The sequence below is a fragment of the Amaranthus tricolor genome, chromosome 17 (assembly GCF_026212465.1).
Source record: "Amaranthus tricolor cultivar Red isolate AtriRed21 chromosome 17, ASM2621246v1, whole genome shotgun sequence".
NCBI lineage: Eukaryota > Viridiplantae > Streptophyta > Magnoliopsida > Caryophyllales > Amaranthaceae > Amaranthus > Amaranthus tricolor.
The window spans coordinates 8,304,388-8,356,829 of NC_080063.1; the positions used below are offsets into that span (position 1 = coordinate 8,304,388).

Consider the following 52,442-nt stretch of genomic DNA (forward strand, 5'->3'; position numbering starts at 1 on the left):
AAAATTTTAAAATATTCTTAATTTATAACATAGTATCTTTTTTTATATATGGTAACCAAATAAAATCAAGCAAAAATCCTTTTTCACCCTTCTCATTTTAAAATCCTTCTTATTTAATCATATATATATATATATATATATATATATATATATATATATATATATATATATATATATATATATATATATATATATATATGTTCACATTTATTGTTGAAGTCGTGTTCAACTTTCTTCTCAATTCTCAATCTCATCATCCCAATTCTTATCATTCCAATTATCAAAAAATTAAATTAAATCTTGTTCATGGTCCTCCATTTTCGATTCTCGACCGTCTTTCATTAATTGCTCTTTAATTTTTCTAGGGTTTATCTCTTCCTGTTTCTCTTCTCTTCTCCTCTCCCTATGCTCTTTTTTATTTCAAATTTTCAAATTCCTTCCTCCCTGATTACGAGGTAATTCATCTTCTCATCTATTCTTTCCTTTTTTCTTTATTTCTGGGTTCATGATTTCAGTTCTTGACGATCAGATCATGGGTTTTTGTTTATCATCTGTTTACGTGTTTAAAACACCATCAATTTTCATTTTAATGCATTCTTTTTGACTTGTTATTGCGTAGTTTTGATTCTATTTGTGGTTCTAGCTTTTTTGTGGTCCGCCTAGTATTTTTGTACTACTTCCATTTAATATGGCGTGATTCTTCAAAAAGTTTCTGTCTTTTTCTTATGATTTATTGTTTGTCCATTATATGTGGCGTGATCGTTGTCATATCTATCGAAATTTTGATGTTTATCATAAGGAATTACTTGTTTTTTCTTTGATTTTGATACTCATTGTTGAACTTTTGCTCGTAATTATTTGCAGACAGTGAATCACTATTGATAAACACATTCTAATAAATCAAGGCGCAAAAGGGATTCCAACAGAAGTGAAATTTGCTAGTAGGATCATTCTCCTCTTCTACTTCTACTACTGCCATTTGGTTTTAATTGTGAACCTCTTGTCCTTTTTGTTTGGATTTATAACCCCATTTCTTAAATTCTTTTATACTCCATGCTTGGATGAACATGTTAGCCCATATTTACCACTATTTGAAGTAATTTTTAATTTTTTTTGATTTGGGGACTAGATTGTTCCTGGCCCCCAAGCTTTCTTGAAAGGAGTTTGAGATATTTGTGAATCCTTGAGCGGAGCTTATTTTGATTAGGAAAATTTATGAATATGGTTGGATATTTAGAGCTACAATTTTTGTGGCGTGTTTTAAAAAGTTATCTTGGAATCAGCTTGTAAAGATTTGAATTGTACGTAGGTCTTTGAGGATCTTTTCATATGATCAAAAGCTTGGCAATTGGAATAATATAAATTAATCGTAGTTATTTTTCGAACCCAAGTCAAGCTTTAAGGAATTGCACTGGCAAAATTTGAATTTTGAAAACTTGATCTTGGACACAATCATTTAACTAGTAACTAGTAACTAGTGTTATGTACTGAGGGGTGCAACCTCAAGCTCGAACTTAGCTCAACTCATCATCATTCCATGTATGTCTTTGTATAATTATACTTCATATTGGCAAATTGTCTTTAGTTATCGTTGTCGAGATTAAGAGTAAAATGATTTAGTATTCGAGATTTTTAGGATGTAAACAGCAGTATTGAATTGTTTTTCCCGTTGAAACTACTTGTATGTTTGATGATTATCCATTGAAACGAATTAGAAGACTTGACGGTAGATTTAATACTTGATCTTTTAGGTGGGTCTAGAACATCTTGAGTTTACTATAGGAACATTTTTAGCTATTTCTGTTTTTTCTTTACCTAGGAGTAGTCATTATTCATTAGTAAAACAACTAGAATCATTGCTATTGCTAAAATCTATGTTACTTGAACTCGGGTACTGATGTTGGATACCGGTACGTATCCAAGTGTCGGAGACGTCTAAATATTCAATTCTACGCCTAAAATGAAGTGTCTCAGTGCCAGAACACGGGTATGTGAAGCAAAAAGAAGAGTCCAAGTAACATAGGCTATATATTGTGACCTGTTTTGAGAACACTTTGCATTGTCTAATCTAGAAGGAACATGTGATCAAAATGTTTTTTGCATTCAGCTAAGCTATATGGCTAACAAGATGGCTACCGCAAGTCCATATTTTGATGACATGAGGGGGAAGCCTGAAGTTATTGACCCTCCTTCTAGTGATGATATGGTTGATGTCGTTGAACATGTAATGGATCCGTCACAAAGTGCTACCAAACCAAACCTGACTGTATCTAGCAGTGTTAATGAGCTCCTGGAGTGCCCAGTTTGCCTGACTGCTATGTACCCTCCTATCCACCAGGTGAGGCTATTTCTTATGCTTGCGTATCCGTTGCTGTACTGCTTTCTTGTTTTGGTTTGGACGTTATCAGTGTTTCGTAAATGTAGTTATCAAATTTTCTATATTGAGGGGTTGGGGGAGGGGGTAGGAAAGGGATTAAAACTTATTAGAGAACCAACTACTACTCATCAATCATTGACTTGATCACTTAAGGTATAAGCATTTTGTTCTCCCATTGAAGTGCAAAACAGAAAATTTGCCCTGTACCGCTTTTCGATCTGTTCATACTGAAACCGTGAAACGGTACGGAAATGCAATTCGAAACATTGCATTAATTTTTCTCGATGGCAAATCTTTTCTTTTCTTTTATTTTTCTTTTACTGTTATGGCTGTATCATGGTCTACTTTTTTGATATATGGCTTTTGATTTATAACTAGTGTTATGGTTATATTTTCTACTTATGATCAATGTATTTGGACAATGTCATGACCTATCTTAGTTTCTATTGATTAAATTTCGTTTCCTAAGTATTCGAAACACTAAATTAACGTTTCTCATTCATTTCTCACATTAAATCAAATTTCGTTCATCAAACATTAGTTTGTCATGTGTTATATTCACTTTTTACAAGAGCAATGAAGGTTTTTCCTCTACCTAATACCAATACTCCTTAGATCACTTGAACCATTATTCTAAGATTTTTTGTAACAATTCAAAGTAGGCATTTTTTTTGTGACAGATTGTTTTGCGATAACAATCAATAAAAGTCAAGTTCAATCTCTCATCCATGTTGCTCTTTTTCTACCTAGACCTCTACCTTTTTGTGGTCGTATGTTTAGGTTTTGATTGTTGTTGATTTTTCTTTTGGTGCAGTGTTCAAATGGCCACACAATATGCTCAAATTGCAAGCCCAGGGTGCACAACCGATGCCCAACTTGCCGGCATGAACTTGGTAATATTAGATGCCTTGCTTTGGAGAAGGTGGCTGCATCCCTTGAACTTCCCTGTAAATATCAGAGTTTTGGATGCATTGGCATTTATCCTTACTATAGCAAGCTAAAGCATGAATCACAATGTTCATTTAGACCCTATACATGCCCTTATGCTGGATCAGAGTGCACTGTCATTGGTGATATCCCATACCTGGTTGCCCATCTTAAGGATGATCATAAAGTCGACATGCACAACGGAAGTACATTTAACCATCGTTATGTGAAGTCAAATCCGCATGAGGTTGAAAATGCCACTTGGATGCTTACGGTAAGCTTCTTCTGAATCACGCGATGCAGCCATCAAAACTGATTCTACAATATTTGCATACACACAAAGCAAAACAATTTATGATTTTAAATTTCTGATTTCATCAAATGTGCCACTTGTAATTTGAATCATATTATTCTGGTCTGTCACATGATTCACTAATCTCCTTGTAAATCGCGAATAAAAAAACAAATTATGGTCCATTATGGGCTTTTTAGGTTCATTTTGAGCAAATCGCGAATTCAAAAGGCGAATTAACTGACGAATTATGTTGCACTGCTCCTGTCTATATAGCGTCCTTACGGTTCACAGTTGTAATTTCTTTTCTTTCGTTTGCACTTTAGGTCTTCAGTTGCTTTGGGCAATACTTCTGCCTTCATTTTGAAGCATTTCAGCTTGGTATGGCTCCTGTCTATATAGCGTTCTTACGATTCATGGGAGATGACAATGATGCAAAGAATTACACCTACAGCCTCGAGGTAGGAGGAAATGGAAGAAAGTTAAGCTGGCAAGGGGTGCCTAGGAGCATTAGGGATAGCCATCGCAAAGTCCGGGACAGCTTTGATGGACTCATCATCCAACGGAGTATGGCTCTTTTCTTTTCAGGGGGTGATCGGAAAGAGTTGAAGCTGAGGGTAACCGGAAGAATTTGGAAAGAACAGTAAGTGTAGTCTCCTAGGATGTCCTTTCCTTTGTGTCAACCAGTATCAGTTAGAATTAGATTATGTCCACATGTTGTAGACTTGTATCTGTAGAACTCTTCTCATCGTGTATTTTCGAGTATGTAAAGGGGCAAACACTCTTTGCTGATCTATGCATCACTATTATGATAACGTTAAAAATTGATAATTTTCGGCAAAAATGTTTAAAACACTTGATTATTAGGGGTGTACATTCGGATTTTCAGATAAGATCGAGTATGATATATCGGGTCGAGTTTATTTTGATTCTTATTTTTAAAATACCTTTAAGATTTAAGTTGATTTTATATGCGAGTTATTTGTTGAGTTATATTCAATTTGGGTTAATCGGGTCAATTTTAAACATCTCTATTGATTATCGTGTAGTAGCCATTTGCATGTGAAGCTCCTGTGGAGCAAGGGAAAAAGTGAATACATGCAGAAGAGATATGGCAGCCCACATTAAGGTTTCTGTTCAAGGAATGGCCTTAATGGCTAAGCTGGAAAACGATCTTCGCTTCTGACAATTTATAACGTTCTTGACTTTTCCTCAACAAAAACAATTGTTCATCCTTTTTTCTCCAACTTTCATAATCATCCACATCACCCTTCATAACAAAATTCATTTCTCTTTCTTAGCCATGAAAAAAAAAACTGTTCCGTCCCACTCATATAGCTGAAATTTGAAAAAAAATAAGATCATTTAACAACTTTATCCAAAAACAAGCTTCGTAAAAACTTAATTTTCAAAATAAGCGTCTGTACATCCATACCTAGGCTTGGTATAATCTCGCTCTTACTAACAGCGAATTAAAGCATATGGTCAAAAATTGAGTCAAGCCTTAAGTCGCTGTTAGTAACAGCGACATTAAGGTTGACTGGTCACACCTTAATGGCAAAAAGAGCTTTGTGACTTTTATTGACTTTTATTGAGGCTTGACTCAAACCTTAATGGCAAAATTGAGGCTTGACTCAATTTTTGACTTTTATTGACTTTCTTGTATGAATTAAACTAGCCGTTGTTAAATTGAAAAATAGCCGTTATGAAGTTGAAAATAACCGTTGTAATTATGTTCTACAAATAACTCAATCATTTCCCTACTTCACTGTTTCCAAACTCCATTATTTTTGTTCTAGTTAATCGATTTTGAAGGTAACATAAAGTATTATATTAGTATTATTCTCAATTTATAAATGTTAGTGTTATTCTTGAATGTTTACTTATGTTACTATATCATGTGTTCTGTAGATGTCACAGGAGCATTCTATTGAAGAGCTTTGTGATTGTGATTATAAAGTTGAGAATAATACAGATTGGAGCGACATCGATCCTGGCCATGATTTTGTTGCTTGTCCTTTCTACTTGGTTGAAGGATTAGGTTGCACATACTTTAGATGGATTGCTCCGGAGGGTACCAAATGGGAAAAAGACTTAATAATACGGCTTGAAAAAGAAAAATAAGAGCTTAAAGATGAGGTATTTAATCTCAAGAAACAAATAGATGATATGGCACATAGGAAAAAAGAGACTGAAAGGATTATGAGAAAGTTTAAGAAGCAATCTTAGTTAGCGACGGTGATTTAACTTAACGAATGAACTATGTAATTTGATGTGAATTCGTTGAACATATTTGAAATTGTGTTGAATTTTCGAGAACATTTTCCCTATTTAAACATGATTGTCTGTTTGATTTTGATTAAATTCATACTTAATTCTTGGCGGAATGATTCATCGCCGAAAACTCCGAGTAATTAACATCATTTCATTCATAATAAACATGTGATAATACGATAAACATGTACACATCTACATATATATTACAAAATATACACAACAGTCCACATGTTACAAATATTCAATTTATACAAATGTTCAATATATACTTAATGTCACCTAATGTTCAATATATACAAACAGTATTCTAATGCTAATTCTCCTCCTGTACCCTGTCTAGTTGTGACGGTTTACTACGCCTCCTACGATAGTAAGAGGCCGTCACATAACGCTCGGGTAGGGGAGGTGATTACTGTGATGATGTAGCACCCTGTGAGGACCCGACACCATAGTCGGGGCACGTTAAGTCTACCTCCTCAAGATGAATGTCGACATGATGAGGAGATGACCCGTACTCATCCATAGTGGTGTCGGGCACAGCGACTTCTGGAATGAAGTGCTGAAACTATGTCCCTAGGAGCATGCCTTGGGCAATCTCCCGTACAGGCTCCTCTTGGGTGGAGCTGATGACAGATGCAATGCCCTGTGCCTGCATTAAGACTTAAGTATTAATGAAATGTATAACATGTAAGTTTTATGGATAATAATCAACGTTGATGAATACTTACAAACTGTGTCATCGTCGGTGCTGCGGGAGTGTACTGGGCTGCCGCGATGATACCTCGTGGTTTCATCCATCGACGAGTGATGGAGAGGAACCACGACATGTAATCAGCCGAAGTAGGTGCGCCTACAGCCTCGATCGGCGCACCTTGGGCCAACAGCTCTAACCTGTTCTCCCAACGAGCGACATGGCGCATGTTGATCTCGAGCCAGTTCTTGGGCTCCCGACCCTTACGTTAGCTGTGATGGAGCTCCGCCTCTGTGTCACATGGCGGCGGGATGCCCTGTACCATTCCAAATGGGCGCAATACGCGCTCAGGGAGATGCACTTCGACTATGTCGAAGCAAATCAGAGGTACAGATGCTTTCCACGCCCCTGACAATATGCCTGAGTGCTGAGGCAATGCAGCGTATGCCTCAGCGGGGTAAGGGTCCCATCGAAACTACACGTGAAAATGCAATTAATAAATTATGCAATGTGATAGTTACAAGACAAGTTGTAGTGAAGTTTTTACCTAGTCAACTCGAAATAGATCGAGTTGATCGCGGTAGAACCCCACGCCCGATCCTATGTGGGTCCTTGTACGTCTTTCAAAGGACCACCGCAATCCGTACGGCACATGTGGGGGTGGAAGAATTGGCGGTGCAAATGCACCACGTCCCACACTCCTCATCGGTTGACTAATGAGAATGTGCTTCCACGCCCAAAGATATGAATTACAGATATAAGTAAGTAAACGAAACACAAAAACATTTAATACAAGACAACGTCAAGTACAATAATCAGGGGCCCAACGATCTCCTTCACGTTCTTTCGTGAAGCTTCACACAGTCTCCTGTACAGATAAGCTAGGGCTGCGGAACCCCAGCTGTACCCGAAGATGACCTCCCATGGCGCATCAAGCAACGTCAAGTACAAAAGTTGTACCTTGTTGCCAATCTTGTCGGAGAACAAGACAGCACCAATCAGATATAAGAGATACGCCCTAGCGTATCTCTGAACAGAAGCCTCATCAGCACCTTCAGGGAGGTGCGAGAAGTTCTACGCAAGCCATGTTACACGCAGGCTACTCCCTTTGGCTACCTCTGCGGGAGGTCGGACTTCTAATAATCTATGGACTTTGTCTTGCCTACTTTCAAGTTGGCGTCCAACGGTGCACACGGCAAGTCCCTCGATGGGAAGCTGTGTAAGCACAGCTACGTCAAGTAAAGTGACAGTAGCCTCACCTAGAGGTAGGTGGAAGGTATTGGTCTCCTGGCGCCACCGCTCGACTAAAGCCATGACTAACGCCCAATCAACTCTCCCATACGTGATCAGGTGGAAGTCATAAAACCTCGCTCGCTGAAGGTACGGGATGATCCGAGCGTCAATAGCCCACGGAGCAGAGTCGGGATGTCTGGTGTATATGGTCTCCGTGTCGGACACCTGAACCCAAAGATTGTATTAGCATAAAGTTAAAGTATTAAGGCATATACATTCAAAATACTAAGTTGACTAACCTGGACATCCCATAGTACATTGCTCCTGTGATCCGCCTACATCGTAAGCACACTAGGGTCGCGAGGGCCTGGAGCTGCTGAATCCATCTCTACTGCAATTCAACAATAACTAAGCTGTAGTTATGATTACATGTAAAAACACTTAAGAAATACTCAAATTATTTACTTATGTTATTTATTTGTTTCATAGTCTTTATATTTATATACTCAAATTCAGATACTGTTTACCTTGACGTGCAAGTTCTAGTGTTGTGACCGTCACTACCACACCGTCGACAAGCGTTGCGTCTCCGTGATCCTTCGTCCATCTCGTTGGTGATCCTCCTTGACTTAGGTCCTCCTTGACGTAGGTCTTCCTAGTCCACGAATGCGATCTGGATCGTGTATCACCTCAACACCGGTGTATTGAGGCCATGACCTCTTATCAATCAACGGCAAGAATATGGATTCATATGTATTCACATAGCTCTGGGTCGTGTAGCAGGAGTCACAAAACGCTCATACGATAAGTGTCATTTAATACAAACGGCAAGAACATGAGAACAAGGTAAGTGAATATGGAGGGTTTGTTACAAGAGCATTTCATTTCACTCATATCCACACTTTGTATTTTACCACCCTTGGCGAATCCTTTATTACCACGTCTAGTCTTAACTTGAAAAAGGCCTCGTCTGTAGTCAAATGCGACGATTTCATGGTAGTTTCCCTTCTTAGTGTTACGGGTGATAATTCTTGTGGCATGTGAAGTGTACTTATTTCCCCCAATTAGCCATGCATTTGCATTCTCGCGTCTTTTACACATATCACCAACTTTATCAATCCAAAAAAGAGCTTCTCGCTTAGCAACACCAATGGCCTTCAATCCCTCGATGACCTTATGTGGTTGTCTTTGCTCTACAGTCCTTCCATACATCTTCTTCAACTTCACATTACCCATTTGAGGGATGAAGTTACATAACAAATGCCGCAAGCAAAACCTATGTTGGGCATTTGGAGGTTGCCATTCCGGCTCCTCCATGGTTGCTAGAATGCCCGCATGTCTATCGGAAATAACACATAAACCTGGACTATGCATCACATGCTTACGAACACACGCCATAAACCAAGACCACGCGGCTATGCATTCTTTCTTGACCAAAGCAAAGGCAAGCGGGATGATTCCCTTGTTCCCATTTTGAGCAATCGCAGTTAACAATGTATGGCGATACTTACCATACAAATGTGTTCCGTCAATGGCAATAAGGGGTTTGCAATACTTGAACCCCTCAATACTAGGTTTAAAAGCCTAGAACACACGTTGGAAAGTTCTAATACTAGGACGGACGTACACACCGACATCATTATCTTCCTTAAAGAACCACTCAACTACAGTCCCGGGGTTAGAAACTTGCAATGCTTTCAAGAAGCATGGAAGAAGAGGATAAGAATCTTCCCATGTACCATAGATGAAGAGAAGGGCTTGCTATTTAGCACACCATGCTCGCTTATAGGTCACTTCGACACCAAATTAGTCTTTCACCTTTTGTCGCACGACAGATACCTTAATTGATGGGTCTTCAGCAACACAATTTCTAATAAGATTGTTAATCACGGAAGATGTCAAATGAATGTGTCCAGCTGACACATTTTCAGTACTTAATACACAACCCCCATGCTTCTCTTTATATGTAACAATCTCCCATGAAGGTGAATAGGAGCTCTTCCTAGCCCTAAGCCTCCAAGCACACCCTCTCTTACACTTCAAGGTGAGCACGGTTTTATTTGAAGTCTCAGTTCGGTACTCAACGTTCCTACGAATATGATACAATCTAACAGCATCCAACAACGCATCCTTTTTATCAAACATCATACCCTTTTGAAACTCTCCTTCATCAGTGTAGGTTGTATCAAAATCCCAAGACCTCCAAGAGTTGTCCTCAACGTGTTCATCTATAGGGGGAACTAGTACATAAGGTGTAGGAGCAATGATTGTTGGAATGTTGTCTAAGCTCATGTCATTAGCTAGAGCCACCTTGTCAACACCCACATCATCCTCAGAAGGAGCTTCTACGAATTCATTACTCTCACTATTAACATCACCCCAAGGCTCATTTGTATCTTCTAAGTTAAAAGTATCATCATTTTAGACTTGAATTTGAAGTTCATTGGGTTCATTAGAAGGATAAGAGGAAGATGTCATAAAGGGATTTTGGGTTTCTTGGGTAGGGAAGAGCGTATGAGAAGGAGCAGAAGAAGTTACATTCAGGAATGCATTTGTTTCCACAACATTGACATCTTGATTCCCTAGGGGTACCTCTTCTACATATAACTCTAAAGAAGGAATAAAGGTAGACTTTGAATACTCCCACATTGCATCTATAGCCTCCTCACCCTCAACCAGAAAAGCTAACAAATCTCCACTCATATTGTACTTAAAACGTACATTAACAGTACTTCTTGTAGTGTCAATGCCAATCTCAGAGCATATAAAATGTTTAAATTCATTCAAATCCACGTTTGAGTTGCATGCAAACAGTTTACGTCTTCCCCCAACATACTTAACATTGTTACTACTTGATCGAATTGAACCATTCCAAAAGCATACAACAGTCACACGAAATGAAGCCATTTCTAAAACAATACGTACAAAATCAACATCACCATCAAGTTCATAAATATATACTACATAACAACATTGATTAAATTTAGGTTTTGCATTCAAACATTCTCTACATTAAACTAAAACATTTTCTACATTAAATTCATGAACAAACAACCTCAATATGAAGATCATGGCAAATAACAAGTACATTTGACATATTCATAGAGTATAAGTTTAAATGACCACCATAAATGACATACATTTTAAAATCAACAAGAACTAAAAAATTTATAATAAAAACGTACCTTAATAGGCTGTAGATCAAGAAGAAGTACTAAATTGCAAGTTTAAGAACCTGCATTTATGTGAAAGTTCATGAACATTTTGTGAACCCTAATTTCGAAAATGGAAAAAAACACAAAAAAAAATAGTACCTTAAGTGAACATAGGAAGATGACAGAACTAATTAGGAGTACAAACTTGAAATTTGATGAGATTAATTGAAGGATTGAAGTTGATTTTAATGGTGGAAAGAAGAGGGAGATCTCGTAGGTTTCGAAAATGCAATGAAGAAGTAAACTGAAATGAGGAAGAAGGAAAGCTGGAAAATATAACTCGTATTAAGTCTCTGTTAGTAACAGCGACTTAAGGAGTTGACTGGTCAACTCTATAAGTCGCTGTTACTAACAGCAAATTTACCCTTTACTAAATTTTTGACCATTTACATAAATTCACTGTTAGTAAGAGCGATTTTACACCAAGCCTAGGTTTGGATGTACGGACATTTATTTTGGGAATAAAGTTTTTACGAAGCTTGTTTTTGAAATAAAGTTATTAAATGATCTTATTTTTTTCAAATTTTCTCATATAGCTTTATTGTTAAATGGCCAAGAAATTAGAAATTGGGCTAAATTAGTAAGATATTTAGAAATGGGAGATAATATGGTGAATACAAAAGGTGGGGTCAAATCAAAAAATAAAAAGGCAAATTTATTGGACGGATTAAAATAAAAAATTAAATAATTTTGAGTGCTCTTTATTCTCTCTTTCTAACTTTCTTACTCCCATCACATCACCACTCTCATATTCCCGTTTTGTTGATTATTTTTTTGGTATAATCATTGTTGGTAAAATTGGCACATCAATAATTCCTAAATCCTAAAATAAGAACAAATTCTTGTAAATACAAATGAGCAAAAGTCATTCAAAAGGACCTAAAATCAATTCCAAGTACATAAAATTTAGCGAGAAATTTGAAACAAAAATTCACAATTAGTTGTCTATCACTTATTAGCTATAATTTCATTTACAGTCGTATTTTGATCAAGATTTTGTAAATTTAAAATTATTCATATTTTCGTAGTAGCTTGATTTAATCAACTCAAACTCAGAACTAATCATACTCATTCATGACTTTTTTTTAAATCTCATTTGTCAAATTTAAAAAAAATTCAAACCACAGTTACTGATGCTAAGCAAAAACTGTAGCAAATTGAAGATTTTGACTCATATTAACAAAACTTTTGATTTAAATCATAGAAGTATGAGAATTCCTCATCAATGATTCAGCTCTATTTCCAGACCATTTGGGTCTATACTTCTACTGAGTACATATAATTCATAAACAATACTATATTTGAATCAAACCGATTTCAATAACCATTTGGTCTCGTTGTTGAATCTTTCGATCTTTCTCAAACGAAGTTACAGGTTTATGGATACGTCTGCCCACAAAAACGCAAAACCGAGTTAAACAGACATGTTAGTCTTATGAACACCTCGCCAAATATGCATTCCATCCTTGAAGTCGGTATTCACGAGCAGCCTCTGCAGGATTTGCTGCTTTAATGATTCCACGGCCAACAATGATTATATCACTGCCTCTATCACAGATGACCTGCGAATGCAACCAGTACAGTTTATACCACAGGTCTCACAGATTTATCGAAAAGATTATGATGTACCCCATCCATTCCCCTGAGTTTGCTCCATTGATCCATTTTTATCCGTCCCATTTGATTTGATACAACTTTTTTAATGAGAATGGACCCGAACACTTTTTTTAATTCACTCCCACACATTGCTTCTTTCTTTTAATAATTTCCAAACAATTCAAGTTTTGTTTTTGTGTCATTCACCCAACAATTAAGTTACTCCTTAATCTTTGTGTCAAAGTCTTATGTTACCTGGACTCGAGTACTGATGTTGGATACTGGTACAGTACGTGTCCAAGAGTCGATGCGTCTAAATATTCAATTTTAAACCTAAAATGAAGTGTCTAAGTGCAATACCAATGTCCCAGTATCAAGGATCAGACACAGGTATGCAAAGCAAAATAAAGAGTCTGAGTAACATAGTTGGTAGCAAACTCTTTGTAAGCTGCAATATAAAATCACTCTTAGCATTTCAATATTCAAGCCAGATGATAAAAGAAGAGAACATACTGAATATGGAGTATTGTACTGCTGACCAAGGGCATCACCACCAGTCACCATTTGGACACCAGGTGTAGCATGAATAAGAGCTGGATTGAGTGCGCCACATTTCCAAGATGCTGGATTCACTGAAATAAAACCTATGACAAAATCTGGGTGGTCCTCAGCTATCTTCACTGCTGCTTCTGTGTAACTTCCAGTTGCAAGGTTACCAGCAGAACTCATTTCAGCCAACAACAACAAACCCCTTCCCCGAGGCAAGCCCTGAAATATAAGACTATGTCTCGTCTAGCTTGCAACAATTCTCAAAACACACGTTTTTAATTGCTAATATCGTTGGTTATACATAAGTTGAAATCATGAAAAATTATTGAGAGGAATCTAACAAGATCCCAAATGCAATGTTTCTTTTACGGGGGTGTTTGGCAAAGTGGTTTATTGAGCACTTTTAGATTATTTACATACAAATAGAGGGTTGAGTGGTCAAACCAGCCAATGTTAATGTTAGGTAAAATATATTGATATGAATAAACTATTTTTGAACAAGCTACTCATAGCAGCGGATTCAAAATCAGTTGGTCAAACCTGTTAATAAGATAAGTCGACCAAATCAGCCACTTTAATCAGCTATCAGCTTTTTGCCAAACATCCTCGAAATAAATATTTCACTAATAAAAGGTCAAAGTAAAACTTGTAAATAAGGTAAAAGTTAAAGTGTTGCACGTAAAACGAAAACGTAGGTCTAGATTATGTATAAACATTATTCGTATTACCTAAAATGACATTGAATTGAGAGTTCATCCCCAACTCACGCAGCGGTTCATAAAGGCTATGCATATCATGTTCCAAGAAATAGATTCTATAGAGAATACCTTCAACTTTAGTCCATCAACAATTCTAGGGCCTGAGACAATGTGAGCATTGATTATGTCAGCCCAATCCAATATGTGATAGACACCTCTGAAACAGAGAAAGTGGTAAGTTCAGAAGATGCTTAGGACGGAAGAAGGCTATCTTTGTAACACAATAAAATAGATCTGATTCTTACCCTTCATACTGCATTGTTACTGTATTGCCAATGTCAGCGAATTTACGATCCTCAAAGATAAGGAAATTGTGCTTGTCTGCAATCTGTAAATTCCATCAACCAAAGAAAAAAACGGCTGCACAGGAAGTAAGAAGTGGCATATAAAAAAAAGAAAAGAGAAAACACTTCATATGTGGAATCAGAAATCAACGTTCGTGCATTCTACTTCAAAGGAGAATTGTAACAAAAAAGAAAGGTTGCTTTTTGTAAGGGAAATCTGCTCTATGCATAGGAAAAAGCATATATATCGTCGCGATTTCAAGTATGGGGCATGTCGCGGTGTTACTACTCGTTTGTAGATATCTTCAGTTCAGTGTTTCTCTATAGTGTTCGTTTGAGCAATCAGTGGTAGAGTTGAAGGTTTCTCTTGAAAAATATCACTAAAGCCAATAATTTTAGTTGACTGCTCCTAAAATTACAATGCACCAAGATATTGATCCAGTGCAGAGACACTGCCACATTAGTAGCTTGTTACGAAGTGTTCCAGGTGATGGTACATGGCATTAAAGGCAACAAATGTGGGGCAAATTGAATAAACAAGAATCCATTAAAAAAATCTATTTAGGATCATAACATACCGAGCGAAGTTTCAAACCAAAGTCTGGGGTGAAATCAGGCAATATATCAACATGAGTCTTTAGTAAACAGATTTCTGGTCCAACCTGCAACACAGTTCACAAAATAGTCAAGTCCAGTTAAATCCATTTGAAAACATTTAGGGGGTGTTAGGTATAAAAGTAGTAATGGTAATGGAAAGGTAACAAATGACAAGAGCTAAGGGTAATAGTAAATGTTACTGTTGTTAGTTGTTTGGTGTAAAAATGAAAAGGAAACACTTAACAATTTACTTCTTCTCTTGCTATAGTTGCACAACTCCATTAATCAAACCAACATCTATCCATACACTACCATCACCATCACCACCACCACAACAACCATGGTCCCGCCGCACAAACTGCCGCGTCAATCAATTTGCAAATTTCACACTGAAAATTTATAGTACTAAAAATGCCCTAAAAATCCATTAAAATTAATTTTTTGCTTCTTGCTTGTTCATGAAAATGCTCATATCTTAATCATCAATGGCGTCGTTGATAGTGGTGTCATAGACGCCTAATAATCTGAATTGTACTTTAGTATTCAGCCATTGAAGAGATTTAAGAAGAAAAGGAAGAAATTAGGATATATGTAAAAGGGATAGATCTGGAAGATCGGGTTCGGAAAATTAAGGGAGAGGAGAGAGAATGTATGACCATGAATTTCAGATCTAGCTTTGAGAAGAAGATGAAGAGATCAATTTTTAGTTTACACATCAAAACTGAGGGAAGAAATACAAAGAGTAGCATAGGGTATTTGTTACCAGTGATACATGAAGAGAAACAAAATAACGGGAACTATTTATGGTTGATAACGGAATCAATTGACAGATCTTTATAATAAACAGAGGGTAAGGTTAACGGATTATGAATCTGTTTCTGACCCTCCATATTTTGGTAACTAAACACCCCCTTAAGATGTATATGAACAACAGAGAAAGACCTTGCAATTTACTAATTATGAGAAATTCAGACAATATTAAGTTCGACTATACACGTGATGCACATCAACATCAAGAAAATCATTTAATGGAGAGTTACCTTGGCATTCAGTTACAAAGCATTGATTCAACTCGATCCATGAATAGGAATGGGAATGTGAACACGGATGCAACATGAAATCTACCAAGAAAATCATATTGTGAAGATTTACGAAGTTTTGATTCAACTTGATCTACAGATAGGAGCGAGAACGTGAATGCTATACACAGCATAGAGTCCTTCAGAAACAATTAGATATGGGACAAATCATGTATAGAAGTTAAATTTAAGTTCGGGCTCTTAGGGCCTAGGGGTGTGTTTTGAGGCTTCGGCCAACTTATCAATAAACTTTGGCTCCAAACTTTCTTATTTTCTTCTTTGTAAACAAGTATTCTCCTAACACTTTGAGGTAGAGAAAAATCCAGATAAAACTACTGAAGAATATGAAGTCAATTATGTGTATTCTCTTGAAAAATATGTTTCATGGCAAAATTCAAAACAAACTTTAGATTTCACACATTAAGCCCAGATATTCCACCAAATATATAATCTAAGATAGTCATCATATTTTTACAATAGATAGCAACAAACACAAGAATCTAAAGGCAAGAGATATTCACCTCATCAGCCAGGGCAAGTAACTCAGCAGCTGTACTCACATCAGCAGCCAAGCACAAATTGGTCTCTTTTTTCACCATTATCTCAAACAATCTTCTTCCAGTCTCATTCTTTGCTAATTTGGCTCTTTCTCCATAATCCAACTTTAATATTTCAAGCTTGCTATTCCCAATATTTTTGTTCTCTTCAAGGAACTTCAACACCATTTTTTCTGTTTCTTCTTCCACCTTACCCAATCGTCTTAAAACTCCAACCATCTCACTGAGCTTCAACAAAGAGTGCAATCTTATCCCGTTCTCCGCTAAATTTTCTCTTCCTCCCTGTTCCCTGTCACCATTTACATGCGCATCAGCTATCAACAAAAAATGTACACACCTCCTTTGAACCTGATACTTAACATAGCATCTGATAATGGACACTATGAAATTGATTCTTATTTACGATGAAATTTCATATGATCATGCGTCAATTGAAAACAAACGTCTTTGTTATAGGGTTAGGCTGTGTACATCCGACCCGGAAACCCCACTTATGTAGGAGCCATATTATGGTGTTGGGGCAATAAAATGTTCTCAAAAGAAAAATGAGCACAAAACCCAAGGAGATTCTAAGCATGTTCAACGCCTTTAATCATACAGGACCTCGAAAAATTGGAGGTTTCAATATAAAATTATGTACGTATATGTTAAGTGTTTAAAAATACAAAATTATTAGAAAAATATCATTAACTTTTGAAATCCCACAAGGCTTTGAATTTTTCCATTTTTGATCTGCCCCCTAACAGTTAATTTTTACATACAGCTAAACAGAAGAAAAACACTATTATTACTACATTAGAACGTTTCCGACTTTGAGGTAGTAAACCCAAATAAATTAAGTCAATTATCCATCTGTTTATTGAATCCACAACCGGAAAATGTAACAATATGACAAGTTTTTCCATCCAGAATAACATCTTATAGAAACTTTCATAAAATTTGCAAACATTTCAAATTCAAAAGAAAATTCAAAATGAATAAAACCAGGCAATCAAGTAAACAAAACACAAGAGCATAATTTATATAAAAAAGGAAAAGCAACCTATCAATCAAGACAACGGCATCAGTAACATTAAGACCAGAATGACGCAAAGGAGCGGCAGTTTCAAGAACAGAAGCACCACTAGTTACAAGGTCTTCAATAATTAGGCACGTTTGCGAAGGGCGAAAAACACCTTCAATGGCTTTTCCAGTTCCATAAGACTTAACCTCTTTGCGACGCATTAACATGGGAATGTTATTATAGACAGAAACTACAGTAGCAATTGGAAGAGCTGTGTATGGGACGCCACAAATGACGTCAAAATTGGCGGAAGGGGATGAAGATCGAACGGAAGATATTAGAGTTTGAGAGATTTGAGAGAGGATAGAAGGGTATGATACTATTAAACGGAGGTCTATGTATACAGGGGATGTTATACCGGATTTCAGCTCGAAATTGCCGAATTTAACGGCGGATATTTCATGGAGTTTGAGGATTAGGGACTTCATTGATGCCATTGTTGGAACTTGGATTGGAGAAAGAAAGTGAGTGAGAAGAGAAGATAGAGTTGGGAGGGGAATGTAATGGTGTTTTCCAAGTGCGAATCAGCGCAATTTCATAAATTCTATTTGGGAAAGAAAATTCTTCAACTTTTTTTTTTAATGTTTTAATGCAACAATTTAATCGTAAAAATTTAATAGACCTCTCTGATATTTTTTTATAAAACACTTTCAACTAAAATTCAACATCCAAATAATATTAAGTTGAATTTAATCTTCAAAATAAGTCGATAAATATCAATTTTAAACTCTTAGTTGAATTTTTGTTCGTAAATTTTCAAAGAGGAATAAAAATTTAGACATTCACACCCACAAAAACTAAAATTAAAAATAAATATTATTATTAAACTAAAATTAAATTATTAATCATTAAATTAAAAATTATTTAAAAAATCAGAAAATTGACCTAGTCGCACAAAATGTGCTATTGGACCTAGGCTAGTCCGATTGCACATTTTGTGTGACTGGGTCCATTATCCAATTTTTTTAAATTAGTATTTTTAGTTTAGTTATTATTAATAATTTGTAGTTTAATGATAATAATAATTTTTTATTTTATAAGGAAAATGAATTTAAGGGCATTTTTTATAATTTTATTTTAAAAAGGATAACGACATAATAAAAATAGTGGTGCCATTTAAGAAGTAGGATATTTTATTATTATTTACTCATTTACTACTCCATTCCTTTCTTAAAAATTGCTCTAAGAAAAATAAAATTTTTTAGATGATGAATGCATTATTTTATTGAATAATAAATTTTATAGAGAAAAAGTAGAGACCATAAAAATTAAAAAATATTAAAATAAATTTAATAGAAAAATATGAGACCATAAATATTAAAAAATGTTTAAAAAAATTTAGAGAGAACCATGCACGAGTATAAAAAAAATGAAGTTAGTGGAGTACTTTTTAAATTATATTTTAACAGGCGAAAATTTGAAAAAAAATAAGACTTTTTAATAACTTTATTCAAAAAACAAGTTTCGTTTAAACTTTTATCCCAAAATAAGCGTCCTTGGCTCCAAAGTTAAGCTTGGTGTATATTCGCTGTTACTAACAGCGAATTAAAAGAAATGGTCAAAAAATTAGTCAAGTTTAAAGTCGTTGTTACTAACAGCGAACAATAGCAAACCTGGTCAAACCAGGTCAAACATTTGTTCGTTGTTACACTGTTAATAACAGCGAACACAGGCTTGATCTGGTTTGACCTGCTGCTTTTAACAGCGAACAAATGTTTGACTTTTATTGACTTTTTTGTATGATTTAAACTAGCCGTTGTAAAATTAAAAAATAGCGCTTATGAAGTTGAAAATAGTCATTCTTATTATGTTCTATAAATAACTCCATCATTTCCCTACTTCATTGTATCCAAACTCCATTATTCTTGTTCTACTTAATCGATTTTGAAGGTAACATAAAGTATTATATTAGTATTATTCTCAATTTATAAATGTTAATATTATTTTTGAATGTTTACTTATGTTACTATATCATATGTGTTCTGTAGATGTCATAGGAGCATTCTATTGAAGAGTTTTGTGATTGTGATTATGAAGTTGAGATTAATAATTGGAGCGACATCGATCCTGGCCGTGATTTTGTTGCTTGTCCTTTCTACTTGGTTGAAGGATTAGGTTGCACATACTTTAGATGGATTGCTCCGGAGGGTACCAAATGGCAGAGAGACTTAATAATACGGCTTGAAAAAGAAAAACAAGAGCTTAAAGATGAGGTATTTAACCTCAAGAGACAAATAGATGATATGGCACATAGGAAAAAAAGAGACTGAAGGATTATGAGAAAGTTTAAGAAGCAATCTTAGTTAGCGACGGTGGTTTAACTTAACGAATGAACTATGTAATTTGATATGGATTCATTGAACATGAATGAAATTTTGTTGAATTTTCGAGAGTATTTTCCCTATTTGAATATGATTATCTGTTTGATTTTGATTAAATTCATACTTAATTCTTGGCAGAATGATTCATCGCTGAAAACTCCGAGTAATTAACATCATTTCATTCATAATAAACATGTGATAATACGATAAACATGTACACATCTACATATATATTGCAAAATATACACAACAGTCCACATGTTTCAAATATTCAATATATACAAAACGTTACTAATGTTTAATATATAAAAACAGTATATTAATGCTAATCCTCTTCCTGTACCCTCTCTAACTGTGACGATCTATGACGCCTCCTACGATAGTAAGAGGCGGCCGCATGACGCTTGGGTAGGGGAGGTGATTAATACTGGGATGATCCAGCATCCTGAGAGGACCCGACACCATAGTCGGGGCACGTTAAGTCTACCTCCTCAAGATGAATGTCGGCATGATGAGGAGATGACCCCTGAGCGTCCATAGTGGTGTCAGGCACAACGACTTATGGAATGAAGTGCTGAAACTGTGTCCCTAGAAGTATGCCTTGGGCAATCTTCCGTACAGGCTCCTCCTGGCTGGAGCTGATGACAGCTGCAATGCCCTGTGCCTGCATTCAATTTGGAGTTAATGAAATATAATATGTAAGTTCTATGGATAATAATCAACATGACAGAATACTTACAAACTGTGTCATCGTCGGTGCTGCGGGCGAGTACTGGGCGGCTGGGATGATATCTCGTGGTGTCATCCATCGAAGAGTGATGGAGAGGAACCACGGCATGTAATCCGCCAAAGTAGGTGCGCCTACACCATCAATCGGCGCATCTTGGGCCAACAACTCTAGCCTATGATCCCAATGAGCGATATGTCGCCAGTTGATCTCCAACCAGTTCTTGGGTTCCCGACCCTTGCGTGAGCTGTGATGGAGCTCCGATTCTGTGTCACAAGGCGGTGGGATGCCCTATACCATCCGAAATTGGCGCATTACGCACTCAGGGAGATGCACTTCGACTATGTCGAAGAATATCAAAGGTACAAATGATCTCCACGCTCTGAAAATATCCCTGAGTGCTGAGGCAATGCAGCGTATGCCTCAACGGGGTAAGGGTCCCATCGAAACTACATGTGAAAATGTAATTAATAAATTACGCAATATGATAGTTACAAGACTAGTAACTGAAGCCTTTACCTAGTCAGCTCGAAGTAGATCCAATTAATCGCGATAGAAGCCCACGCCAGATCCTGTGTGAGTCCTTGTACGTCTATCAAAAGACCACCGCGATCCATACGGCACATCTGGTGGTGGAAGAATTGGTGGCGCAATTCCACCACGTCCCACAGTCCTCATCAGTTGCCCAATGAGAATATGTTCCCACGCCCAAAGCTATTAATTACAGATATAAGTAAGTAGACGAAACATAAGAACAAATTAAGAAACAAATCAATAACATGTAAAGTTAGTATTACCTGGAGATTAATTAGGGGCCTAGCAATCTCCTTCACGTTCTTCCGTAAAGCGCCACATAGTCTCCTGTACAGATAACCTAGGGCTGCGGAACCCCAGCTGTAGCCGGAAATAACCTCCTATGGCGCATCAAACAACGTCAAGTACAAAAGTTGTACCCTGTTGCCAGTCTTGTCGGAGAACAAGATAGCACCAATTAGATATATTAGCGTATCTCTCAATGGTAACCTCATCAGCACCTTCAGGGAGGTGCGAGAAGTTCTGCGTAAGTCATGTTAAGCGCAACCCACTCCCTTTAGATACCTCTGGGGTAGGTCGGACTCCTAAGGCCCTATGAACTATAGGCAAGAAACGTACGCCCTTCATCACGTTATAGGCAAGAAACGTACACCCTTCATCACATTATTGAATACTTCAGCTAAGTTGGTATTAGTAACACCATACCTATAACCTCCATCATGACATATTGACCATTTACATATATCATCAACTTGATCAATCCAAAAAAGAGCTTCTCGTTTGGCAACACCAATAGCCTTCAATCCCTCGATGACCTTATTTGGTTGTCTTTGCTCTGCAGTCCTACCATACATCTTCTTCAGCTTCACATTACCCATTTGACGGTTGAAGTTACTTAAAAAATGCCGCAAGCAAAACCTATGATGGCCATTTGGAGGTTGCCATTTCGGCTCCTCCATGGTTGCTAGAATGTCCACATGTTTATCAGAAATAACATATAAACCTGGACTATGCATCATATGCTTACGAATACACGCCATAAACCAAGACCACACAGCTATGCATTGTTTCTCGACCAAAGCAAAGGCAAGCGACAAGATTCCCTTGTTCTCATCTTGAGCAATCGCAGTCAATAATGTATGGCGATACTTACCATACACGTGTGTTCCGTCAATGGCAATAAGGGGTTTGCAATACTTGAACCCCTCAATACTAGGTTTAAAATCCTAGAACACACGTTGGAAAGTTCTAATACTAGGACGGACGTACACTCCAACATCATTATCTTCCTTAAAGAACCACTCAACTACAGTCCCGGGGTTAGAAACTTGCATTGCTTTCAAGAAGCGTGGAACGAGAGGATAAGAGTCTTCCCATGTCCCATGGATGGAGAGAAGAGCTTGTTGTTTAGCACACCATGCCCGCTTATAGGTCACTTCGACACCAAATTGGTCTTTCACCATTTGTCGCACCACAGAGACATTAATTGATGGGTCTTCAGCAACACAGTTTCTAATAACATTGTTAATCACGGAAGATGTCCAATGAATATGTCCAGCTGGCACATTTTCAGTACTTAATACACAACCCCCATGCTTCCCTTTATATGTAACAAATTCCTATGTAGATAAATAGGAGCTCTTCCTAGCCCTTAGCCTCCAAGCACACTCCCTCTTACTCTTCAAGGTAAGCACAGTTTGATTTGAAGTCTCAGTTTGGTACTTAACGTTCCTACGAATATGATACAATCTAACAGCGTCCAACAAGGCATCCTTGTTATCAAACATCATACCTTTTCGAAAGTCTCCTTCATCGGTGTAGGTTGTATCACATGCCCAAGATCTCCAAGAGTTGTCCTCAATGTGTTCATCTAGAGGGGGAACTAGTGCATAAGGTATAGGAGCAACGATTGTTGGAATGTTGTCTAAGGTCGTGTCATTAGCTAGAGCCTCCTCATCAACACCTACATCGTCCTCAAAAAGAGCTTCTACGATTTCATTACTCTCACTATTAACATCATCCCAAGGCTCATTTGTATCTTCTAAGTTAATCATATCATGATTTGAAAGTTGAAGGTCAAGTTGATTGGGTTCATTTGTAGGAGAAGAAGACGATGGCAAAATGGGATTTTGGGTTTCATGGGTAGAGAAAGACGTAGGAGAAGGAGTAAAAGAAGTTACATTCAAGACTGCATTTGTTGCTACAACATTGACATTTTGATTCTCTAAGGGTACCTCTTCTACGTATAACTCTAACGATGGAATAGAGGAAGACCTTGAGTACTCCCACATTGCATTTATAGCCTCCTCATCCTCAACCGGAAGAGCTAATAATTCTCCACTCATATTGTATTTAAAACTTACATTAACAGTACTTCTTGTAGTGTCAATCCCAATCTTAGAGCATATAAGATGTTTAAATTCATTCAAATCCATATTTGAGTTGCATGCAAACAATTTACGTCTTCCCCCAACATACTTAATATTGCTACTACTTGATCGAATTGAACCATTCTAAAAACATACAATAGTCATACGAAATGAAGCCATTTCTACAACAATACGTACAAAATCAACATCACCATAAAGTTCATAAGAAAGCAAGTACATTGTTCAACAACCCTCACAACTAGAGTTCACAACATTTAAAAACAAGGAACATTGATTATTGACTGCATAAATATATATACATATATAATTTACAAAATTAGGGTTTGCATTCAAACATTCTCTACGTTAAATTCAAACATTTTCTACATTAAATTCATGAACAAACAACCTTATTATGAAAATCATGGCAAATAACAAGTACATTTGACATATTTATAGAGTTTAAGTATAAATGACCACTATAAATGACATACTTTTTAAAAACAAAAAGAACTAAAAAATTTATAATAAAAAGGTACCTTAATAAGCTGTAGATCACTAAGAAGTAGTAATTTGAAAGTTTATGAATCTGCATTTATGTGAAAGTTGATGAAGAAATATAAAACCTAAATTTTTGAAAAAATAAAAAAAATAAAAAAAATTATTACCTGAAGTGAATGTAGGAAGATGACAGAACTAATTAGTAGTAGGAACTTGAAATTTGATGAGATTAATTGAAGGATTAAAGTTGATTTCAATGGCGGACAGAAGAGGGAGATTTTCGTGGGTTAGGGCTCTGAAACGAAGTTGGGTGAAATGAGGAAGAAGGAGAACTGCTAATATCTAGGGACGCTTAATGTCACTGTTACTAACAGCGACTTTACCATTGACCAGTCAACACCATCTATCGTTGTTAGTAACAACGACTTTAAACTTGACTAAATTTTTTGACCATTTCTTTTAATTTGCTATTAGTAACAGCGAGTATACACCAAGCCTTGCTTTGGAGGCAAGGACGCTTATTTTGGGATAAAAGTTTGAACGAAGCTTGTTTTTTGAATAAAGTTATTAAAAAGTCTTATTTTTTTCAAAGGCCTTGCTTTGGAGGCAAGGACGCTTATTTTGGGATAAAAGTTTGAACGAAGTTTGTTTTTTTGAATAAAGTTATTAAAAAGTCTTATTTTTTTCAAAGGTCTTGTTTGGTATATGACTTTTGGGTTGACAATTTTTTAGTTGAATTTTAATTTTTTTTGGTAAAAAAAAATATTTTGTACAAGATCAAACTAGAGGCGGAATCAGCTTTACGTCAAAAAGCAAAGATGAAGTGGGTTCAATTTGGTGATGATAACTCACGTTTTTTTCACTAATCTCTTTTGTGCTGATTTTTCTAGAGCAAAGATTCATTTGGAAATTTATCGTAAGGGTCCCATTTTATTGGATTTCCAGCAAAGAGGTATGTGGAGTCTTTCATTTAGCAAAGAGGAAGTGAAAGCAACCATGTGGAGCATTCCGGAGTATAAAGCTTCGGGTTTGGATGGCTTGAACAACAAATTTTATAAAGCTTCTTGGGACATTGTAGGAGATGATATTGTGGAAGCTATTAATCAGTTCTTTATTAGTGGTATGATGCCTAAAAGTTGAAATATCACTACCATCACATTGATTCCAAAAGTCAACTGACCTTCTCATCCAGGTGACTTTCGCCCTATCTCATGTTGTCATGTTATCTACAAATGCATTTCTAAACTTATTTGCTCATGTTGAAATTGGTTCTTGGTAGTTTAATTGATCCAGCCCAAAGGACTTTTGAAGCTGGAAGGAGTATCATGCATAACATCCTTTTATGTCAGGATTTGGTCAAGCATTATTCTAGACATCATAGTCCTCCTAGTTGTCCGTTTAAGATTGACTTGTGCAAAGCCTACGATTCTATGGATTGGTTTTTTTCTTAAGGATGTGATGGTTGCTTTGAATTTCCCTACCTATTTCATTAACATAGTCATGGCTTGCATCTCTTCCACTAATTATACGCTCATGATTAATGGTAGTCCTACTCCTTCTTTCCAAACCAAGAGAGGTCTTCGCCAAGGGGATCCTTTATCCCCTCTACTTTTTGTGATAGGCATGGAATACCTTTCTAGATATCTGAAAAGTATAGAGCATATGTATGGTTTCCACCCTCGCTGCAGGCGAACCAAACTCTCCCACTTGTGCTTTGCAAATGATTTGATGCTATTTTGTAAGGGAGATCTCTACTCGGTGAAATTGCTTTATCAGCGTATTCAGGCTTTTTTTGCGGCTTCTAGCCTTCAAGCAAACACCTATAGATCAACCATTTATACATCCGGAGTGGACTCGGTTACTAAAGCAGCCATACAGGATCTCACACATTTTTCCTTTGGTACTTTTCCTTTCTGATACCTAGGTGTCCCTCTTTCATCTAAAAGGTTATCCATTGCTGAATGTAAATGCTTGGCTGATAAAATGACTAGTAAAATTAAGGGTTGGCAAGTAAAACATCTTTCTTATGCTGCTAGACTCCAGCTTATTAATTCAGTCGTCATGGGGATTTCTTCTTATTGGTGTCAGATCTTTATCATTCCTAAGAAGATTATCCGATGCATTAACGCTATTTGTCTGTCCTTCTTATGGTTTGGTATTGCAGGTTCTCCTAGATGGGGTTTGGTTAAATGGAAAAATGTGTGTAAGTCTAAGAAATTTGGTGGTTTGGGCATTAGGGACATCTATACTTGGAATCAAATAGCTGTGGGGAAAATAGCCTGGCATATTCATATGTTAAAGGATTCTTTATGGTATTTATACTAAGGGAGGTAAACAGGAATTGTTCAATGCTCAATCCTCAGCTAGTTGGGCAATGAAGAAACTTTGTGTTGTTAAAAATTCTTGGAAGCAATGGATCTTTTTTGATAGCTATTCCATCAATGAGATATATATTGAGATTTTCTCGATGCACCAGCGGGTCAAATGGCATTCTATAGTTTAGAATAGTATCTCTATTCCGAAAACAAGGTTTTGTTGTTGGCTCTTGGTGCTAGGTAAACTCAAAACAAAGGACCGTCTTCATTTGGTTGGTGCTTTGGATGATGATTTATGCCCGTTGTGTTCAGCTAGCAAGCAGACCATTCAACACTTGTTCTTCGACTGCCCGTTTAGCATTTGATGCCTCAAGGGTCTCACTGCTTGGACTGGGTTCAGATTTAAGGACCTTGGATTCATGGACTTTTGCAAGTTTAAACTTAGTAAATTTCAGCAAAGAGTGATATGTGCAGTTTATGCATTCACAGTTTATGCTTTATGGCAAGCTAGGAACGATGCGGTTTGGAATCATGTAGTGAGATTGCCGTCCTCCTTAGTTAGAAGTATCCAGCAAGTTATCAGACTCCGTCTTACAGTGCTTCATTTAGATAAGGTTCCTCAATGCAGCAGATTTTTTTAATGCCTTTTAGAACCTAGGTTTCTGTCAGCTCCTGGTTTTGAGCTTCCCTTTAGGTTCTTCTGGCTTTTTGTTTGCGTATATAGTGTTGGAGGCACTCAGGGCCTGCTGTCTCTTCTTGTTGCTATCTGTATCTGGTGCAGTTGCTGCACAATTCTGGTCTTGTGAATATTTTTTTCTAGTTTAATGCAACTGGTTTTGTAGCTGATTTTTTGGTTTGTTGATGGGCAATCTTGGCCTATTGCTGATCTACTTGCTGCTGTCTTCGTTGTCTCACGCTGCTGTCTGCCTGCTTGCTGCTGTAACTGGTAATTTGGTGCAGCTGATACTGGGAATGCTGATCTTTTGCTGTTGTCTGGCTACACTTTGATGTTTGGTGCCATGTCTGTTGAATTATGGTGCAGCTGGTGTTTTTGTTTTCTGTTTTTCTTTGGCTTTTTGTTCCTTATTTCAGCCGTGTTATTGCTGGTTTTTTGTAAGTAGCTCTTTTAGTTTCTCTGTATAGATGCTGGACTTTTAGTTGACTCTATTGTGTCGGCTGTTTTAGGCCTCTTCTTTCTCGTATGCACATGAAGAGTGGGATGAGGAAACCCTTCATAGAAGATGAGTCTTGTTTCTACACTAATGTAAATAAGAAAGGCTGAGTTACACTGATGTAAATAAAAAGGGCTGAGTTTTCCTTGCCTTGATGTTTTTTGATTTTTTATGGTGAAAGACAAAAAAAATTTATTTGCCAAAAAAAACATATATTTGTAAATGAATTTTTAGCCAAAATAAAATGCTAACTTTTGTGAGCTTTTTTTCGACTTTTGTTAGCTTAAGTTAAATTATCTATTGCAGCAAATTAAGAATTCGTTAGTGATGTTTAAGAGGATCATTTTTAGGATTGAAATTATTTAGGGTCAATTAAAAAGTGTGATTTTTTTTAAAAAATAATTGAAATATACGAATATTTTTGATAATTTTTGTTAAAGAAAAAAAGGAAAATTAAAATGAGGTATAGTGAAACTTAAGAGAAGAAAATGACTACACTTAGTTACGATTTTTTAACGGTTTGTCTGATCTATGTTACATGACATAAGATAAAGGACATTGATTACCTCATTTAACCAATTTAATTTAACATAATTCTCTCGATATTCTTTTAAAGTTAATGATTTCTTATCGATTCTAATTAATCTAGGTAAGAAAAAAATATTTAAATTTTTTCAAGGTTAGAGAATCCCTTTATTAATTAATTGAAATAGGGATTAAAAACTAGTAAAAAATTGTTTAATAACTTGGTTAGTTAATGAAATTAACTAGCAACAACCACTAGCAAACTCATGGAAATTGCCTCTTCAAATGAAGGATTGCGAAAGTCAACAATGGAGGCGTATAAATCTTCTCCCCAATCTTCCTTCACAATCTTTTGTGAGTGTAATTCTTCAACTGTTCCTCAATTATTGTGGCTTAATTTTATCGAAATTCAATAAAATGCCGATTGGAGAGATATTTCTAGCAGCATTTCTTCAAGTATTGTTTGACAAGTTATCAAAGAGTGGAATAAGCTTGTTCTTGAAGCGAAGAAAAGGAGTACGACCTCAAATTATCCAAGAGTGGCAGCAAAAGCTTAAACTGATTGGAGCTTATTTGAGTGATGCAGAACAGAAGCAATTTAATAGCGATGCTGTCAAATTGTGGCTTCAAGATCTTCAAGATTTTTCATATGATTTGGAGGATATTTTGGATGAATTTCTTACTGATGCTCGGCTTTATTATCAGTCGGTTCACGCCGATGATGATCGAAATTATGGCAAGGAACTTGATTCTGGTCCATATTGTTCTCCGCTTAAAAAGGTATATTATACATTCGAGTAGTTACATATTTTTGCAAAGAATTATCTCGACCAAAAGTTTAGTGGATGAGTGTAACTAAAGTAAATGCTATGTACAATATCATAACAAGTTTTTGTGCCTTGTATGCGTCTCAATATTCAGAGGACTTAGCTCCGTCAAATGTGACGGTAGAAAGAACAACTAGCAGTTTTTTTGTGTGGAAAAACCACCTTATAAGACATTATCATTGCAATTTGTAAGACACCATCTTCGAGATATTAAATAGTCCAACTTAACTCCCCCTTTTAGGTATTAATTTAGTGTTGGATGAATTGCAACAGTAGGTTTCTCATAAGATTTCCTTTGTCAGGTACCCAACATTTTTACACATGCTTCTAGAGCTTCAAAATGGAAGCGTGCAAACTATTCGGCTAGGATTAAACAGATTAGCAGACGCCTGCAAGATATTTTAACCCAGGCGGGGCCATTGTGTCTCTCACAGCAGACAAACGCAAGAAAAGATCGACCACAAGAGCGGATGGGAACATCATCTTTGGTGTGTGGATCAGTTGTTTATGGAAGAGATGATGATACAAAAGAGGTAATCCGAAGACTACTAAATGATGAGCAAAATTGTGAGAATTATATGGTGATTCCTCTTGTTGGACAGGGAGGCATTGGGAAGACGACCCTTGCTCAGTGTGTTTACAATGACGATCAGATAAAGTTTCATTTTAATATTAGAGCATGGGTGACTGTGTCAGATGTGTTTGATGTTAAACGGATTACGACAGCAATCATTAATTCTGTCACTCCTGATACACCAGTAAATTTTGATGACATAAACAAGGCACAGGAGGAATTGAAGAATCTGCTGGCAGATAAACGATTTTTAATCGTTCTTGATGATGTTTGGAGTGATGAATATGGCCCCTGGGACCAGCTTCAGATTCCTTTCTGGTCTGCTGCTAAAGGAAGCAGAATCCTAACAACAACAAGAATAGACAAGGTGGCAAAGAACATGATTAGAAGTTCTACTCAATGCCCAAGCTTCTATTTGAAGGGTTTATCAAACGATGATTGTTGGCTTCTATTTGAGCAGCATGCACCTGTAGACCCTGACGTTATCAGGATGCGGGAAGACATTGTGCCGTTATTCAAAGGATTGCCTTTGGCAGCCAAAGCTTTGGGTGGTCTTCTCAGGAAAGAAGATAAGAGCAAGTGGCCAAGGATATTGAAGAGCAATATGTGGAGCGAGGAAGGAGGTGTTCTGCCGGCATTAAGGTTGAGTTACCATCATCTCCCGCCACACCTAAAACGTATATTTTCCTATTGCTCCATATTTCCCAGAAGTTATGTTTTTCATGAGAAGGATGTTGTCTTAATGTGGATGGCTGAAGGATTTTTACAAGAAGGCAAGGAGGGAAGCATGGAAGACATAGGCCGTGACTATTTAGCGGACCTAGTATCAAGATCATTGTTTGAACCTGTCCCTTATAGGAGGAGAAGCTATATTATGCATGATCTCATCCATGAGTTGGCTCAATGGGCTGCTGGTGATATTTGTTGCACAATAGGTATGAGAAGAGATTCTTGCAGGACTCGTCATTTCTCATTCACATTTGATGTTGGAGATGATAGATCAGGTCTACTACAGCCCGTTGATCCCAACAACGTTGGTCAATTGCGAACTTTTGCTCTTTTTGCCAAGGCATATGGCTGTCCTCTAATAAAGTTGCCAGATTTCAGTACTCCACGATTCAAATACCTACGCTTGCTATCTTTAGCTCGCATGAAACTTACTCAGGTACCACGTGTTATTGGTAACCTCAGTCACTTACGGCTTCTGGACCTCTCATCGACACATGTAAGGGAGTTACCAGTATCAACTAGAAATCTTCACAACCTTCAAACACTGCTCTTAAAAAATTGTCGATTTCTTGAGGCTGTCACACATGTGACACATCTAATTGAACTTCGGCATTTGGACTTTGTTGGGGCTGCTTTAGTGGAGATCCCAAGGGGAATTGGAAAATTGACAAATCTACGGACATTGAATGGGCTTGTCTTGAAAGCAAAACATGGCGATGCAATAAGAGAATTAAAGTATTTGAACGATCTGCATGGCTCACTGAAAATCTCCGGGATACAAAATATAGTGAGGAGTGAGGATGCGAAAGAAGCCATGATGCACGAAAAATCAGGTCTTAATGAGTTGAGAATGTTTTGGGGAGCTTCTACCAACGAAGTTGATGACAATGTAGAACATCATGTTCTCCACTATCTGAAGCCTCACGAATCCATCAAAGAACTACTTCTAGAAGGATACAGGGCCTCGACATTCCCATCTTGGTTGGGAAATTCTTCGTTTGCTAAGATTGTTGTCGTAAGACTAGTAAAATGTTTCGGATGCAATTGCTTACCACCACTTGGTCAATTACCGAACTTGAAAGAGCTTTGGGTCATAGGCTTGCAAGGTATCGAGAATGTAGGTCCTGAATTTTATGGTACAAGTTGTTCTAAACCCTTCCCTTCATTGAGAACTTTATGCTTCAAAGATATGACCAACTGGAAGGATTGGAAGCCTATATCAATTAACGGAAAAGGAGCATTTCCATGCCTTGAAAAACTTTTGATTATAGATTGCAAATTACTTGATGAATATTCTCCTCGCCATCTACCATCACTAGAAGTACTTGAGATCAAGGATTGTTACAAGCTAAAAGTCACACTTCCAAGATGTCCAGTACTCAGGAATCTAACAATAATGGGATGTAGAGTGTTATCAAGTACTGAATCTGTCATATGCTGTTCCGAAATCATAAGGCTTGTAGACATTTCTGAATTTACTGGATTTGAGGGTTTTCAAGTGAAAGGATTCAAAAAACTCGTGCTAGGAGGATATGAGTATTTAGAAAGAACTCAAAGCAGTAAGATAATAGAAATCACAAGGTGTCCAAAGCTTCATAATTGGTCACTCGATGGATATAGAGGGTTAGACAACAAGTTGACTGAGGTCCGACTAGAAAACTGTGAAGATCTGATGCCATTCCTGCTGGAAAAGAACTTACTGTCAACTGTGAGATATCTTTTCATCAAGAGCTTCTATTCTCTGAAATACACAGCCACCTTAACTCGCCTTTGTAGTTTTCTTGAAGTGTTCTCTATAGGGCATTGTTCAGTTCTCGTGACTATTGATCAGCTGCCCATAACACTTTGTAGGCTAGATTTAAGTAATTGTCGAAAACTACAGGCTGTTGCATTTGAGGAGTCAAGTTCCTTCAATATTGGTGGAAAGTTTCTTCTCGAGGAACTAAATGTTGAAGGATGCAAATCTTTGAAATCCTTGTTTAGCACATGTATTTTCCCGACAACCCTAGAAGCCGAACCTCCACCCTCTTCTGTTTCGAGATCAACAACTAAGTTCCTTTGCGAACTTCCAAATCTTACTCAGTTAAGAGTAAGTGAATGCCCCATAGCCACCGTGTTCCCACAAGGTTTACTCCTCCCTCGTATAAAAACACTTTCTTTGACACATTGTCCGAATGTAGAGGTGCTCCCCAGTAAGGTATCTAACTTCATATCCTTAACTAGACTTGATTTTGTGGATGTCAAGATATCTCAACCAGCTCAAGAATGGGGATTAGACCTTCTTACTTCTCTTCAACATCTTAAACTTGCTTTCTTGGGAAGCTCTGTAGATTCAGTAGAGTGTATTTCCGGCCCCAATCTTATTCTTCCGTCTTCCTTATCGCACTTGTCAATTAGCGGCTTCCAAAATTTGAAATCTATTTTGTGCTCCTGCTTTCCGAGCCTAACTCAACTTACTGTCCGATCTTGTATGAGGTTTGAGTCGTTAGATGATAATGACGGATACTCAAAGCCTAGACATGTGGAGATTAGTGATTGTCCTTTGATGGCTCAACAACGTCAAGGTGATCCTGATGGCCTTGTACATACAGGATTAATTGATGATGATGGTGGTTATTTAAGCTCAGATTCATATACTTCATATTGATATAAGTAGCTAGGTTCATGCTTCTAATTGTTTAAAGGGTGTTTCAGTGAACAATTGATGAGTCCCTTTTAATTATTGACTGTATTTTTTATACAACTACTGAGTTGCCTTTCTATCCACTGATAAGTATGCAAAGGACTCGCTAAGTTCAGTGCATAATTTAACATTGCCAGACATATATGCCAAAAACATACTTGAGAGTAGAGCTTCTAATCGGGCCGGGTCGGGTGGCCATGGTGGATCAAAGTTTGTTTAGACTTGACCTAACCTGACCCATTAGAAAAAGTTCATTCTATGATCTTTTAGTTTGAATTTATATTCCATGTGGTCGACCTATTTATATATATAATCTTGTCATAAAAAAGTATGAGAATATTTTTCTAAAAACTAAGCCCAATAATGACCTGACCCTTTATCAACTTGATTAGTTGACAACCCATTTTGAAGTACTCCGAGCCTTGACTTGTTGGGTCGAACCACCCAATAAACACTAAACCCTAGCTATTAGAAGGAGATACTTATTTTGGGAATTAAATAAATTTTCCCTAAGCTCATTTTTGGATTTTTTTTATGCAAATAAGCTTATTTATTTCAAATTTCAAATTCTTAGAGCCATATCTTGGTTAAAAACATATATACACACGTATATTTTATTTTTTATTTTTGAAAAGAACCAAATAATTCATTGATAAAAATGTCATTCGACATCTATAGTGGAGTAACAATCGATTAAATACATAATAATTTTAATCTAACAAAGTTCTATATAGAACAAGTCACGATAATTATAAAAGAGATCTAACACTAAAGTCCTCCCCCTATCACATCATTGTTTGATACAACCTCCGGGGGTATTTAGATCTGTTGTGGCTTTGAAATAGAGATAAGTTCAATACCATTGAGTGTATTAGCAGAATTGATACGCGTGAACAAGTCATATACCTTTTTACCATCAAATTGATAACACGACTCTAAACTCTCACCATGAGAGACTTTTACGGTCATTATGAAGGAGATCTCTAAATCTATTTGGGAGACAGTGCCCTAGTGCATGCTATTTGTGGATGATATCGTGTCAGTAGCAGAAATTAAGGAGGAGGTTGATAGAAAATTGCAAGAGTGGAGGGCAGTTTTAGAAGATAAGGATGCTCATAAGTTGTAAGAAGATAGAATATTTGTGATGCGACTTTTAGTCGGACATAGCCGATAAGTGAACAGGAGGTGACTATAGGCGGAAAAGTTGTTGCATGTACGACTAAGTTTAGGTATTTAGAATCGATGATTCAGAGTCATGGGGAGATTGACATAGATGTTACTAATCGTATACAAGCGAGTTGGCTTAAGTGGCGAGCAGCTGCTGGGGTGCTATGTGATAGGAAGTTTTCTGGTAGATTAAAAGTTAAATTTTACCAAGTTGCTATTAGGCCTACAATGTTGTATGGGACAAAATGTTAGCCAATAAAGAAGACGTTTGAACATAATTGGAAGTTACAGAAATACGTATGCCGAGGTGGATGTGCGGTCACATAATGATGGATAGAATAAGGAACCAATAGTTTAGAGAGAAGTTAGGAGTTGCCCCTCTTTCTACAAAGATGCGTGAAAATAGGTTGAGATGGTTTGGGCATGTGAAGAGGAAGACATATGATGCCTCCGTAAGTAGGGGTATTCAAAAAAATCTGGTTTGCAAAACCCGACCCGGATTATTTGGTTTAAAAAATCGGATAATTAACCCGATTTGTCAAAATCGGGTATTCGGGTCGAATCCGAATATCAATTTTAGTAAAAATGGGCATCCGGTATTCGGTTTTGTGTTTTTTTTATTTAAAATGCTTATTCTTAATATATTGATACAATTAATATATTATAATCATTTTACAATAAAAAATATTAAATGTGTTAAATTATATTCTATTATTATCCTTTTATTTCGAACGACGTATTTAAAATTAAGTGTTTTCAGTAATTATTAGATTGATAGCATGTTTCATAATATATCTCATCCAATGATCAGCTCAAGAATTTGATTTATTCTTAATGTGGTATTGGCAATTAGATTGTAAATTTACTAAAATTATCCTTGATAATTAGAATTTAATTAGGATCACCAAAGTAATAACTAGTTAATAAAGATATTGCGTTACTTAGTTTTATCTTATTACTAGTATAAAAACCCGTACAATACACAGATTTATTATTTTAGAATATATAAAAATATTACTTCATAGAATATGTAACTATATATTATCATGATTAAATTTATTGAATGCATGATTTTTTTAACAATAAATTAAATATTGAATTTTTAAAATTATTTATCAAATACATCACTTTTTCATTCAATTACATGTAACAAATTCTGAGTTAGTATGAAATAGCTAAAATAAATTACATAAATATTTTGCCTAATTTAGTTCCAATTTTAAAAAATAAAATTCTAAATCAGGTAAATCTATCATGTAAACAACTTAGAATTTGAATTTTATATAAAAAAAAAATGTTAAAAGAAATAAGAAAAAGAAACACAATTTTTAAATAAACAAAATCGAAATCCGATTTCCGACCTGGTTTAAACTGGGTATCCGGAATCCGGATACCCGGTTTAATCGGGTCGGAATCGGGTCACATTTTTAGGTACCCGAAAAAGCGGGTACTTGGATTTCTAAATCCGGGTCGACCCGGTACCCGATTTTGAACACCCCTACCCGTAAAAGCATCATAGTGGAGGGTAAGAGAAGTCGAGAAAACCTAGGAGAACATTAGAGGAACAAATTAAAAGGGACCTACACGAGTTACAACTCTCTAAAGACCTCAACAGGGATAAGGATAGTTCGAGGTGCGTTATTCATATCTTAGATTACTGAGACTTTCCCCTTACTTGTTGATGTCCTTGTTCCTTACCTTTTAAATAACGCTCTTTGACTCTTTTTACGTAGTTCTTACTTTTTCTTTATTTATATGCTTAGCTTTTATATGCTTAGTTTTATATGTATATTTATTTGTTAATTATTGTTATAGGTCAAACTTATGGTGTAGGCCGACGAGAAAAGGCAGGAAAAACTTCTTCGAAGGATCAGTTTTGAGTCGGGGGACTCTTTGACCGCATTCTCCATTATGGGAATGGGTTATCGTTTTTCTTCCCTCTTCAGACCCTGTTCAAAAGTCTCTATGAGCAGGATACTCTGAGTATGATGTTGATGATGATGATGATAATGAACTCTATAATAAAGAGAAAATGAATTTTATTTGTAACTAAAATGAAAAAAGCAAAAATAAAGAGATTAGGGACTTATCATTAACTATAACGTTGATATTAGCCCCAAAATTTAACAATGAAGGCTAGAGTTTTTTTGAATGAAAAAAAGGAGAGAAAAGAAGGTACTAGATATCCATATGTGTATATTACTCCCTCTTATTCAGCACATGTGTGAAATGTGTCTCATTTTGATATTTATTTAGTCATCTCAAATGTTCCATTTCAATTGTGGGTACCTTTTTTTTTTAACCATAATCAATGGCGGATCTACCTTGTAACTATGGGTAGCATAGGCTACCCATGTTTTTTTTTAAAAAAAATTATTTCCTTTTTTTATACCTTGCACTTCATTTATTCATTATGCTTGCTATATTTGACTTTTTACGCTATCTAATATGTTATTTTAATCATTAATAATATTAAAATATGCACATCTAAAAATTATAAAAAATTAATTTTATAAAAGTATGTGATTAAACGATTCAAACAATATAATATCCCACTTGCATATATTTTTCTTACATCTAAGCCGTAATATATAAAATAAGCTTGAACGATAAATAGTATCAATAACCGTAATGTTGCAAGTATTTTAGAACGGTGGAAGTATTTCACTATGTCAAACTTTATTCTCGTTGTAACTTCTAACTTGTAACTTTGTACGATGCAGTGTGGATGTCTGAATGACATATATTGTCCTTTTTATTTTATAGTGGCAGTGACATGAGACTATTACTGCGATATTTTACTTACAGGTCAATTTGGAGTAATGAAAATTTTTGAATTATTCTTTTTATAAATTAATTCTACCGAACTTTTTCTTAATTAACTTCAACACGAGATTTTGAGTTCTGGATCCGTCATTGACAATAATTAGACTATCTCCTACTCATGTTGTTCCATTTGACTATAAATTGGAGTCTCTCTCCTATACATTTTGTTCCATTTGACTATAAATAGGACTCTCACTTCTACACATATAATCTCATTTAACTACTTAATAAAATTTGTGAAAAATCAAATGAGACATGCACATGTAGTGAATCAAAGAGAGTATAACATTATAAACCTCAAGACCAACCTTTCAACATGCAGGTCGATCATGAAAGTGACGTTTGTAAAATTATTATAAGGGTATTATCATTCATTGCCACCCTTTTTATTTTATCGTCACCCCCAATGAAATTACGATTTTGCCTCTGGACTTAAAATTTGTTTAAAAAATGTAAATCTTACTTAATAACACTATTATCACTTTAAAAACATTAAATTTAAAGTTTAAACGTAATCCCGAATATTTTTATCGCGACTCTATATATGTTGAATTTTCAGTAGCGCCCTTGCATGATATACGAATTCAAACACGGTACTATCTCTCTAAAAACGTTTTTTGATTTTAATTAAGTTGATTGCTGGAATCGATTTACTATGGCTAATGAAAGCGACTATGAATTGGATCGGATATGTACTTAAATTTATCTGAATGGGTTTTTTTTAAAAAAAAGGAAGGAGTCGCACAAAACGTGCGAGTGGACCACGGAGGAGTCGCACAAAACGTGCGACTGAAACGTTCGACTAAACCGCGGTCCAGTCGCACGTTTTGTGTGACTCCTCCATGGTCCACTCGCACGTATTGTGGGACTGCTCTTTTTTTTATTATTATTATTTACATTATTATTATGTAAATTATATAAATAAATTTTTATTCATTTAGTAATTTATATTATTATTATTATTTAATATACCTTGTAGTAAATTATTTATATTATTACTATTTTGTAATTTATTATTATTTTCTTCTTCTTCTTCTTCTTCTTCTTCTTCTTCTTCTTCTTCTTCGTCTTATTATTATTATTATTATTATTATTATTATTATTATTATTATTATTATTATTATTATTATTATTATTATTGTTATTATTATTATTATTATTATTATTATTATTATTATTATTATTATTATTATTAATTTAAATAATTTATAATTTATATTATTAATATTATTATTTTTTTCTTATTAATAATTTAAATAATTTATAATTATATATTATAATTATTTTCTTATTATTTATTATTAATTTTTTTTATTATTATTAAATTATTTTATTTTATATTTTGTATTGTTATCATTTTAATATTAATTATTGAAGTAAATTATATTTTTTATTTAATATTAATTTGTATTATTATTATTTTAATATTAACTATTAAAGTAAATTATAATTTTTATTTATTATTGAATATTTTTAGTATTAATGTTTGTATGTATAATTTTTTAATAACCTAATGTATGGTTTATTTCATATTTTAAATTTGCAGGACTTTGAGACAATGTAGATTACTCTGGTAGATTTGTTACAGATAGAGAAATTGATTCTGTAGATGAATTACATAGTTGGGCCGATCAGATAGCAATAACAATTAGTTTTCAATTTACACGTGCTTCTTATAAACAAAAAGAAGAACGTTTTAGAGTTAGTTTGTATTTAAGATGTTACCGCTATGGTAATATTAAGGGTGATTTGCATAACCTAGATAATGTTGCCCGACCTGGTTCTAAAAGTAGAACATGTTGGTGTAAATTTATGATTGTAGCAAGTAGTCGTAAATCTGGAGAAAGACCTTGGACGATGAGGGTTTGTCCTGGGGAAAAAGATAGACATAACCACCGATTTTTAGTGTACAGAGATGGTCATGTAAGGGCAAATAGGTTGAATGTAGATATTCGGCAGCACATACGACAGCTTAATGCAACCGGCATGCAACCTGCCTTTATCATGACTTCAATTAGAGAAAATTTTCCTGGTTTTTTTACCAATATGAATCAAATATACAATGTTAGACAGTCAATTAGAAAAGAAGAGATGGAGGGTAGGACTCCCCTTTAACACTGTCTTTATGTGGCCACAGAGCATAATTACGTGGTTTGGATAGACTTGGATAGTAACGGGGATTTGAGCAGATTATTAGATTCAAATCCTACCTAAATCCAAATGATACGTACGTGGCCGTATGTTGTGTTGATAGATACAACTTACAAAACAAACAAACAAAAGTGGCCACTGTGTGAAGTAATCGGAATGACGCCAATCAATCACAACTTCTTGGTTGCGTTCTGTTTGATAGGAGATGAGGATATTGTGTCCTATTCGTGGGTGTTACAGGGATAGAGAGATATTTTTGGCACAGCTCAGACTCCTAGCGTCATTGTCACTGATCGAGATAAGGGTTTATCTGCAGGTATTCGTAACGTCTTCCCAGGTAAAAAGGTTTTGTTGATTAATTATTGTCGTTCTCTTTGTTGAATATGTCTTAATTACGTTCGATGTTGTGTTTAATATAGATGTGCATCATTTGTTATGCATATGGTATATTGACAACGACGTTGAGAACATGGTGGACAATTTGTGTGGCGGGAAAAGAAATCAACAAGGGCAGGTATTCAGGAAAGTAGATGGAACCCCTTGGTTGAAAGTTCTACACTCGATGAATTTGAGGAGAGATGGCAATCGATTGTGGCTACCTGGTCGGTTAGGAACAGAAAGGTCGTTTGATACTTGGCTGGAACATGGATTCCATTTAAAGAGAAATTTGTGCGTGCATGGACGAATGACTGTTTACACATGGGTAATCAGACCACCAGCAGAGTTCAAAGCCAACACTCGTCTTTCAAGTATTATCTTGGTAGCGGTAATAGCTCATTTGATACCATGTTTAAAAGGGCACATGCACAGATAAAAAACCACAAGCAAAACCCTTAGAATAAATAAAAGTGCATTTGAATATAGTAGATCATCTTCTCGTGGTCGAGGGTCTAGATCTTCATCCCGCGGGAGATTCAGTGGTAGATCTAGTGGTCGGGAAACACAATCCTCAATTGGAATTAAGTTTAGTTTCAACTTATCCGGTACATGACTTTCCTTGCCGTTATTTAAATTAGTTTGCTATAGCTTAATCTTACTAACCTTATATTCAATAATTGTAGATGATCTAGTAGGTCGTGATTTTTCACTGTTTCCATGGCCCAATCACATCCTGCACATTTTCTCTCTCCTTACTTGTTTGATTGGATTGATGTTATAGGTAATGGTAACTGTGGTTTTAGAGCTATTGCCGTCACAGAGTTGGGAGGCGAGAAGGCATGACCTCTTTTAAGACGTGCAATGTGCATGGAAATGCAAATGAACAGAGACCAATACGTAAGTGTATATCTATCGGAGGAGGCGTTAGACAATGCTATTATTCAGAATTGGTTCACACAGTAATGGACCTGCTCCTTATATTTACTTGATGGAAGCACCGATGGCATTGTACTCTGCAGCAACATTTCTTAACATTGGCATTGCTTATTATGGTTCTGCTGACTGTAATCCGATGTACAACTGTTTGGTTCTTCCGTTAAGGAAAGCAACGGGTGTGCATAGTGTAAATAAAGTTATACATATATGTTGGGTGAATAGAAATTATTTTGTTAAACTATTAATGAACGAAGATTCATCTCCACTACCGCCATACAGCAATCATGGAGAGAAGCAGTTCACAATTCTTCCAGACATATAGAAACACATTTTAGTAGCAGGATTTTGGTTTGGAATAGACTATACGGGCCACGACCACCACAACGTACTAACACCGCTGAAGATGCTGTAAATTTAGATAGTCCATTGTGTAACACATTGTGTACATCATTATTTAGTTTAACTACACATGTAGATGAGATTCAATTTGTAGATAGTCCATAGTGATACTATTGTGTACATCATTATGTAGTTTAACTACACATGTAGATGAGATTCAATACATGGATGAAATTCAATATGTATAGAATTGATGTAAATTAATTTAACTATAATGTAAAAAGTATTGATGTAAATAAATATTAGCATTGATGTAAATTAGTTTTCAATTACAAAAACCAACAGTTTATGAAGGGCCATACCCCTTAAAAGCTTGCCATTCGGCAAATAAATCTCTAATATCAGAAATGTATACATCTAAAGCATGTATTTCCCGAGGGGTCATTTCTGCAACAGGAGGCAGTCTCACAAATGGAGCGACTCGACTCGGCCATTCGTTTAGAAACGGTAAAAAAAATAAAGAAAAGGGTGTGAATAAGATATTAAACACATAATAGAAAACAAATAAATTAAAAAAATTAACATATTCCGCTATACTTTCAGCTGCACCAAAACCGGCATTCGGTCCTTCGCCGGGGAGGATGTATGGGTGGGAGAACACTCTGAACCAGTCAACTTAACTAGGATCAAATGGAACAGATGCCCGACAAAGTGCCTGATCACCAAGGCGACCAGAATAGGGGAACCTACTCCATGCCTCCGTGTAAATAGGGGGAGAAGCAAAGGTCACGGAATAGGTACCGTGTGCCGGTCGTATAGCCTGGGTTGGTCTGATAGGAGGGGGGAATAGTCTGCACAAAGCCGACCTGTCGCACTGTCCTCTCCGGCAAATACACCTTGACGATATCAAAGCAAGTGATACCCCCGATGTAAGTGTTGCATGGGTGCTCATTTAGTAATTCTCTAGGAGAAGTCATGTATGGAGTCCATTCCACCTGCATACAAGCAAAATTAACATATACAAATAATCTATAAATTAAAATTACATGAATAACACAGTGTGATGTGATGTACAATACCTGAGTTTCCGTCATGGAGTCCAATATACTCCTGCAGTCCCTCAGCATGTTGATCTCACGACCTGGCTTGGGCGTGGACCACATCTCCGCCCTAGTCTTATTAGGCACATCTGCTTGACGAGGATGAGGGCGGAAGGACGGAAAGTACTCGTAAATCCATGTCTGAAGCAATGTCAGGCAACCAGCAATGGTCTTGCAACCAACCCTGGACGTCGTTCCCAGTTGCCGATACATGTAGGCCAGCGTCACCGCACCCCAGGCGATCTCATCCTAATCTATGTTGACGGTTAGTATCGGGTGAGGTCGCATGCTGGTTCTGGTCTTATCCGCCAGCAGTGTAGAGCCAACAATAGCCATGTAATAGGTTGTCGATTGGATCTCCATAGCTTGGGACCGGAGGCACAACTGCATAATTTCAGCAACGTTGATGCCACCGCTGGTGAATATCCCTTTCCATCGTAGCTCAGACATGGGATCCCTAAACAAACCAGCAATATCGCCCTTCCACTCCCCCTCAGCAGGTTCAGCCGGTAGTGAACCTTCAATACCTATGCCCAATATGCGTTGCACGTTGTGCAATATAATCATCATCTCCCCCATGGCATGTGGAAGGTGTTTGTATCCGGCTGCAACCTCTCCACGAAGGCCGATATCAAAGCACAGTCAATGTGCTGGTGCATAATGTAGGGTAGCCGGCCGAGGGGAGTGGCAGGTAGAACATCATAAAATGCATCAAACATATCCCGCAGTCCGATGATCGCCTCCAACGGCTTCTTTCTACTACGACACTCCAAAACCAGAGGCGTATGCTCAGAGCCGTCAAAAATAACTTTAGCTATGTGCCCGCCATAGCTGGGTATCGGGTGCGTATCTGTGGGCTCCCCGGGCTGGGGTGATGTGACCAACCAGTCCGTTCCAGCGGACTGTGAGCGCCTGCTCCCCCGTGGCGGCTCATCATCAACGTGACTACATCAGGCATGCTTAGATGCGCTTGCAGAACTACGGGCGGCACGTGTGAATTTACCGTCGACCCCGCGGACAACAGTCCAATCCACTGGACGACCAACAGTGCCTTGGTACTTAACATTATCATCATCATCATCATCACTAGAAACCCCCCAACTACTCTAGACGCTAGCCTGGTCATCAAATCGAGTGCGCACATGGTGTGACGTACTCGACCGTGGCCTCACTGCGTCTGGCAGTCTCTTCCTGCCCAGCCCTCCTAACAGAACCTGTTACCCCCTCTCATGAGGGCCCACTCTGAGTAGGGTAGGCTTAGAACTATTCCCGCTCAACAAGTGTCTAAAAAAACCCTTTCCTTTCCCTTGACTACCAGCCATTTACTACAATTTTGATAATTTAATTAACTACTAATAATAATAAAAATAATCAAACATTACGTTAAGTTAATCACATAAACAAAAGACAATAATTAATTAACATATTAAACTACTCATTATCAACAAATATAATTTAACAAAATATTAATTATTATTATTGTAATTAATTTTCTAAATTAACAATAATCATAATAATAATAACAATAATAATAAAAATAACAATAATAATAATCATAACAATAATAACAAAAACAATAATAATAATAATAATAATCATAACACTAATAACAAAAACAATATTTAAAAATAACATTAAAGAAAAATTTACTAACAATAACAATAATAACAACAACATCACCAACAAAAATAATAAAAATAATATTTAAAGAAAAAATAAAAATTTAATAATAATAATAATAATAATAATAATAATAATAATAATAATATTAATATTTAAAAAAAATATTAAAAACAATAATATTAATAACATCAACAATAATAACAACAATAATAATAATAATAATAATAATAATAATAATAATAATAATAATAATAATAATAATAATAATAATAAGTATATTATTTTTAAAAAAAAATAAAATTGGGTGAGACAGGGGTTTCGTGCGACTGACCTGCGGCCGAGTCCCGTGCGACTCATTTTTTTTTCTTTTTTTAATTTTTTAAAAAATAATACGATTCGAATAAAAATTACCTCGATTATTTGTTTGCGGATTGAATTCCTTAGCTTTTGCTCCAAAAATTTTATGTTGTAATTTTGTTTTTTAAGTGTGATAAAGGTGTTATTTAGTGAAGTTAGAATATATGTAAGAAATTTTAAATTAAGAGGTAAAATTGTAATTTAATTAAAAAGTATGGAGATATTTAAAAATTGTGTTATTATAATTTTATATTAAATTATGTATATTGAAAACAAAATGCATGAAAAGAATAATTTGTTCAATACTGAACGTACCAGCTGTTTTCAACCAATATAATAATAGTATATTAAACAAAGAGACAAACATTTCCAACAACTCCACTATTGCATTGCATTACATACGCTGATACGCGTCCATCTGGCTGCTGTGTACGCAAGTTAGTATTGACATTTGACAATATAACCAATAAAAAATCTGTAAGCACCGCCTCTCTTTCAAATTATTTCTAGTATTTAAAATTTTCATTTTAATTTATAACTTCAAATATTATCAAGTAATGTTTTCTTTCATTCATCTTAATAAAAAAATTATTAATATTAAATTTTTATAATTTTTTATTATTTATAATTAAAAATATTAAAAATTAATTTGTATATTAGACTGTATAAAAAGTTAAATATTACAAGTATTTAAAAAAAAAATATTTACTATTAATTAAAACTAAGACAAATAATACAAATATGTTGTGGTCTCATAAAATTAACTAGTGCTACCAAGATTAATATTTCTCTACTAAATTAAAATTTCATACTCCCTCTATTTATGTTTGTTTTTCTATTTTATTTTTACATATCTTAATATCTTTAAGAACGCATTACTACAAATCTAATAAAATTCCACATCAATATATTTTATCATTAATATATATTTAAAAATATAATTAAAATTTTTCTCTTTTAAAATAAACAAACTTAATTAATTAAAATGAACAAATAATAGAAAACAAAATATATATATTTTTCCTACTGAAAATTTAAATCCTGAATCCGCAAATAAGTACATAGAAAAGCAGTAGTAGGCAGCAACGTTGATAGAGCACGTAATAGTACATCTTAATTTTTGCTACATTCAGAAAAATCTTGAGAGAGAAAATGGGCACCCTCATCGCTCCTGAACACGCCGATCCCATTGCTGATGCTGAAGCTCTTAGAAAAGCTGTCCAAGGTCATCTACACATTACTCTCTTCATCTCTATTTCAAACTTGCATTGCATTTATTTATCATCGGCAGTAGCAGATTCTGATTTTCATAATCAATCTGCTTTTTCTATAAGGTCATTGATTTTGATCACTGATTGTTTTTTCGATTTTAGGAATTTCGCCTTATGGTTGTGTAAAATTAAAACAGATGATTAAGAAAATGATTTAATGATTGGATCGATTTTGATTATCGTTGACTTGCTTAAGTATGAAAAAAAATGCAGGATTTGGTACTGATGAGAATGGCATAATATCAATCATTGGTCATAGGAATGCAGACCAGAGGAAGCTTATCAAGGAAGCTTATGAACAGCTGTATAATGAAAATCTTATTAAGCGTTTTGAGAGCGAGCTTTCTGGGAACTTTGAGGTGACTATATTTCATACCATCGAGTCATATAACCAACCAACATTCTTTGGAGATTGATTTATTGGAAAACAATATTAGGTCATTTAGGTGTTCATACAAATTAAATGTTTTTGAGATTTTCACGGCCTAGGACGAACTTAACTGTAACTTTCACCTATATCCAATTTCTTATAACAAATAAAATTACAGTATTGAACAATTAGAACTTTTATGATATTTTAAAGTTTAATGATCAATTTTTAATAAAGGAAATTTGTAAATAATAATTCTAGCTATTGATTATTGACTCAAAACACTTTAATTATTATTTAATTTTGTATACTCTGTGTATTGAGATACTTAACCTTGTATATCTTTAACTATGTTCATTGAATATCGTGTTTGAGGTTAAGTATTTTAATATTTGGGGTATACAGAGTTAAATATTAAGGGCGAATGTTATATGGTTATCGACATTACTTATCGTAAAGAAAAAATATAGTTAAGTGATATCTTGTTTGAATCGTCTAATTATATACTTTCATAATATTTACTTTTTATAATTTTTAAATGTGCATAATTAAATATACAAATGATCAAAATAACGCATTAAATTGTATAAAAAGTCAAATATAATAAGTATAATGCTGGCCCGTATCTGGCTTAGGGCGGGTGGGGCAAAGGCCCAAGGCCCCATATTTTAAAAATTAGATAGTTTTAAGCATTTAAATTTAAATATTAAAAACATAAAAATGAGAAAGATACGGTAGTGACATAGTGGGAATGGGATATTAATGGCAAAGACGATAAATGTCTAACACATGCAATCAATCCGGTTGATTTACATGGCTCTTCTTCCAAACTTAAATGGTAACTTTTCCATTTCTTAATTCCTACGGTGGTTTCAAGAAAAAATGGCAAAGCTTTTTAAATTCTCTTTACAATTTCAAGAAAAAAAAGGGAAATCTTCATGTTTATTTGGATAACAAGGGAATTCGAAAAATATTTCAAAATAGTTAGAAGATTGTGATGAATTAGATCATTCTTCAACTGTAAACTTTTAATCATTATCTTCGGCCTTAAGTTTTATACTCAAATGGTGGATTTTAAATCTTCTACATAAGGGTCCCTATTTTTATTCTTCTACATACGGGTTCCTATTTTTAATCTCTCCCTAGACCACTGGAAGTTCAGAAATGGGCCTGGTTTAATGAAATGGAGGAACTACATTGTTTTAATAAGAGTTCAATTCTGAAGTTAAGAAACAAAAATCTAACACTCTAAATCCCAATAGGGATGTAAATTGTAATGTTGAGCAAAGGTGGTTCCGGATATGTGCAACATAGCCAATTTACTAGGTCCTAGAAAATAGAAAACATAAAATATTAAATGACATACGGAGTAAATATATTCAAGTACAAAAACTAACTAGAGAATAGAATTATGGAAATCAGTAGTTAAAATTATAAGTTTGTGGATGAAATTAAAAGAATGATAGTAAAGCTATTTTCAAAAATGAAAATGGTGCAAAATTAATGATACAAATTAAAATGAAAAATGATGCAAAATGGAAATGACAAAGAGAGTACAACCTTGTTAGAAGGTTTTGTATGAAACGACGTATCATGTTCTCAATGCTCATCAATAATTTTTTGAGATGCATGTGTCTTTAAAAATATTTGTCGATTTTTACTCAGCCCCAATGTTGGTCCGCCCCTGATGTAGAAAGCTGTATATCGGTGGATGTTGGATCCCTGTGATCGGGAAGCTGTTCTAGCGTACAATGCTCTAAAGAAAGCAGACTACCGAGTAATCATCGAACTCTCGTGCATCCCTTCTTCCGAAGTACTCTTGGCAATCAAACGGGCTTATCAGGCTCGATACAGACATAGCTTGGAGGAAGATGTTGCCTCTCACTTCTCTGGTGAAATGCGCACAGTAAGTTCCTGGAACCTTTTGAATGATTTATTGATCATATATTCTTGTTGTGAACATATTTTCATAACAGTATGATTACATCATTGCTGCAGCTGCTACTTTTGCTAGTTAGTGTGTACAGGCATGACACTGAAGAGTCAGAGCCAAAACTGGTCGAAGCAGAGGCTGAAATCCTTCACAATTGCATCAAGGATAAGGATTATAAACACGATGAGATCATAAGGATTTTAACCACTCGGAGTAAGGCTCACCTCGTATCAACCTTTTACCGTTTTCAAGATATCTCAGGAACTTCCATCACTGAGGTAAAAGTATAACAATCACTCTAACATATCAGCTTTGAACTGTATTGTGATGTAGTGTTGGAAAAATAACCTACATGTGATCCCACATCAAACAACTAGAGGGAGGTTGATTAACATATAAGCTTGATAGGCTACTCCTCCTATCACCAATTGGTTTTAAGATGGAACCTCATCAGGTTGATGTTCAGTCAACTCTCCTTCTATGCGGTTCTTATTGTGTACAACCACGTTAACAAACTTACCAGTCAAATGGAAATCTACAACTCTAAAGAAAAAGTGTTCTGAAGCATTATGCTCACTCTTATCGGGGGAGAATCTAGGCTCGAACCTGCCTAGAGTATGGCCCCAATCCTTTGCTTATTAATTTATTGAGTAGTGTAACATTTAATCCAGTTCAGTACACTACACGTTCAGAGATGAGTGTTGGGTCCACCTCTTACTAGTATCCTGAACTCACCCTTACTCTGATTGTGAACAGATTTTGGATTGTGACCAAGATCATGAATTCGTTGCAGCACTCCAAGCTGTCATTCGATGCATCAAGTGTCCTCAGGAGTATTTGGAACAGGTAGCTTGTTCTATGAATGCTAATATGAGAAAAAGTGTATTGAACTTTACATGTTTAGCATGAAAACCATAAATCTTTTTGTGTCAATAATATTAGGTTCTGACTGATGCACTTATGAAGCACGGAACTGATGAAGATGCACTGACTAGAGTGATAGTAACGAGGGCAGAGATAGACTTGGGAGAAATCAAGGAGCTTTTCTACAAGAGGAACAGTAGGACACTTGAGCATGTTGTGATTAAAGAGACTCACTGGGACTATGAGACCTTCCTAGTCACCTTACTCGGAAAAGACTAAAAGAGCATTAAACAAGAGATAAGATACTCAGTTACTTGTTATTGTTATCATCATATCTGTTTTGAGAGCTTGTTTTGTTACCATTTTGTTTGGGTTGGGTGTGTGGAGAAGAGACCACACAAGACTCTTTGGCTATTATATTCCTATGTTTACTATGCGTACTATGTTTTGCTAAGAATAAGGATATCAGTGTTTTAATCTTTGATTGAAATTGCTGCTTTCATACCCAAACATAGCTTTTAGTAGCCTCTGCCTCTCTTTTAAAGTTTCTCCATATATTGTCCAACACCACCAATTACCTATCTTGGCCTCCAACGAGTCAGCCTTTTAACACATTTGAAAACATAACTTTAAGATTATTAGCAACTTTTGTTCATCAAGTAATCAAAACAAGATTAAGAAAATTAATCTAACTTGTTAGTTAAAGTAAGAAGAGTACTCAAGTACTATAATGTGATTGGATGATGAAGTATCAAACAAGTACACTAGTACATTGTACTAGGTGTTAGTGGGTGCTTAGATGAAGCAAACCTTGGGTACCAAATACTACATTGTGATTGGATGATGGAGAATCACACAAATACATTAGTACATTGAACTAGGTGGTAGAGGGTACTTGGGCACCAAGACTTTTACCCTATAAATACTCTTGTTTTTGGCCTTAGTTAGATGCACCAAAGTCTCATTTGTAAGAGAATCCTTTTTGCTAAGATTACTCCCTAATTAGCTCTTGTCTTCTTACATTAAACCTTCATTTGTAATTCCTCTCAAGTTTGTTTATCTTTTTTAAACACATTAATATAATCTTAGGCTAGATGGTGGACGTAGCCCATTGATTGATGAACCGCCTTAAATTCTTGTCTTGATTATTTCTTTATTATTGTAATTCATTTCATCTACTTGCTCATTTGTTTCCAACACTTGTCACATCATAAACATCCATTTAAATTTCATTTTGTGATCTTTGTGTGAGGTATACACCTCTCCTTTCAATGACTTTTCATAACTTATGTGATTGTCTTTAACATTAGTCAAATTTGACTACTAATGACGGAGATCATAAAGGACTTGTCACCATTCGTGAAAGATCAACATTTGTATGATATTGTCAGCATTTGGCCGAGCCTGCGCGGACTTGTTTTTGGCCACCTTCCTAAAATACCTCATGTTAATTCAGAGGCGGTCACTTATATATTTATCAACTCTTATTTATTTTTCCAACTTGGGACTTGAGATGTATACTCAACATTTAAATAAGGTTTTTGATGATGTTTGTAATTAAGTTTTAATTAGAAACAACTTATGTGCTATTACAAGGGTAAATATGAGTACAATCGGCCCCAAAAGCTAGCCTAGGAGGGAGCCGAGATAGAAGGTACTTAATAGAGTTGGAGTAATAGAATAATGTATTATTGATAAGTTCGATTATATTAAGTCAAAAAGTACGCATTTTGTTTTTGTAAGAGACGTTAGAATTTATTTATACTATTTCATGACAATAGCAACAATTCTCAGATGAAGTGTATAGGAAAGAAAAAAGGAATATAGTGACAATATGCTAATTTTTCCCTGCATTTCTTTTGTCTTCATTCATTCAATCTTTTTCCAATAAATTAGACTACATATACATGAGCACCATAACAAAAATTGCGGTCCAAGTCATAATTGCAATAGAGAAATGGTGATGCGGTAATGGGATTGATGCGGTTATCTTAATGCCTAAATAACAGTCAAATCATAATATATCTATAGATACAGCAATGCGGCCTTGTTTTTACGCTATAATGAGCACTACTATCTAATCTAAAGGTGAGAATAAAAATCCAGCTTCGTAAGGAACACCAGTATCTGGGATCCACTCATCTCCTTGGATCAACTGAGAAGCAATATAAGGCCATGCCTCCCTCGAATCACGTATCACCTTAAAACCCGACCACTGTACTCTCTCACTCGTATCAGCTCTCGGTCCCCAGTTCCGAAACTCCAAATAAACTGCATTTTTGTCCGGTGTATTGGGCCAGTCCTCCCACCCAGAAGGACTAATTATCCAATCCAAATACGACTCCATGACCATAACCGTAGAGTAAGGAAACCATGGCCGTCCAAGGAATGCACTTATGGCAGATTCAGTACTGTCCACACCAGGAGCTGTAGTGAAATTACAGCCTTGTAGTGTGAAAACTGATTTCTGATCTAAAGACTGTCTGCCTTGTGCTGTATATGTTACTGTCTTAGAGTCTGATGTATGGGCATATAGATTGCATTTTTGGAAAACAGATGTTGCAAATCCAAATATGAAATCGACTGTTCCGTATATGTCACATTCTCTATAGAATTGGGTACCTTGTTTGGCATAGAGAGTGTCATGGTATCCATTGAATCTGCATCTGTAAAAGATGGTGTGGTTTGCGGAACATGAAAGGGCTACTGCTTGGCTTCTGTCGCTTCCTGCGCTGTTCTCGAATGTTATGTCTTGTGCCATGAATCCGTCACCATAAACTGCTGCTTGTTAGAATACAACTTCATGTCAAAAGTTATTATATGGTTTGTAAAAAAGATGAAGGGCTCAATTGTAAGTACAGTATATGTTCTTGCTTGTATGTTTAGTTTTAAAATACTACTGAATTCAATGTTTTGTCTTTGAAGATAGCTGGTCTAGTTAAACTAGTAGGCGAGAGGGATTCAAAACAGACTTGATGATCCGATATTTACTTTACCTTATAACCAACCGGATTTGACCCGATATAAAAAGTGGATTAATAATTATGTAAAATCTAACATGGATACAATGCAAAACTCGATATTGAATTGACCCGAAACATCTGACTCGAAATTGACTCGATGACCCGAAATTGACTGGATTAATAGCACAAAGCAATTGGGGGAATTTGTCTATTTTTGGTCGATTCACTTGATGGGAGCCGCTTAATGACATTAGAGTATCATAATGTACGGCAGTCTAAGTTTTTGAAGTTGTCTATTTTTTGTGACATAAACTAAAGCAAATCAACACTGAAAAGCAAAATTGAACCTGTAAAGACCAATAAATAAATAAGAGGGCAGCATAAAGATGCAAAAACATTACTAAAAAAAGATCAAAAGACTCACTAAAAGTAGCAGTTTCCCAAGTTGAGAAGTCTGGACTTTGATGATTGAAGGTGATTTTGGTATTATCTACTCCATCTCCGACTAATACAATGTTAGTTTTGTTCCGAGGAACAATCACTACTTCATTATACACCCCTGAGGCAACTCGAATGAAAAATCTTGCTGAACTGTATGATGGTGCAGCAAGAACAGCCTCAGATATCGAAGTAAAGTTACCATCACCCTTTGGAGATACAACGACATCAAACATGATCGTGCTTCTAGACTCGGGTTTTTCATGGTACTTCAATACAACGTAGACTCCAGAAGCCGCGACAGCAATAACAAGCAGAATTACCCAAATGCAATTGTTTTCTGCCATTCTTGTGCTTCTTAGTAGCTGCTTGACAGTGCAGCTAACTTGATCAAAATAGTAATAAGGGGACGTTTGGTATGAACAATGTAGATATGGAAATGCGTTTAAGCTTATGGTTGAGGCCACTGAATGTGTTATATACTCTAACACGCTCCCTCATACAAGAGCCCTTTGGGCTAGAAGTGTGGATGCAGCACAAGCCCTCCTTATACCTGGCGTAAAATATTCTACTTGAATTTGAGGGTAGTTGAGATTCGAACTCGTGAACTCTTTTTCACGTTGGCTACTAATACTATGTCAAGAAACCAACTCAACATGAGTTATATTCCGCAAACCAAACATATCCCAAGTGATTAAGAATTACTTGAAAGAAAATTTTTCCTCTATATTTTTACCCCATCTTTGAATTTTGATCATTAGCTGATACAATATAATCATTTGGTAAAAACAATTAGGACTGGTCCTGTTGAAAATTTTCTGCACTGTTGGGGAGGGTAGGAAGCAGGAAGCTGGTCTACTCTGTGCCTCTGACTATGTTCTGAGCTCAGAAATGTATAATGATGATGAGTGTTCAGTATTTGCAGCTGCTTATAGCTTTCATTACTTTATACCC

General features: G+C 35.7%; 5 protein-coding genes across 6 annotated transcripts; 3 read left to right on the top strand and 2 right to left on the bottom strand.

Annotated features, from left to right (window-relative positions):
- The first annotated feature begins 217 nt into the window (after nt 1-217).
- Nucleotides 218-4,531, top strand: LOC130804350 (E3 ubiquitin-protein ligase DIS1-like). Its single transcript, XM_057668762.1, has 5 exons — nt 218-455; nt 865-941; nt 2,108-2,338; nt 3,192-3,578; nt 3,923-4,531. Exons 3-5 carry the CDS (start codon nt 2,117-2,119, stop codon nt 4,241-4,243), a joined length of 930 nt encoding a protein of 309 aa, XP_057524745.1. The 5' UTR covers nt 218-455; nt 865-941; nt 2,108-2,116; the 3' UTR covers nt 4,244-4,531.
- A 7,655-nt stretch (nt 4,532-12,186) lies between these two features.
- LOC130804253 (uridine 5'-monophosphate synthase-like) lies at nt 12,187-18,084 on the bottom strand. Its single transcript, XM_057668631.1, has 7 exons — nt 17,475-18,084; nt 16,397-16,721; nt 14,778-14,861; nt 14,161-14,243; nt 13,985-14,072; nt 13,122-13,376; nt 12,187-12,574 (listed from the first exon to the last, which is right to left on the bottom strand). The coding sequence occupies exons 1-7, from the start codon at nt 17,930-17,932 to the stop codon at nt 12,446-12,448; spliced, it is 1,422 nt and encodes a 473-aa protein (XP_057524614.1). The 5' UTR covers nt 17,933-18,084; the 3' UTR covers nt 12,187-12,445.
- A 10,115-nt stretch (nt 18,085-28,199) lies between these two features.
- On the top strand, nt 28,200-32,850 carry LOC130804155 (putative disease resistance RPP13-like protein 1). Of its 2 annotated transcripts, XM_057668497.1 has the most exons (3): nt 28,200-28,739; nt 29,089-29,319; nt 29,389-32,850. In XM_057668497.1, exons 1-3 carry the CDS (start codon nt 28,245-28,247, stop codon nt 32,734-32,736), a joined length of 4,074 nt encoding a protein of 1,357 aa, XP_057524480.1. In that variant the 5' UTR covers nt 28,200-28,244; the 3' UTR covers nt 32,737-32,850. The 2 variants fall into 2 exon arrangements, with proteins under 2 accessions (XP_057524480.1, XP_057524479.1); XM_057668496.1 differs by having other exon boundaries at nt 29,089-32,850.
- An 11,846-nt stretch (nt 32,851-44,696) lies between these two features.
- Nucleotides 44,697-49,940, top strand: LOC130804217 (annexin-like protein RJ4). The gene is made up of 6 exons (XM_057668582.1): nt 44,697-44,874; nt 45,134-45,279; nt 46,984-47,196; nt 47,289-47,501; nt 47,980-48,069; nt 48,166-49,940. The coding sequence occupies exons 1-6, from the start codon at nt 44,802-44,804 to the stop codon at nt 48,364-48,366; spliced, it is 936 nt and encodes a 311-aa protein (XP_057524565.1). The 5' UTR covers nt 44,697-44,801; the 3' UTR covers nt 48,367-49,940.
- Nucleotides 49,941-50,164: 224 nt separating this feature from the next.
- Nucleotides 50,165-50,848, bottom strand: LOC130803705 (pectinesterase 2-like). The gene has a single exon (XM_057667905.1). The coding sequence runs from the start codon at nt 50,846-50,848 to the stop codon at nt 50,165-50,167; it is 684 nt and encodes a 227-aa protein (XP_057523888.1).
- Nucleotides 50,849-52,442: the final 1,594 nt, after the last annotated feature.

Coding starts and splice junctions, on each gene's coding strand:
- LOC130804217 (XM_057668582.1), top strand. CDS start 44,802: ATGGGCACCCTCATCGCTCCTGAACACGCCGATCCCATTGCTGATGCT. Junction 44,875..45,133: donor TCTTAGAAAAGCTGTCCAAG/GTCATCTACACA, acceptor AAAAAAATGCAG/GATTTGGTACTGATGAGAAT. Junction 48,070..48,165: donor CTCAGGAGTATTTGGAACAG/GTAGCTTGTTCT, acceptor CAATAATATTAG/GTTCTGACTGATGCACTTAT.
- LOC130804350 (XM_057668762.1), top strand. CDS start 2,117: ATGGCTAACAAGATGGCTACCGCAAGTCCATATTTTGATGACATGAGG. Junction 2,339..3,191: donor TGTACCCTCCTATCCACCAG/GTGAGGCTATTT, acceptor CTTTTGGTGCAG/TGTTCAAATGGCCACACAAT. Junction 3,579..3,922: donor ATGCCACTTGGATGCTTACG/GTAAGCTTCTTC, acceptor TTTGCACTTTAG/GTCTTCAGTTGCTTTGGGCA.
- LOC130803705 (XM_057667905.1), bottom strand. CDS start 50,848: ATGGCACAAGACATAACATTCGAGAACAGCGCAGGAAGCGACAGAAGC.
- LOC130804253 (XM_057668631.1), bottom strand. CDS start 17,932: ATGGCATCAATGAAGTCCCTAATCCTCAAACTCCATGAAATATCCGCC. Junction 14,073..14,160: donor GTAACAATGCAGTATGAAGG/GTAAGAATCAGA, acceptor TCTCTGTTTCAG/AGGTGTCTATCACATATTGG. Junction 13,377..13,984: donor TTGATGGACTAAAGTTGAAG/GTATTCTCTATA, acceptor CTTATATTTCAG/GGCTTGCCTCGGGGAAGGGG.
- LOC130804155 (XM_057668496.1), top strand. CDS start 28,245: ATGAAGGATTGCGAAAGTCAACAATGGAGGCGTATAAATCTTCTCCCC. Junction 28,740..29,088: donor ATTGTTCTCCGCTTAAAAAG/GTATATTATACA, acceptor TTCCTTTGTCAG/GTACCCAACATTTTTACACA.